Source organism: Ipomoea nil, unplaced genomic scaffold, assembly GCF_001879475.1.
Source record: "Ipomoea nil cultivar Tokyo-kokei standard unplaced genomic scaffold, Asagao_1.1 scaffold1074, whole genome shotgun sequence".
In the NCBI taxonomy this organism is placed as follows: Eukaryota; Viridiplantae; Streptophyta; class Magnoliopsida; order Solanales; family Convolvulaceae; genus Ipomoea; species Ipomoea nil.
The window spans coordinates 1,749,725-1,821,813 of NW_017617502.1; the positions used below are offsets into that span (position 1 = coordinate 1,749,725).

General features: G+C 35.4%; 4 protein-coding genes across 4 annotated transcripts; 3 read left to right on the top strand and 1 right to left on the bottom strand.

Annotated features, from left to right (window-relative positions):
- The first annotated feature begins 14,111 nt into the window (after positions 1 to 14,111).
- Positions 14,112 to 14,744, top strand: LOC109182689 (LOB domain-containing protein 18-like). The gene is made up of 2 exons (XM_019332839.1): positions 14,112 to 14,393; positions 14,475 to 14,744. Exons 1-2 carry the CDS (start codon positions 14,112 to 14,114, stop codon positions 14,736 to 14,738), a joined length of 546 nt encoding a protein of 181 aa, XP_019188384.1. The 3' UTR covers positions 14,739 to 14,744.
- A 4,649-nt stretch (positions 14,745 to 19,393) lies between these two features.
- On the bottom strand, positions 19,394 to 19,989 carry LOC109182616 (LOB domain-containing protein 20-like). The gene is made up of 2 exons (XM_019332765.1): positions 19,701 to 19,989; positions 19,394 to 19,626 (listed from the first exon to the last, which is right to left on the bottom strand). Exons 1-2 carry the CDS (start codon positions 19,987 to 19,989, stop codon positions 19,394 to 19,396), a joined length of 522 nt encoding a protein of 173 aa, XP_019188310.1.
- A 14,743-nt stretch (positions 19,990 to 34,732) lies between these two features.
- LOC109182688 (LOB domain-containing protein 18-like) lies at positions 34,733 to 35,550 on the top strand. The gene is made up of 2 exons (XM_019332838.1): positions 34,733 to 35,091; positions 35,184 to 35,550. The coding sequence occupies exons 1-2, from the start codon at positions 34,810 to 34,812 to the stop codon at positions 35,496 to 35,498; spliced, it is 597 nt and encodes a 198-aa protein (XP_019188383.1). The 5' UTR covers positions 34,733 to 34,809; the 3' UTR covers positions 35,499 to 35,550.
- An 8,984-nt stretch (positions 35,551 to 44,534) lies between these two features.
- LOC109182618 (uncharacterized mitochondrial protein AtMg00810-like) lies at positions 44,535 to 45,677 on the top strand. The gene is made up of 2 exons (XM_019332767.1): positions 44,535 to 44,999; positions 45,132 to 45,677. Exons 1-2 carry the CDS (start codon positions 44,535 to 44,537, stop codon positions 45,675 to 45,677), a joined length of 1,011 nt encoding a protein of 336 aa, XP_019188312.1.
- The last annotated feature ends 26,412 nt before the right edge of the window (positions 45,678 to 72,089 follow it).

Sequence of the window (72,089 nt, forward strand, 5' to 3'; positions counted from 1 at the left end):
CAGGTCAAACCGCTAAGCTAGTCAAATCCACTAAAGTCTAGTCACAACGTCATTTACCAAATAAGGCCTTTATAGTAATCATGTTTGAGCATAGAATTTATGTTGCGGAGTTTCAATATCAAAATTTTTTCCACAAGATAGGAATTCTTTTATCCTTGGGCACTAGAAAAAAGTTGGCTGAAAAGATAGTTGGTTTGTACTCACAATTTTTATGGAACATCTATTAGATCATGGAAGCTTTCTGCCTTCTTGCAAACCTTCATCGGTCCACAATGCAAACAAAGTAATTAACATATGAAACCTAAAGTAATGAACAGACCTGCAAATCTTCCCGTTCATTAACTTGGGAAACAAATTCAACCAACTTATCAAATTAGGCTGAACCCCACAACAAAACTGCACGAAATAATAGCACGAAATAAATTGAAAAAATTAAGAAGTAATAAATATATCAATGATCTCTCAATGTGATTATAGTAGATACTGCAATGTTCTACATATTTAGACTTTGAAAAGAGTCCCTACACACAACTACATAAACATCATTGTTGATTGTTCAATGGCCTAATTGCACTTTGGTGTGCACTTGAGTGGCCTATTTGACCCCTATTCCTTTAGTTTACAATTTACAATTTAAAATTTCTATTATTGGTTATTATTTCTTTTTTTTTTTTCAACGTTTGGAATTTGGAAATTCAAAGATTCAATCCAATGTCTTCAAATTTCTAATATAATATTAATGTTTATTGTCATTGTTTTAGTATTTTAAAAAAATAGAATTACACAATATGGAACAAATTACCGATTTATAGCTAGAATTACATAATTCAAACATGTTATCGTTTTAAATTACTCGAGAACTGCCTGCAAGTGGTTTTTGACTAAATCAGCCTTGTGTCGTATAGAATTGGATGTAATCCATTTTTAAAAGTGGATTGGAAACCATCTAAAAGACATTTGAAATCAAACCAACCCTCCCACGTGTAGGACCAATATCAATTCCTTCATCAAAATGCCTACCTTAACCGCGTCCTCCTCTTTCATCCTCCGAATATTTAAATCTCCCTGCTAAGTCATTGTAATATTAATTTTTTTGTAATTGTTTTAGTATTCAAAAAAATTGAATTACAAACTATGGAACAAAAAGAAAACTAAAAATTTAAAAGGAAAGTTGAAAAAAAATTTCAAATCTGCCCGGAAATTGCCCATAGGTTTTCCGAGAACTGCCCACAAGTCTTTCACTTTTTATTATCTATCTCATATTTATATCTAGTCCCTTTGTAAATATAATTTTTAATCGAGTTGCTATGGCTACTAGCTAGTGTTGGTTCTCCCTGTGGCGCATGCAAATTCCTTCATTGGAGGTGCGTTCCCCATTGGATGTTTGCGCCCTACTTTTGCTCCAATGATGTAGGCATGATCACGATTCAATTACAACCAAACAGTTCGAACTAAACTGTATACCCTTGAAACAAGATAAAAAACAGAACTGTACCCGTCCATTCCGGTTCTGGTTAACCAGTTCGGAGCCAGACAATTCAGGTTCCATAACTGAAAATATTTTTTTTTAAAAAAAATTATGTTTAAAATTATTTAAACAGTTAATGAAATGGTTGTCCATCATGTTCAGCAGACAGCATGAGCTTCTGAGAGCATCCACACTAAGGGGAGAATGTGGGGAGCATGTCAGATTAAATCTCCTTGTTTGAGTTCAAAGCTAATGTAAGAAAGATTTATTTGGGGAAGAATTCCTCTGCTAATTTAAAAATATTGTCAAGAAGACAAAATGGAGAAGAAAAGGTGCTGTGCGCGTATCGCGCACAGCACCTGCCCATACGGGCGCGTGCAATGCACACGCCCAAGGGCACGTCAGGCGCGCGCCTAACACTAATACTTTTATTTATTTTTTTCAAAAATCAATTTTAATTTATTTTTGTTTTCTTTTTCTTTCTCCCCTTTCATCTTCTCTTTCCTAATCACTCTTACATTCTCCCCCATTCTCCCCAACCATTGTGGATGCTCTTACTGCAACCACAAACCCCAAGAATGGTGTCAGTAAAATCTCCAGAACCAAAAATAATGATAAAATAAACCAAACCCCATTGTTGAAACTTGAAACTTTAAAAAAACCCAAAAATTACATAAAAACTGTAGCAATCAGAATATTATGAGAGGAAAGCAGATCAAGGCAAAAAAACACGAACTTGTACTTGTTGGGTATGTTCTTGATCATGACAGTGGTTCTGCTATCTCTACAATCTGATTCCTTAATCTCTTCTTCATGAAACGAGGATCGTTTTTTGTCATTGTTTTAGTATTTTAAAAAATTGATGAATTAAAAAATATGAAACAAAAAGAAAACTGAAAATTAAAAAGGAAAGTTGAAAAAATTTCGAACTGCTCGGAAGTTGCTCGTAAGTTACCCGAGAATTGCCCGCAACTCTTTGGGGACAAAATTAATTTTACAGCTAGTGTGCTATGAAATTATTTTAAAGTTATTATATATACACTTGCCAAATTAATTTAGCTCTTGCTTGGTCTCTTTCACTTTCTATTATCTCTCTCAAATCTATATATAGTCCCTTTGTAAATATAATTTTTAATCGAGTTGCTATGGCTACTGGTGTTGGCTCTCCTTGTGGCGCATGCAAATCCCTTCGTTGGAGGTAAGTTCCCGATTAGATGTTTGCACCCTACTTTTGCCGCCCGACTAGTTTCGCCACCATTCACAAATATTTTGGGGCTAGCTACCGTCTCGAAATTGATGCTGCAGCTTTCGGTCCAATAACGCTTTGCCGCTGTTTTTACCATCACTTGCGACATTCTTAAAAGTTGATTTTTTTTACACAAATTTTAATTAAGATGCCAAGTAGGAGATGAGTGAGGGAAAAAAAAAAACCAGAAAAATGAGTTTTTAGAAAGAAAAAAAAAAAAAAAAAAAAAAAAAAGCTATGGTAATGCGCCTAACAAATGCGTGCAGTTCACGTGCCTGGCTGAGCATTGTTGTTGCGCCTCACGTGATATATTGTGTCCTTTTTTCAATTTTGGTAAGACTCATTTAAGAACCTAAAAATTACTTCCTCTCACCTCTTCTCTCTACTCATTCGCTCTCTTTCAGTTCAGCCAAAATTTTCTAGAAACTCACTATTATAGTTGCTTTCATGAAGCTCTAGCCAGACTGGAAGATCCTTTTTTGGCTGCGTCTCCCATATTGTTGCTCTGCAAAAGCCGGTACTATGGCAACGTTACTATCTATAAATTCAATTACTCCATCGAAATGCCTACCTAAACCCCTCAACCCCCCCCCCCCCCCCTTTCGACATTGCTACCCACAACTACTTCACTCTTCGCGGCTAGTATGCTATGAAATTGTTTTAAAGCTATTATATATACGCCTTCCAAATTCACTTATATCTCACTTTATCTCTTTCACTTTTCACTATCTATCTCGCTCAAATCTTATATATAGTCACTTTAATTTATAACATAATCTGCAATCAAGATTGCAATGGCTAGTGGTGCTGGTTCTCTGTGTGGTGCACGCAAGTTCCTTCGTCGGAGGTGCGTTCGCGACTTTGTGTTTGCACCGTACTTTCACTATTTCAATTATTTAATAATTTATTATTTCATTTATTTCAAAGTTTGGAATTTGAAAATAAAAATATTCAATCCAAAGTCTCAACTTTCTAATATTAATTTCTTTTTCATGGATTTTGTATTAAAAGAATATGGAACAAAAAGAAAATTAAAAATATAAAAAGGAAAGTTGAAAAAATTTCAAATCTGCACGAAAGTTGCTCGAAAATTACTCGATAATTGCCCGCTAGTAATTTGGGACCAAATCAACCCTGTCACTTATAATTGGATGTAATCCATTATTAAAAGTGGATTGAAAACCATCTAAAAGACATTTGAAATCAAACCAACCCTCCCACGTGTAGGACCAATATCAATTCCTTCATCAAAATGCCTACCTTAACCGCGTCCTCCTCTTTCATCCTCCGAATATTTAAATCTCCCTGCTAAGTCATTGTAATATTAATTTTTTTGTAATTGTTTTAGTATTCAAAAAAATTGAATTACAAACTATGGAACAAAAAGAAAACTAAAAATTTAAAAGGAAATTACCCGTAAGTTTCTCGAGAACTGCCCACAAGTCGTTCGACATTTTACTGCTAGTGTGCTATGAAATCATTTTAAAGCTACCATATATACACCTACCAAATTAATTTAACTCTCACATTGTATCTTTCACTTTTTATTATCTATCTCAAATTTATATCTAGTCCCTTTGTAAATATAATTTGTAATCGAGTTGCTATGGCTACTACTGTTGGTTCTCCCTATAGCGCATGCAAATTCCTTTGCTGGAGGTGCGTTCCCGATTGGATGTTTGCGCCCTACTTTTGCTCCGACCATGTAACTAGGCATGACCACAGTTCGATTCGAACCAAACCGTCTACCCTTGAAACAAGATCGAAAACAGAACCATACGGTCAATTCCGGTTCCAGTTAACCAATTCGGAATCAGATGGTTCAGGTTCCATAACCGAAAAATAGTTTAAAAAAAAAATTCAAATTTGCCCGAAAGTTGCCCGTAAGTTACCCGAGAACTGCCCGCAAGTCTTTGGGGACAAAATTAATTTGACAGCTAGTGTGCTATGAAATCATTTAAAGCTACTATATATACACCTACCAAATTAATTTAGCTCTTTCTCTGTCTCTTTCACTTTCTATTATCTCTCTCAAATCTATATATGGTCCCATTTTTAATCGAGTTGCTATTCAACCAGTTTGGTTGAGGCTGTCCCGATAACATCTTTTAACATAAACAGAATAATTTTTTTTTTCTTTTTGGTTTAAGGTTTCAGTAGCTTTCTGCAACATGTCTTAGCACTAATTCCAATTCAAATTATTACAGTATTAAATGTTTAAATTCAAAGAATAAGGTTAATTAGATAATGACAAAATGCTTCTTGTTGATCGAGAACATATTAAATGTTACGTTGTAGTCACGTCGTTGGCCGAGCAAGAAGACTTTCCAGCAATATGTTGGTTTTATTTGGGTAAATGTAAATTTTTATTCCAAAGTAATAAATATTTACAATCTGATTACACTTATCTAAACGGAAACAGTGTTGATCTCAACTACTGTTGATGTTTTGTTGTGTTGTCTCTTGAACGATAGATCGTTAATCATTTTTGAGCAGCATGAGTACCGCAATTGAATGTAATGTATATCCTGTACCCATCAATTCAGGTTTCTATTAGACACAAAATCTGGTTATTTAACAACTCCTAGTTATTCAGTCTAACCAAACTACGTAATAAACCTAGTCAACTTGCACCACTTAATTAAAGCTCTAATATATAGTATAAAATATTTATTATTATGAAAAATCTTAAATTACATTCTATCCATAAGTTCTTGCATGTACCTGTTAGTCACTGTCGGCACTACATCAAAGTTTTCATTCTCAAATATCTTTTGCGAGTCCTTTCGCAAGCCATAACCTTGCAAGATTATTAGCATTGATCTCGTGATCTTGTGGACAAATGATTGTAACTCAATAAGTGTATTTTCAAACATTCTTCATCATCTACAGTACGTAGTTGAGCAAGAAGAACTTAGAGCATTGGTAGTACTCTTCCACTCATCTAGAGTGTTGAGTTTGGAAAAAAAAAAAAAAAAAAAGACATGAGACCACAATTATTGTCAAAGGCAGTCCTTTGCATTTTTCAACTACCAGCCTCTCAATCGTCTCAAATTCAGCACCGCGAGTTTTACATGTTTTTTCATTAAATAGTTTCCAAACTCTTACTTTGTTCTAACAGTCATTGCATTTGATGAGAAAAATTATATTTAGTATAAATATAATTAGCCACCTCCATAAGGCGAGTAGTCAGCAATACGTACCCAACTACCATATCCATCGTAAGAAAGCAAGCAAGTTTTGACAGCATCCCTTGCCCCTCCACTCCATAAGGGTCATCCAGCACAACCTTTTTTCTTTTTGAATCAGCCATATATATATATATATATATATATATATATATATATATATTATATAAATACTTGCTCTTAAGAGTCATTTGAGCAGTGAAAAAAGTGCTAACTTTTTTACCTCTTCTATAAATTAATAATCCCTAGCAAATTGTTTCAACTCCCCATAAGTAATTAAGTATTCTACATGCGTTTAGTTCACCAAAATAGATATTGAGTGCACATATTATATATTGTAAATCTATTCATCTTGCATTTGACTACTAATTTTTCAAACTACCTATTACATTCGGAGAAGCAAATCGATTTTATGAAAACTGTGAGTATCATAGGTTGTCAATTATTACCAAAAATTAACGTGGCATGAAATTAAAAGAAATTATTTTTTGATTGAGAACTTATAAAATAAACGATCATTCGAAATCATTCCTCAATACTATTGAATTAAGTAGCCTTCTTAACTCTTCCTAAAAAATTAAGAGCAATTTTTTATTTTTATACATTTATAATCTAATACATACATACATATATGGTGCGAATGGTGCGCTCAGGTGTGAAAATGCGAATGAATCAGCGCGACACGTGTCCAGATCTAGGTGCACATATAGTTATAAGGAGTTTTTACCCATTTTGGTCCCTTGACTATGGCTCATTCTCAATTTTGCATTCCGACTTTTAATTGCACCCAATGTGGTCCCTCAACTTTTAAAAATTACCCCAATTTGGTCCTCCGTTACCTTTTCCATCAACCAGGCGTTAAGTTTGGGGGTATTTTGGTCATTTCGTTGTGTTTTGTGGTTTTTGTTCTCTCTCTTGGGCTTAGCTTTCTCTACGATCAATTGTTCAAACAGAGAGCCGCGAGACCAGCATCTTGGAGGCCAACCCAGAAAACATCAACCTAGTTTTCGACACAAATTTTTTTGAAAATTGTAATTCCTCTCAGTCGAAAAGGGAAAATAGTGTTGGATAATTGAACACTAGTAAATGTGTTAAATAAAACTGGGATCTAACCGACTAACCCTAATTCCCAGGCATCGCTTTGTAGGTAGTCGCCAAAGAGCTTGAGTTCGATGACGCCTGTGCCATCGTCGAGGAGGAAGCGGTTGACATCATTATTGGAGGGAGACGGTTTTGAGACCAAAACGCCCTGAAGCCAAGAGCGTTGGAAGAGAATGCCACCTAGAGAGAAAGCGGGTTGAGAGTAAGAGGTTACCTCCGTGGCGACGATGGTGAGGTGTGAGCAGAAGAGCCTGTGCGTTGAAATGGGGAAATATGGGATCAAAGCCAACTGTGTTTCGACTGCTATCATTCTGACCAAGCTGGGAATCCGCAGCCTCGGAGTGACCATGCAAAGCCGTGACCGCCGGGAGAACCTCCATTGACGTTCACTGCATCGCAACCTGAGAGTTCGCAATAGGTGGGCGATCAACAAATTGGCGATGCCGATCAACATCCCTAGCATCCCTGACTCCATCGGTGGACTCTGATTTCCCATACAAGGCCGCAACGGAGTGCAACCGTATTCTTCCGGCGATCTCCTCTATCACCTCCCTCTCACTTTTCCCTCGGTTTTCTCTCCCTCTCCCACTAGGCAGCAGGCGACGATGTACAGTAGAATAAAGCAGATCGACGGCAGCAGCAGGTGTGGATGGTTGGCGGTGAGCTCGGCTGGTTCTCATCCGGCAGTAGCAGAACTCCGGCGTGGGCAAGTTCGACGATGCAGAACAGAGCCTCCTGCAGTGGCGGTGGTTGGCGGCGGTCGGAGTTGCGATGGCGTGTAGTAGCATCGCTATTTCTGGGGTTCAAGGGGTGTCGACGGGTGGAGACATCTCTGGCTGCAATGGGGATTGGTAGACGCGGAGAGAACATAAACCACAAAACACAACGAAATGACCAAAATACCCCCAACTTAACGCCTAATTGATGGAAAAGGTAACGGAGGACCAAATTGGGGTAATTTTTAAAAGTCGAGGGACCACATTGGGTGCAATTAAAAGTCTGAATGCAAAATTGAGAATGAGCCATAGTCAAGGGACCAAAATGGGTAAAAACTCTAGTTATAAGTAGGTGCACCTCTAGATGAAAGTAGGTGCACTTGTAGGTGAAAGTAGGTGCACCCGATCAATGAATGTTAACAAAGCAAAATTACATGCACTTGTAGGTGAAAGTAGGCGCCGATCAATGACTGTTAACAAGGCAAAATTACATGCACTTGTAGGTGAAAGTATGTGCACTTGTAAGTAATTTTACCTGCACTTTTTACTTGCGTAGGTGCACCTACTACTTGCAAATATAACACATTTACATGCGCTAATTCATTCTCATTTTCGCACACGGCCGCATTTTCGCACAGGAGTGCGACCCTATATATATATAATTAACAATTTCACAATTTCAAATATTTAATAGTTTATTATTTCTTTTATTTCAACCTTTGGAATTTAAAAATTCTAATATTCAATTCAAGTTGTTCGGCATTTATATATTTAATTAACAATTCACAATTTCAAATATTTAATAGTTTATTTATTTTTTTTTTTTTAACGTTTGGAATTTGAAAATTCTAATATTCAATTCAAGTTGTTCGGCCTTTTACTACTAGTGTGCTATAAAATCATTTTAAAGCTACTATATATACAACTACTAAATTAATTTAGTTTTCGTTCTGTCTCTTTCACTTTTTATTATCTAACTTAGATTTATATCTAGTCCCTTTGTAAATATAATTTCTAACCAAGGTGCTATGGCTATTAGTGTTGGTTCTCCTTGTGGCACATGCAAATTCTTTCACTGGAGGTGCATTCTCGATTGGATGTTTGCGCCTACTTTTGCTCTGACCATGTAAACTTGAAACTTTAAAAAAAAAAAAAAAACACAAAAATTAAATAAAAACTATAGCAATCTGAATATTATGGGAGGAAATTAAAGCAATCAAGACAAAAAAACGCAAACATGTACTTGTTGGGTATGTTCTTGAATCTTGATCATGACAGTGGTTCTGCTATCTCTGTAATTTCATTCCTTAATCTCTTCTTCAAGAAACGTGGATCATTTTTTTGTCATTGTTTTAGTATTTTTAAAAATTGAATTAAAAAATATATATATGGAACAAAAAGAAAACTAAAAATTAAAAAGGAAACTTGAAAAAATTTCGAATTTGCCCGGAAGTTGCTCGTAAGTTACCCGAGAACTGCCCGCAAATCTTTCGGGACAAAATTAATTTTACAGGTAGTGTGCTATGAAATTATTTTAAAGCTACTATATATACACTTACCAAATTAATTTAGCTCTGGCTCGGTCTCTTTCACTTTCTATTATCTCTCTCAAATCTATATATAGTCCCTTTGTAAATATAATTTTTAATCGAGTTGCTATGGCTACTGGTGTGGTTCTCCGTGTGGCACATGCAAATCCCTTCACTGGAGGTACGTTCCCGATTGGATGTTTGCACCCTACTTTTGCGGCCAGACTAGTTTCGCCACCATTCACAAAGTTTTTGGGGCTAACAACGTCTCAAAATTGATGTTGCAGCTTCCGGTCCAATAACGCTTTGCCGCTGTTTTAACTATCACTTGGGACATTCTTAAAAGTTGATTTTTGCACAAATTTTAAGATGCCAAGTAGGAGAGGAGTGAGGGGAAAAAAAATAATAACAAAAAACAAGAAAATGAGTTAAAAAAAAAAAAAAAAAAAAAAAAAAAAAAAAAAAAAAAAGCTATGATAACGCACCTAGCGGACGCGTGCAGTTAAGGTGCGTGGATGGGCATTGTTGTTGCGCCTCACTTGATATATTGTGTCCTCATAAAAACCAAAAATTACTTCTTGCACAAAGCTCTCACCTCTTCTCTCTCCTCATTCTCTCTCTTTTACTTAGCCAAATTTTTATCAAAAATTAAACAAAAATCACTATTATAATTACTTTTATAAAGCTCAAGCCAGACTAGAAGATCCCCTTTTTTAGCTGCGTCTCCCATATTGTGGCTCTGCAAAAGCAGGTACTATGGCACCGTTACTATCTATAACTTCATTATATAATTAATTAATTTCATCATTTGTTTTATCAAAAAAAAAAAAAATTTTCAACATTTGTTCGTTTGAGAAAAATAAAATTTTCCTATAAAATCAAAGACTTGATGAGAATAGAAATTAAACACCTGGATGACTAAAACTGTCCCTAGATTCCAGGGATCTATCAAATCATGAGTTCCCACCTAAACAAGTAAGTTTTTACAAGGAATTTTTTTTACAGGTCTTGAATCTTGCGAGGTGAAGTGATGTTCTAAAAAATTAAAAGCAATTTTTATTATACATTTTTGTTATAAAATTTTTTTTTTTTTTAATTTACAATCCACAATTTGAATTATTTAATACGGTGTATTTTATTATTTCATTTTTTTTCAATCCTTTGGAATTTGACATTCAAATATTCATTCCAAAGTCTGAACATCCTAATATTAACCTTTTTTGTCATTGTTTTAGTATTAAAAAAAAATAGAATTACAGAATATGGAACAAAAATAAAACTGAAAATTAAAAACGAAAGTTAAAAAAATTAATTTTACTCTCGATGACTCCGTCTCTTTTACATTCCATTATATTATCTACCTCAACCCTATATTTAATCCCTTTGTATACATAATTTGTAACCAACATTGCTATGGTGATTGGTGTTGGCTCTCCCTATAGCGCATGCAAATTCCTCCAACAGAGGTGCGTTCCCAACCGCATATTTGCACCCTACTTTTTCTCCAACCAAGACCCGACTAGATTTGCCGCCATTCACAAGGTGTTTGCGGTCATTTGAAATAATAATAGTTTTTGCATTTGAAATAACATAATTGATGAAACTAATTGACTCGGGATAGGTATGCGTGGATCAATATATTCGCATAACAGAAAGGATAAAATAATAACGATAATATAAACGTAATAATATTCCCTTGATAGATGCAGAAATATTATAAAAAATGTTGTGTAATAGTTTAGGACATGATTTGTAACGCGAAGACAATGTAATAATTATACAAGGTAGGGACCCAACAAAACTCCTAACATTCCATTGAGGTATTTCTTCATTACATTGTTTTTTTTTTTGTTTTTTGTTTTTTTTTTCTTTATGTAATTGAACCTGAAAAGTTAGTTGAAGTTGAATCCAAGTCATTCAATTCCAGTGGTGAAAGTAAGGATTAAGACAATGAATAGGGTCTCATTTGCCTCTTTGCAAAGCATGCAGAGCATCATTGCATGATGGCCAAAGAGGTTGAGGTAAATTCTCCATCTACCTTAATTCAAATAGTTCTAATTCAAGTGATGATGAATGCGTTGCTCCTATGTTCCCAAACCGAAACAGCAATGGACTCCAGAAGATCGCACCCCAAACAATCTTGATAACATTGCTAAGGATATAAAGACGTTGGATGACACGTTTCCTAGAGTTCACAAATGCAAAATCGCAAAGGAGATCTGGGAAGTGCTGATGCTCGTAGGTGAGGGTGACAAGCAAGAAAAGGAGAACAATCTCACACTCGCCATGAGAAAGTTCGAGGACTTTAGAATGGGAGCTACCGAGACCGATAGCCGAGATTGAGACTTGGTTCATGAAGCTTTTGAGTGATGTAGCTGATCAAAAAAAGGAGCTGACTCACAAGGAGATCCATATAAAGATTCTCCGAGGTCTTCCCAAGTCGTGGGAAATGAAAGCCATTGTGATGCGAGACCATGGAGACCTTGCGATTCACACTGCGCAAATCTTCAGCGACCTAAAGGCTTACGATTTCGAGTGCGAACCTAGAAGGGAATGTGGCACTGGTTGTTGATCAACAACCATCAACATCATCAAGGTCCAATTCTAACCCTTCTAATTTTTAATAGGATGAGTAGTTTGCAATGTTTGTCCGGAAGAACAATCCTCAAGACTCTACTCCTACACCGAGTTCATCTAACCGAAGGCACACCGAGAGGACAAACACCTCGAGGAGTCGTGAACCCAAGGAGATGCAGATGCTTTGCTATAATTGCCGGAAGCCTGGACACATCAAGGCGGAATGCCCATATCCAGTGTCCACAAGCACTACCACCAAGCAAGAAGCTTGTGTACACAAAGCAACACGAGGAACATTCCTGCAGAACCAAGTGGCCGTAGCGCTAACCAATCGGGCAGTCACTAGAAGAGTTACAGAAGGAAGAAGGCATTGGCCGGCGAAGAAACAGCGAAGAAGGCAGTAGCCGAGCCGTGATTCTCCACCTCAAGCTAAGATAGCGAAAGCTTAGGAGATGAGAAAGGTATCATCTGCCTATACAGTCAAGAAGAATCGGACGAGAACTTATGCTTAATGGCTAAGGATTAGGAGGTAAATTCTCAATCTTCCTCTACCCAATGTGATTATGATTCTAGCTGCAATGACGATCTTATAGATTCAGTTTTTAAACTGATGAAGGATTTCAAAGTTGTAAAGAACACTCATGCGAAAATCTCACGAGCATTGTGCTCATAAATAATGAGATACTAAGCATGATTGGCCAATTCGAGAAGCAAATTCTATTACTTAGGAAGAGAGTAAATCAAGGGAAGTGGGAGAGAAAAATTTGCGTAAGGTCATAGCGACTTTCACTAATTCATATAAGATAATACATCGAATGGTGGTTGAACAAAGACAATAAGGGAATAAATCCGGACTTGGCTATAGTCCCAGCTATCAAACACAAGTTCTTTTGATCAAACCCATAGACCCTTTGACTAGTGGAGGTCTGTTAGAAATAATTATTTCCTAACAATGATTTATATAATAAAGGTTGTAATTCCATAAGGTACTCACGTTGATGATCAGTGATGTGTAAAGGTGGAATTACTGGGTGAAATTCCCTCCCTCTCATTCTGTTAAAATTTAAGTTTATAAGGGTTAAAAGATGTATAATGGATAAGGTTATGGGTTTCACAATCCTAAAGGGATTTCTATTCCTAAAGGAGGTCACATTCCTAAAGGGATTTCTATTCCTAAAGGAAGTTCCCCATTCCTCTTGAAAGAGGGTTTCTCATCACATCTATAAATACCCAGGAAAACTCTAGGGATCTTAACGGTTTCAAATCTCTAAGTTTTCTAGTCTCCGTATCATCAGGAGGTGAATAAGGTATACGGATCAGAGAGGTGAAGCATTATATTCTTGATTCATTCAATTTAGAGATTACATCTTCAATGGAACCAAGTAAGTCCTATCTTTCCTATTTTAATTAAAAGTCCATGATCATGAACATTGTTTAGTTGATTGATTTGATTTACATGCGATCATTGTTAATTGTGCTTCCGCATTTAAGTTATAGCGCATAAAGGTTTTATTTAACAAGGTCTACCCACAACTACTTCACTCTTCGCTTAAGATATGCATTGCTAGTGTGCTATGAAATCATTTTAAAGCTACTATATATACAGTACACCTACCAAATTAATTTAGCTCTCACTTTCCACTATCAATCTCACTCAAATATATATATATAGTCCCTTTCTAAACATAATTTGGTATCAAGATTGCAATAGCTAGTGGTGCCGGTTCTCCGTGTGGCACATGCAAATTCCTTTGCCGGAGGTGCATTTCCGACTCTGTGTTTGCACCTAACTCTCACGATTTCAATTAGTTAATAATTTTCATTTATTTAAACGTTTTGAATTTGAATATGGAACAATAAGAAAATTGAAAATATAAAGGGAAAATTAAAAAATTCCAAATCTGCCCGGAAGTTGCTCGAAAATTGCCCGAGAAATGACCGCGAACTACCCGCTAAGTAGCTTGGTTCTAAAATCCTTTAAAGGAGATTCAAGATCAAACCGACTCTCCCACGTGTAGGACCAATCTCAATTACTTCTTAAAAATGCCTACCTAAACCTCCCCTCCCTCCCCTTCCGACATAGCTACCCACAAATACTTCACTATTCACTGCTAATATCCTATAAAATCATTTTAAAACTACTATATATACACCTACCTCTTTCAAAAAATATATACACCTACCAAATTAATTAACTCTCACTTTATCACTTTCACTTTTCACTATCTACCTCGCTCAAATCTATATATAGCCACTTTCTAAACATAATTTGCAATCATTATTGCAATGGCTAGTGGTGCAAGTTCTCCGTGTGGTGCATGCAAGTTCCTCCGCCGGAGGTGCGTCCCCGAGTGCGTGTTCGCACCATACTTCTGCTCCGACCACGGGCCGGCCATTTTCGCCGCCGTTCACAAGGTTTTCGGGGCAAGCAAGGTCTCAAAGTTGTTGCTACAGCTTCCGGTCCACCAGCGGTCCGACGCCATCTTTTCTATCGCTTACGAAGCTCAAGCAAGAATGGAAGACCCCATCTATGGCTGCGTCTCCTACATCATTGCTCTGCAACAACAGGTACCATAGCGTCGTTGATCAGATAATAAATTCCCACCGAAAGACGAAAGTTTTAACAACGGAATTTTTTTTTTTTTACAGGTCTTGAACCTGCGAGCGGAAGTGATGGAAGCGAGAGCTCTGCATGCGCAGGCACAATACTTGCTAAATTCAATGAACGCCGGAAATCAATGGGCGACTACAACGGTGGGAGGGCCGCCGGAGCCATTTTCGGTAGCTGATCAGAACGTGACAAACCCCCAGTATTCTGTTGATCATTTCAACAATGGAGGGTCGTTTTGGCCACCAGAGATGTATACCGGAGAGGAAGCGGTTCCGTTTCCAGCTGAAGGGAGTAACATGTAGAGAGATTCGCCATCGGACGTGCGTGAACTCCAAGCTATAGCACTGAAAATGACTAAAACCGAGCCTAGGTTCTAAGCCGGCCTGTTCCGACCCTGATGGTTCGAAGATTGTATGTTAATAATCTAGTTATTATTTTCCCTTTTTTTGTACTTAAACTATTACTTAAGCTATGTAATAGTTTAAGTTAAATCTCTTTATTTTAACAATATAATTTAATTTCAACATTGCATTTTTTTTATTTATAATTATATTTTTTTCCTTTCAAGATACACCGAATATTATTTCAAACTAATTAATTGTAATATTAGAAAGCGGTTAACATCAATAACAATTACAATAATTGTGTCATTTCAGACAAATAATAAAACACATAATTGAGGAAAGATTTCAATTTTATGTAATAAAGCATCACTTTCTTTAACTAGGAATTGCCTAAATGAATTAATGGACAAATTTTACAGTTTTTTTTTCACGAAACTCTATGCGAATGAATTTCAGTATTAGGTTTTAGAAAATAAATGAGTAATATATTAAACACAACTAGTTGAAAGAACATACTTAGCTTCAAAATGAATTTTAATTGAAAACTCTTTGTCCACTCTTAGATATAATAAAGTAGAAAACAAAAAAAAAAAAAAAAAAAAATGAAGTTACATAATCAATAACATCTAGTGATCACAATGTACATCAAACTCCAACAAATTTTCTAATCAATTTTCTATAAACAACTAATATTATCAGCTACTCATAATAACTAATGGAATCAACTATTAGCTATCTACTATGCTCATTGCCAAACACACCTAAAAACATGAAAGTTTGACTATCGCTTTTACGATTCCCTAACACCACATCTATACGTTGGTTAAATTACATTAATACACGTTTTAACTATGAACAAATACTTTGAATAACTATGACGTAGATCTGAGTTATCTCATATTCTCGCTATTTGTGGTAGCATTAATTTTATTCGTAACATTTTACGTTACGTTTGACTAATATATAAATATAAATATATATATATATATATATATATATATATATATATATATATTTATTTATTTATTTATATTTATATATTAGTCAAACGTAACGTATATATATTTATTTTATATTTATATATTAGTCAAACGTAACGTAAAACGTTACGAAAAACGTTTTATAAATATATATATATATATATATATATATATATATATATATATATATAACGATTTTCGTAACGTTTTACGTTACGTTTGACTAATATATATATATATATATATATATATATATATATATATATATATATATATATAAAACGACGCATTTATGATATTAATTTACGCAATCTGTTATCAATTCTATTTTAAAGATTTTTATGATTATTAAATGGAATAAATATATGGTTCAGATGATGTCAATGCTATTTATGACCGTGTTTGGGATAGTTAGTTGGATGAAAAGCGTACTGAAAAATAATTAAATAGTTGGCCGATAACTACCCGCTAGTAGCTTGGGACCAAATCGGCCCTGTCACTTATGATATTGCTCGAAAATTGCCCGCGAACTGCCCGCTATGTAGCTTGGTTCTAAAATTGTTTAAAGGAGATTTGGGATCAAACCGACCATCACACGTTTAGGAGTAGGACCAACGGATTTTTTTTTTTCTTTTTACAGCTCTTGAACCTGCGAGCGGAAGTGATGGAAGCGAGTGATCTGCAGGCACAGTACTTGCTGAATTCAATGAACGCCGGTGAGAGGGCCGGCGCCATTTCAGGAAGCTGATCTGAAGGCGACAATATATATCACTCTTTATTGCTAGTGTGCAATGAAATCATTTTAAAACTACTATATATACACCTACCAAATTAATTTAACTCTCACTTCATCTCTTTCACCCGACGGAAGAGCCCGATGACTTAGTCCGGTAGGACTAGGCTCAAGCGGCTAACGTACCCTAAGGGGGCACGAGGTCCGACCTCGCTTACCAACCCCGGCGGAGGTGCCCGGCGGCTTAGTCCATGGGGACTAGGCTCAAACGGTTAACATAAGGCATTGTGCTAAAAAAAATTAATTAATAAGGGAGAGCTGATTGTCCATTCAAAACGCCAAGTCAATACAATGTGCCCACCTCCCAGAGGGGAAACATAAAATGTGCCCACCTCTGGGAGGGGAAGCATGTTTAACGAAGCAAAGACAAAAGGAAGTATCTCCCGGAGGGGAGACATAAAAGGTGCCCACCTCCGGGAGGGAGAACATGTTTAACAAAGCAAAGACAAAAGGAAGTACCTCCCGGAGGGGAGACATAAAATGTGCCCACCGCCGGGAGGGGAAGCATGCTTATCGAATCAAGGTACAAAAGGACACACCTCCCGGAGGGGGGCCATAAGATATGCCCACCTCCCAGAGGGGAGCCATAAGATATGCCCACCTCCCGGGGGGAGACATAAAATATGCCCACCTCCCGGAGGGGAGTCATAAAATGTGCCCACCTCCTGGAGGGGAGACATAAAATGTGCCCACCTCCCGAAGGAGAGACACAAATGTGCCTACCTCCGGGGGGAGAGGCATGTTAGGAAAAGTACAAAGTGGTGGAGCGGAAGATGGAACCCATATGATAAAGAAGGGATGACGCTAATCAAGCCTCTATCAAGTCTAATCCTTGAGGTTGGGGTCGGCCATGTTGGGGTCGGCCACGTTGGGGTCGGCCACGTTGGGGTCGGTCACGTTGGGGTCGGCCACGTTGGGGTCGGTCACGTTGGGGTCGGTCACGTTGGGGTCGGCCACGTTGGGATCGGTCAAGTTGGGGTCGGTCACTTTGGGGTCGACCACGTTGGGGTCGGTCGTGTGAGGCTCGGACACATGGAGTGCGACTCGTGTTTACTCTCCCTCATTAACGAACCTTGGCCCAAGACGCCTCGACACAAGGCACCTCGGCCCAAGAGGGGCTACCTCATGAGCTCACCCGAGAGGAGGACGACTACCTCATGAACTCGCCCAAAAGTGAACTCAGAAATCAAAGTCTCATACACGATGCCAGGGAGCCCAAGACTTGTTAGTGTTCTTGCGGAAGAGAAGAAGTCCCGATTGCGATGGAATCACACCAAAGTCGCCAAAGAGGAATGCGGAAGAGAAGAAGTCTCGCTCATGATGGATATATTACGATTGGAGCAAACCGACTCGGGAAAGCGGAACAAGGAAGTGTGGAATAGACCCAGGGCATAGTGGTGGGACCCCGTGCTCGACCCAAGGTGCCTCGGTCATGGTGAGCTCGGTCACGGGAGGTCGGCTAATTATCAGCTCGGGGCAATCGCGTGGGAGTCGGCTCGCAATGTGTCTACTCTCTATCGTTGTCGACTTATTACAACGAAGAGAGTGGGGGACTCGTGATGGATATATTGGACCCGGAACGAACCGACCCGGAGAGACGGACCCGAGGTGCCTCGGCCCAACACCTTGGGCCGTGGCCGGGTTGGCCCAAAGCAACTCGGCCATGGGCCGAGCCGGTTCATGGAGGACTCGGCTAGCCCGAGCTCAGCACATGCCCGGCTCGGCCATGCCGAGTTGCCCCGCTTTGGACCCGGTCCCGGAGGGGACGCGGTCAAAGCGGGCCGATCTAACCACCCCCGGTTCTAGGGGTGCGGTTGGGGGTTGAGCTGGTATAAAAAGCTCCCTCCTTGTCCTAACAAAGGACCCCTGTTTATTATCTGACACAACACAACATATTCTTGGATTACTATCTTCTAGCATTATTGTCCTAATCAAGTCTTGTAATAGCTTATTAGCGACAATTAATACAATATACGGTCCCTGCGACCCACGATCCCCGCGGCCTTACGATATCTCTGCGTTATATTATTTATTTCATACGTATTCTTATCCGGGTTTAATAATTCGGACTACCCCGGGTGAATTAAATCCATCACCTATTTAAAGTCCCTTTCTAAACATAATTTGCAATCAAGATTGCAATGGCTAGTGGTGTTGTTTCTTCCTATGGTGCACACAAATTCCTCCCCCGAAGGTTCGTTCTCGACTGTGTGTTTAATTTGCACTTTACTTTCCCAATTTCAATTATTTAATAGTTTATTATTTCATTTATTTCTACGTCTAGAATTTGAAAATTAAAATATTCTATCCAATTAAAGTCTCATCTTTCTCATAATAATTTTTTTGATTGTTTTAGTATTAAAAAAGAAAACAAAATGAATTATTATATAATATGGAACAAAAAGAAAATTAAAAATGTAAAAGGAAAATTGAAAAATAATTCTAAATCTACCCGGAAATTGCTCAAAAATTGCCTGCGAATTGCCCACTAAGTAGCTTGGTTTTAATTATAATCAATTATGCACTCTGCCATCAGTTTTATTTTAAAAGTTTTATGATTATTAAATAGAATAAATATACGGTTCAGATGATGTCAACGCTATCTCAGACCGTGTTTAGCATACTTGGATGAAAAGCGAACTAAAAACTAAAGGTGGGAGGGTCGGTTTGATCCCAAATCTCCTTTAAAGGCTTTTTGAACTACTTTTAAAGGGAATTACATCCGATATTATAAGTAACAGGGTTGATTTGGTCCCAAACTACTTGCGGGCAGTTATCAGGCAATTTTCGAGCAACTTTCGGGCAGATTTTGAAATTTTTACAACTTTCCTTTTATATTTTCAATTTTCAGCCGGAAACAAAACCACTTCCTCACCGGTATACATCTCCGGTGGCCAAAACCTTCCATCGTTGAAATGATCAACGGAATAATAGGGGTTTGTCGCGTTTTGATCAGTGGCCGGAAACGGCACTGGCGGCCCTCCCACCATCGGAGTTCCGGCGTTCATTGAATTAGCAAGTACTGCGCATGCAGAGCTCTTGCTTCCATCACTTCCGCTCCCAGGTTCAAGACCTGTAAAAGAAAAAAAAAATCTGTTGTTAAAACTTTCTTCTTCCGGTGGTCATTAATGATCTGATCAACGGTGCCATGGTACCTGTTGTTGCAGAGCAATGATGTGGGAGACGCAGCCATAGATGGGGTCTTCATTCTTGCTTGAGTTTCGTAAGTGATGGAAAAGATGGCGGCGAACCGCTGGTGGACCGGAAGCTGCAGCAACAACTTCGAGACGTTGCTTGTGTCGAAAACCTTGTGAACGGTGGCGAAAATGGTCGAGCCGTGGTCGAAGCAGAAATATGATGCGAACACGCACTCGGGGACACACCTCCAACGGAGGAACTTGCATGCGCCACACGGAGAACTGACACCACTAGCCATTGCAATCTTGGTTGCAAATTATGTTTAGAAAGAGACTATATATAGTTTTTTGAGCTAGGTAGGTAGTGAAAAGTGAAAGAGATAAAAGTGAGAATCAAATTAATTTGGTAGGTGTGTATATAGTAGTTTTAAATTAAAACGATTTCAAAGCGCGCTAGCCGTGAAGAGTGAAGTATTTGTGGGTAGCAATGTCGGAAGAGGGGGGGGGGGGGGGGAGGGGGGGTTTAGGTAGGCATTTCGAAAAAGTAATTGAGATTGGTCCTACACGAGGGAGAATCGGTTTGATCCTTAATCTTCTTTAAAGGATTTTAGAACCAAGCTACTTTGCGTGCAATTTGTGAGCAATTTCAATTCCGGGCAGATTTAGAATTATTTTTCAACTTTCCATTTACATTTTCAATTTTCTTTTTGTTCCATATTATATAATTCTTTTTGTTTTTTGTTTTTAATACGAAAACAATGAAAAAATTTAATATTAGAAAGTTGAGACTTTTAATGGATAGAATATTTTAATTTTCAAAATCTAAACGTAAAAATAAATGAAATAATAAATTATTAAATAATTGAAATCGAAAAAGTAAAGTGCAAATTAAACACACAGATGGGAACAAATTTTCGGCGAAGGAATTTGCATGCACCATATAGGAAGAAACAGCTCCACTAGCCATTGCAATCTTGATTGCAAATTATGTTTAAAAAGGGACTATACATAGATTTGAGCTGAGCTAGATAGATAGTGAAAAGTGAAAAAGATCAAGTGAGAGTTGAATTAATTTGGTAGATGTATATATAGTAGTTTTAAAATGATTTCATAAGCACACTAGCATAAAGAATGAAGTATTTGTGGCGATATTATATATTGTAAATCTATTCATCTTGGCCACTGATTCTTCAAACTTCCCACTACATCGCGGAAACAAATCGATTTACTAAAAAAAAAACTGAGGATTATCGTTAATTAACGTGGCATATAAGTTAAAGAAATTATATTATTTTTTGATTAAAAATTCATACATTAAATAATTGTCATTCGTAATCATTCTTCTGTTCTATTGAAGATCGGTAGCCTTCTTAACTTTTTCTAAAAAAGTAAGAGCAATTTTTAAATACATTTTCAATCCAATATATATATTTTAATTTACAATTTCACAATTTCAATTATTTAATAGTTTATTATTACATTTATTTCAATGTTCAAATATTCAATTCAAAGTCTCAACTTTCGAATATTAATTAATTTTTTTTTTGTCATTGTTTTAGTATTAGTATTAGTATTAAAAAAAAAATGAATTACAAATATGGAACAAAAAGAAAACTGAAAATTAAAAAATAAAGTTAAACAAAATTTTGAATATGCCTAAAAGTTGCCTGGAAGTTACACGAGAACTATCCACAAGTTGTTGGTAGCTCAAGTGGCAAATAAACTTTCTTTGTATAGGAAAATTTTGGGATAACTCAGGTTTGATTCTCACAAGTGATGATTTTCTGTGGGCCAACTTCAACGAACGGGGTTAAGGAATTAGATTGCAGAGATAGCATAACTACTATCATGATAAAAAAACATACCCAACAAGTACAGGTTTGCATTTTCTTGCTTTAATCTGCTTTCCTCCCAGAATATTCTGATTCCCACTTTAATTTGATCATTGCTACAGTTTTAATATTAATGTTTTTTTGTCATTGTTTTAGTATTTAACAAATAGAATTACACAATATGGAACAAAAATAAAACTGAAAACTAAAAAGGAAAGTTAAAAAATTATGAATCTGTCCAAAAGTTGTCCAAAAATTACCTGAGAACTACCCGCAAGTGCTAGCGCTTCAGGACAAAATTGACCCTCTCACGTATAGAATTGGATGTAATCCCTCTTTAAAAGTGGTTTAGAAACCATCTAAAAGACATTTTGGATCAAACAAACCCTTCTACGTATAGGACCAATCTCAATTCCTTCTTCAAAAGGCAGTGTTGCATGCAAAAATTCCGCTTAGACACCGATTAATCGGCTTCTGTGCGCTAGACGTTGGTCGGCAACCTAGCGTACCATAATCGGTGGTCTAGGTCCTAGGTGCCGATTAATAGACCTCCTAGGCACCAACTTGGCCACCTAGTCGGCCGATTAGCTATTGTTTCATTCTTTATTAAATGGATGATGTCACTCAAAACGACAACGTTTTGATCGAAATAACCCTAAATTGTTAAAACTCTAGATTTTTTTTAGGTTAATATTTAATATTTTATTATTAACTATTAAAGTATTAAATAGTTTAGGGAAAAACGTACAAATAGGCTATTGAACTATTTGGGGATAACAATTAAGCCATCGAACTCGAATAAGCTCCAAATTGATCCATGAACTTGGAAAAAAAGTACAATTAGCATTTTTAGCAGGTTACCAACAATTTTGTGCTTATTAGGATGTAATATGTATATTTTAATTTTAATTCTTTTTATTATTATTATCCTACTAAGCATTTGATCCGTATTAAAAAAAAAAAAAAAAAAAAAAAAAAACATTTGACCCTTAACTATAGTTTCTCTTATAAATCTCCCCTCCTCCATGTAGCTACCCACAACTACTTCACTCTTCACTTGAGATCTTCACTGATAGTGTGATATGAGGTCATTTTAAAGCTACTATATATATATATATATATAGGGATGCACTCAGGTACGAATAAGTGTCCAGGAAGGAATATGCGAACGAATCCGCGCGTGACACGTGTCCATAACTAATAGATAAAAAAAATGCGGTGGCATTTTCGTAAATAATTGAACATCGAAGTGCAAGTAAAATCACTTACAAGTGCACCTACTTTCACCTATAAGTGCATGTAATTTTGCCTTGTTAACATTCACTTCCCGCAAACATTCATGCACCTGGGTGCACCTACTTATAACTATAGGTGCAACTATTTATAACTATTAGTGCACCTACTTTCACCTATAAGTGCATGTAATTTTACCTTGTTAACATTCATTGATCTGAGTTCAGCGGGTAGTAATACCCCTGAAAACCACCCGCAAACATTCATGCACCTTGGTGCAACTACTTATAACTATATGTGCAACTACTTAGAACTATGGGTGCAACTACTTATAACTACAGGTGCACTTCGTATTGATGCTCAGTATAAATTTTTACTTACACCTATAATACATTTTACATGCACTTGTAATACATTTTACTTGCACTTCGATGTTCAATTATTTACGAAAATGCTACCGCACTTTTTTTTTTTTTTAAATAAAACCCAGTGTTTCTCATCCATTAGATCTGGACACGTGGACAGACAGAATTCATTCCTATTTCACGCCTGGGCGAAGCATTCGCATGTGAGTGCGATTATATATATATAAATATATATATATATATATATATATATATATATATATATATATATATATATATATATATATATATATATATATATATATATATCTACTATACTAATAAGAGCCCAAGAGAGTTAGGCCTATAATGGGTAGAAAAAATGGCGGTCACAGATTTTAATCAAATGAATGGCTCAGATTCATTAAAAGATTGATAAGATTTAAATTTTACACTAAAATTTCCTAAAATACCCACACACCGTTACTAATTCCGTTAAAATTTTAAGAATTGCCGTTAGTTCACCGTTAACTTACTCATTAATTTTAATAAAAAAAAAGGTCTTAGGTTCAAACCTCATCCCAATCAAAGTTGTCATAATTAGTACTCTATTTTACTCTTATTAAATTATATAAATAATAATTTAGTAGCTACAACAAAAAATTATAGATATGCATTTCTTTAATTTAGAATTATGTGTCCACAATGCCTTTATTCAAAAAAAAAAATTATTCATTATCAATAAATTAAATAAGAGAAATAATTGTATTAGTTATATTGTCTTTATTTTTTTACAATATAAAAATTCTTTATATTCAAATTTATTAATTGATTATATTCGCTATATTGTCCTTACAATGTCTTAATTCAGTAAAAAAAAATTATTCATTATCAATAAATTAATTAAGAGAAATATTTTCATTAGTTATATTGTCTTTATTTTTCTCAAATGTAAAAATTTTTACATTCAAATTCATCAATTGATTATATTCACTACATTGTCTATTATCTTTTTTTGTGCACTATTTTTCTAATTAAATATCAAATTTATAATACAAAATAATGCTATATATTTATTTACCAAGTATTTTATTAATACCATGAAAAAATTAAAAAATATATATAATTAATAAAGCCAACCATATTAACTACTTGAGAGATTTTGTGACAAAGAGAGTATTCAAATCACACAACAAATTGAAGTGAGAACTACCTTGCAATGTCCTTGTTTGACAATCAGCAGTTAGCGGATTTGACCAACGAATTTATTTAATTATTAACATTGGGTAGAAAAAATGACCGCCAAATTATTAAATCAAATGAATGATTCAAATTGTTCAGGTTTTAATTTTTTTAAAAGTTTTTTCTAATTTATCCTTAATTATATGATTATCCATTTAACTTTTTCGTTAAATACCGTTAATTCACCGTTAGTCTAATTCTAATATTAACGTCTAATATAGATTTATAATTACACCATTAATCTAATTCTAATATTAAAGTCTTAATAGAACTTAACCACAAATCCTAATGTCCAAATCTCCTCAAACAATATTAGTATATATTTAATATTTTATGCCCTAATTTTTATTTGTTCTCCCTTATGTCGCGTATTTGGTTTCAATCATACCTATACAATTATTTTATTGACAATTATAATCAATCTTTACTATATTATCTTGCATTTGTAAACTTAGAATTACCTATTTAACTCGCACGGGCTTAGCTCAATGGTTTAGTGGGCAGTATTTGGGAGAAGAGACCAAGGTTTGAACCTCGGCGGCGGCAGTGCGGGAATTATTTCCAAAGTGGGCAGATTCCTTGTTCGCACCGGCATTTGGTCCTGTCTGCTGAACCATTGAGTCACCGTGATTTACAACTTCCCACAATGCTCTGTTGGGTTAGAGTGTGGGGGCCCTTGGGGTTGGGGCCTCAACCTTTGGGAGAAGAATTACCTATTTAAATACGCAAATTCAACCTTCAATTATCTATGCATGAACAATTTCAATATAATCTTGCCTTAATATACTTTAAAGTACTTATTTAAAAAAAAAAACAGTGGACATTATCCCAATCGCGCAATGCGCGTAAAAAACTAGTATATATATATATGTACCAAATTAATTTAGCTCTCAGTCCATCTCTTTCACTTTCAATTATTTATCTCAAACCTATATTTTTTGAAAGCAGGAAGTTCGAATACTATTAATGAATATGCGTAACAATAAAGTCAGGAGGGACATCATCCCACAACATAGTAAAATCCTGGTCAGTGACCTTAGATGCTAAAGTATGAGCAATAATATTTAAACGTCTAGGAATAAAGCATAAATAACATGAAATAAACTGAGCCATAATGGCTTGACACTCACGAACAATAATACCAACATACGATCTAGGGTGTAAATCAACTCTGGAGAGATAAGACTTCAGTACCGAACAATCCGTGGATAGAGTTACCGAAGTAACTTGCCGATCCCTTAGCCAAGATAAAGCCTCTTTACAAGCTAGTGCTTCAGCCGTGATAGCATTCTCACATAATGGCAACCGTCCATTCATAGCCGCTACAAAGCCTCCTTGGTCGTTCAAAAGTACCGCACCAAAAGCCGCAGTCCATGTCGACGAACACCATGCCGCATCTACTTGACACTGCAGGCCAGTGGGCGCCGACTCTTGATGCTGCTGTTGATCTGTTACTGTCGCCCGAGAAGCCCTCCAAGTCGAGAGGGCTGTTTTGGCGCACAACCACAAATGCTTGGGTGTCCTCATATATGTCTCCCATACCGCAGAGTTTCGTGCATTCCATAAGTGGTACAGAACTGCAACAACTTGAATAAGAACATCCGTGGTTAGCACAGTCATCGCATTTTGAAACCATTCAACAAATGATCCACCATGCACAGAAGAAATAATAAGGCAAGATTCATTCCAGACATGGCAAACATATTGACATTCTATCAAACAGTGCATAACATCCTCATTAAAATCAAGACACATGGGACAGGCAAGATTCACATCAACTCTCCTACTAGCAAGGGCTGTTGTGGTTGGCAACACACCACTCAACGTTCTCCATAGGAACGTTTTCCACCCGGGGGGCACATCCAACTTCCATAATGCTGGCCATTTATCAAAAGCCGTATTATTTTGTATCTCCCCCACAATCAAGCGATATGCACTTTTAACAGAATACAATCCATTATGCTCCTTATACCAGTACCAAATATCCTCATAGTCTGGGCAGACTGGCACCCTACGAATACGGTTCACATCCTACGGGTCAAAAATATCATTTAAGATGTCCAGATCCCAAGTACGAGTATTCTGATCCATCAAACCTGTCACTTTTGACTCACAAATATTAGGTGGTAAATTAGTATGAATCTTATAATCCAAATCCAGAAGCCAAGGATCTTTACCAATTATAGTAGTCTCACCATTCCCAATCCTCCTCCACACTAGATCATGTGCAGCCATTATACTCCTCCAACAATAGCTAGGATTATTTCCTATGACAGCACTTTTAAAATCATTTTTAGGGAAATACCTTGCCTTGTATACTTTTGCAACCAATGATTCTGGTTTGGTGAGAAAACGCCAACCTTGCTTACCCAACATTGCAAGATTAAAAGCTTTCAGATCCTTAAAGCTCAGACCCCCAACTGTTTTTGGCTTACTGAGACGATCCCAAGCCATCCAATGTATTCCACCTGCACCACCCTTATTCCAATAATACCTATTCATAGTTCTCTGTATTGCCATGCAAAGGGAATCAGTTAACAAAAAGACACTCATTGAAAAAGTAGGCATAGATTGGGCTACCGTTTTCAATAGGATCTCTTTGCCTGCCTGGGACAGTAATTTCTTATTCCATGAGCCTATCCGTTGTTGGATTTTTTCCTCAATATATGCGAAAACCTGTCTCTTATTCCTTCCAATAAAAGAAGGCAATCCCAAATATCTCCCAAATCCACTGTCTGGGCAACCCCCAAAAACGCACTCACCTCCTCCCTTACTTCCACACCTGTATTTTTGCTGAAACAAACACTGGACTTATGATAATTAATAGACTGACCAGACAGTTTCTCGTAATGCTCCAAACATTGTTTCACTACACTCACTTCCTGCACATTCGCTTTAAAGAATAAGAGGCTATCATCTGCAAAAAACAAATGAGAAATAGGCGGGGCACCACGTGCTACTCTACACCCATGGATAGCTCCCAAAGCCTGTGCCTGCTGCAACATTAAAGACAGTCCCTCTGCACAAATGATAAAAAGATAAGGGGAAAGGGGATCTCCCTGTCTAAGGCCCCTTGTTGGTACCACTACTCCCCCAACTGTACCATTAATAAGAATGTTATATGAAATAGTAGTAACACACATCATAATCAAATTCACCCACTGTTCCGCAAAACCTAGGGCTTTCATCATTTGCCTCAAAAAGACCCATTCCATTTTATCATAAGCTTTCGCCATATCCAACTTTAGGGCTCCCCAACCAACCTTTCCACATTGTTTTCTATTCAGGAAATGTCCAACCTCAGCAGCAATTAAGATATTATCAGTTATCAATCTATCTAGGATGAAGGCACTTTGAGAATCTGAAATAATAGAATCCATAAAAGGCTTCATTCTATTTGCAATCATCTTGGCCATAATTTTGTAAACCACATTACTTAAAGCAATTGGCCTCAGATCCGTTGGATACTCAGGGACCTTCTTTTTCGGGATTAAAACAACATTAGATTCATTTAACCCCTCTGGGAATACACCCGCATTAAGACAGTTAAGCACAAACTCAGTCACTTCAGGCCCCACAACACCCCAAAAGTGCTGATAGAAACCTGGATTCATCCCATCCGGCCCAGGCGCCTTATCCCGGAACATAGCAAACAAAGCCTCTTTCACCTCCTCAGCCACAAAGGGTTTCAACAAAGAATCATTTTGCAACTCAGACACACAGGGAGTATCGTATTAAAGAAATCACTATGGGATGGGGTTTCTGATGATTTAAAAATATCAGTAAAATAATCAATAATAACTGTATTCATTGCACCCTTAGACACCCAACTACCATCTGCCCTTTTCAGTTTAGACAGAGTATTTTTACATTTACGAGAAGAGGCATACCTATGATAGAACTTGGTGTTGGCATCCGCCCCTCGCAGCCAATGCTGTTTTGCCCTCTATCGCCAATATATATCCTCCTGTGCCTCCAATCGAGATAGCTCAGCTTGGATTGTATTATACTCTTCCAAAACCGCGTGACCCCTACTTCCTCTTAATCTCATCAACTTGCCATGTAACAATTTAATCTGTTTACCAAACATATGGAAGCAGTCACCTCCTCAAGCCTGCAAACGATCTTTGCATAGCTGTAGAGTACTCAACAAACCCTCCCCCTGACCATCATACCATGCCTGCTCCACCACCCCACGACAACCAGAATCTAACAACCAAGCCATTTCAAAACGAAATGCACGTCGACCACCCATACCATAGCAAGTTGGATTAGAGATACTTAGAAAAATGGCGGAATGATCAGACTTACGTGTAAGAATATTAACAGTCTTGGCTTCCACTAACAACTCACGCCATTCCATTGTCGCTACCACCCTATCCAGTCTCTCCTCAACCCATTCCTCCGTACCCTCAGCCTTTTCCCAAGTGTACGGATACCCCTCCATAGGCAATTGCAGCAACCCACAAGAATCAAGCGTCTCCCCAAAACCACGCAATAAACTCTCCGGATGTGGCACCCGCCCACGTTTCTCAGACTGGAAAAGTAGATCATTGAAATCACCAATCACAACCCATGGTAGCGAGGATTGTGTTGCTAATCTCTTCAACAAGGCCCACGATTCACGCCTTCTTGATCTTTGGGGGAACCCATAGTAACATGTCATACGCCATGGGGGTCTATCATCTATCGTAACCTCCACATCCACATGGTTCTCGGAATAGCTAATTAACCTAGCAGTGTTATTAGCCCTCCACAACAAAGCCAAACCACCTCGTCTACGATCCGGATTCACATAAATTACACCCTCAAACCCCAACTTAACTCGCAACCTTTCAGCATGATCCCCTTTCACCATCGTCTCAATCAGAAATACAAAATCTGGCTTCTTACTGGACACCATGTCCACCACCTCCCGAACTGTTCGTGGATTGCCCAAGCCACGACAGTTCCAGCATAACGTACTCATAATGATGGGCGGGACTGCACTGCAGCTCCCGCCATGTTCAAGTTTTTTGACACGTCAGCCATGGTAATATCCTCCCCGTTTCCATGCCCTCCCCCCCCATACCCCCCTTCCCTTCTTCTTTTTGAGACAGTCACAACTGCCGAATCAGCCTCCTCGTCTACTGCCGTAACCACCCGATCCCCATCCTCCCTCAACTCACCGCCCCTCCGTTCACCCACATCCCGCACCCCTCCAACCACTCTCGGCTTACTCCCCACCGGAACCAACCAGCTCGCCCCCCATCACAAACCTATATATAATCCCTTGTTATACTTAATTTAATTTGTTACCGACTTTGTTGTGGCTACTGCTGCTGGCTCTCCCATTGGCACATGCAAATTCCTCCGTCGGAGGTACTTTTCCAACAACTTATTTGAACCTTACTTTTGCTCTCCCCCCCCCCCCATCCCGCTAGATTCGCTGCCATTCACAGGCTGTATGGGGTGATTTAAAATAGTTATGTTTTTTTTGTTTTGCATTTGAAATAATTAACATATTATTTCAAACCAATTAATCGTGTGGATTTGGTTCTGATCTCTGTGTGGCGCATGCAAACCGACTCACCCCCCTCCCCCCCTTCTTCCGACATTATTGCTACCCACAAATACTTCACTCTTCATTGGTAGTGTGCTTTGAAATCGTTTTAATTTAAAACTACTATATATACACCTACCAAATTAATTTGACTCTCACTTTTTCTCTATCACTTTTCACTATATATAGTCCCTTTCTAAACATAATTTGCAATCAAGATTACAATAGTTAGTGGTGCCGGTTCTGCGTGTAGCACATGCAAATTCCTTCGCCGGATGTGCATTTCCGACTGTGTGTTTGCACCTTACTTTCACGATTTCAATTATTTAATAGTTTATTATTTCATTTTTATTAACGTTTGGAATTTGAAAATTAAATATTCAATCCAAAAGTCTCAACTTTCTAATATTATTATTTTTCATTGTTTTACTATTAAAAAAAATAGAATTATAGAATATGGAACAAAAAGAAAATTGAAAACATAAAAGGAAAGTTGAAAAAATTTTCAAATCTGCCCGGAAGTTGCTCGAAAATTTCAGAGAACTGCCGACAATTAAGTAGCTTGGGACCAAATCAACCCTATCAATTATAGGATCGGCTGCAATTCCTCTTTAAAAGTGGTTCTAAAATCTTTTAAAGGAGATTCGGGTTCAAAAGGACCCTCCCACGTGTAGGACCAATCTCAATTCCTTCTTCGAAATGCCTACCTAACACCCCTCCCCCCCCCCCCCACCCCTCTTCAGACATTGCTACACACAACTACTTCACTCTTCATTGCTAGTGTGCTATGAAATCATTTTAAATCTATTATGCATACACCTGCCAAATTAATAAAGCTCTCACTTTATCTCTTTCACTTTTCACTATCTCGTTCAAACCTATATCTAGTCACTTTTTAAACATAATTTGCAATCAAGGTTGCAATGCCAAGTGGTGTTGGTTCTCTGTGTGGCGCATGCAAGTTCCTTAGCCGGAGTTGCATTCCCGACTATGTGTTTGCACCTTACTTTCACGATTTCAATTATTTAATAGTTTATTGTTTCATTTATTTCAACGTTTGGAATTTTAAAATTAAAATATTCAATCCAAAGACTCAACTTTCTAACATAAATTTTTTTTCATTGTTTTAGTATTAAAAAAAAAAAACAAAAAGAATTATAGAATAAGGAACAAAAGGAAAATTGAAAATATAAAAGGAAAGTTGAAAAAATTTCCAAATATACCCAGTAGTTGCTCAAAATTTGCCCGAGAACTGCCCACAAGTGGCTTGGAACCATATCAAATAACCTATATCACTTATAGGAACGGATGTAATCCCTCTTCAAAAGTGGTTCTAAAATCCATTAAAGGAGATTCGTGACCAAACCGACCCTTCCACGTGAAGGACCAATATCAATTCCTTCTACAAAATGCCTACCTGAACCTCTCCCCCCCACCCCCCACCCCCTCCTTCTTCCGACATTGCTACCCACAACTACTTCAGTGTTCACTTGTACTGTGCTATGAAATTGTTTTAAAGCTACTATATATACACATACCAAATTAATGTAGCTCTCTTTTCATATCTTTCACTTTTCACTATGTATCTCACTCAAACCTATATATAGTCACTTTCTAAATATAATTTGCAATCAAGATTGCAATGGCTAGTGGTGTCGGTTCTCCGTGTGGCACATGCAAGTTTATACATACCCCGAAGGTGCGTTCTCGACTTTGTGTTGTCACCTTACTTTCACGATTTCAATTATTAAAAGTTTATTATTTCATTAATTTCAACGTTTGGAGTTTGAAAATTAAAATATTCAATCCAAAGGCTCAACTTTCTAATAGAAAATGGAACAAATAGAAAATTGAAAATATAAAATGAAAGTTGAAAAAATTCCAAATATGCTCGGAAGTTTGCTCGAAAATTGCACAAGAACTGCCCACAAGTAGCTTGGGACCAAAACAACCCTATCACTTATAGGATCGGATGTAATCCCCCTTTAAAAGTGGTTCTAAAATCTTTTAAAGGAGATTCGGGGACAAATGGACCCTCCCACGTGTAGGACCAATCTCAATTCCTTCTTCGAAATGCCTACCTAACCCCCCCCCCCCCCCCCCCCCCCCCTTCCGACATTGCAACCCACAACTATTTCACTCTTAACTGCTAGTGTGCTATGAAATCATTTTAAAGTTACTATATACACACCTACCAAATTAATTTAGCTCATACTTTCTCTTTCACTTTTCACTATCTAGCTCGCTCAAACCAATATATATAGTCACGTTCTTGTTAGAAATAGTTATTTTTTAACATTGATTTATATAATAAAGGTTGTAATTCCATAAGGTACTCATCGTGATGATTAGTGATGTGTAAAGGTTGAATTACTGGGTGAAACTCCCTCCCTCTCATTCTATTAAAATTTAAGTTTATAAGGGTTAAAAGATGTATAATGGAAAAGGTTATCGGTTTTCTAAATTGAGGTTTCACATTGCTAAAGGGATTTCTATTCCTAAAAGGAAGTCTCACATTCGTAAAGGGATTTCTATTCCTAAAAGAAAGTTTCACATTCCTCTCGAAAGAGGGTTTCTCATAATTCCTAAACATAATTTGCAATCAAGATTGCAATGGCTAGTGGTGCCGGTTCTCTGTGTGGCGCATGCAAGTTCCTTAGCCGAAGGTGCGCTCCCGACTGTGTGTTTGCACCTTACTTTCATGATTTCAATTACTATTTCATTTATTTCAACGGGGAAAGTTATAATTTACGCCCCTCCATAATATGCCAATTATGAATGTCACCCCTGAATTATTAGTGATGTAAATATTGTCCCTCAATTTTCAAAATGTTACATATATTGCCCCTGAATTTGAAAATAAAAATATTCATTGTTTTAGTACGAAAAAAATAAAAAGAATTATAGAATATATATATGGAACAAAAAGAGAATTGAAAATGTAAAAGGAAAGTTGAAAAAAAATTCTAAATCTGCTCGGAAGTTGCTCAAAAATTGCTCGAGAATTGCCCGCAAACTGCCCACTAAGTAGCTTGGTTCAAAAAATCCTTTAAAGGAGATTCGGGATCAAACCGACTCTCCCACGTGTAGGACCAATCTCAATTGCTCCGAAATGCCTACCTAAACCTCCCATCCCTCCCCCCGACTTAGCTACCCACAAATACTTCACTCTTCACTAATAATGTGTTATAAAATCGTTTTAAAACTACTATATATACACCTACCAAACTAATTTAACTCTCACTTTATCTCTTTCACTTTTCACTATTTACCTAGCTCAAACCTATATATAGTCCCTTTCTAAACATAACTTGCAATCAATATTGCAATGGCTATTGGTGCGGTTCTCCATGTGGGGCATGCAAGTTCCTCCGTCAGAGGTGCGTTCCTGAGTGCATGTTAGCACCACACTTCTGCTCCGACCTCGGCATGGCCATTTTCGCCGCCGTTCACAAGGTTTTTGGGGCAAGCAACGTCTCCAAATTGTTGCTACAACTTCCTGTCCACCAGCGGTTCGCCGCCGTCTTTTCAATCACTTACGAAGCTCAAGCAAGAATGGAAGACTCCATCTATGACTGCGTCTCCTACATCATTGCTTTGCAACAACAGGTAACATGGAGCCCAAATCATGAGTTCCCACGCACCCAAAGAAGATAAAGTTTTAACAACGGATTTTTTTGTTTTTACAGGTCTTGAACCTTCCAGCGGAAGTGATGGAAGCGAGAGCTCTGCAGGCACAATACTTGCTGAATTCAATGAACACTGGAAATCAGAACGCGCCGTTTCCGCCCTCTTATCAGAACTCCCAGCATCATCGGGCAGCATCAATAACGATTCCAGTAATTGTGTCATTTGAAACAAATAATAAAAACACATATAATTTATGAAAGATTTTGATTTTATGTAATTATATAGCACTTTCTTTGAATAGGAATTGTCTAAATGGATTAATGGACAAATGAATTATGCTTTAATTATAAATTCATAACAGAGGCTTGTCTAACATTAATCATTATTTACAAATTTTACAGTTTTTTTTTTTTCACCAAACTTTATATAGTCTTTCTAACCATAATTTACAATCAAGATTGCAATAGCTAGTGGTGCCGGTTCTCCATGTAGCACATGCAAATTCCTTTGCCGGAGGTGCATTTTCGACCGTGTGTTTGCACCTTACTTTCACGATGTCAATTATTTAATAATTTATTATTTAATTTATTTCAACGTTTTGAATTTGAAAATTAAAATATATTCAATCCAAAGTCTCAACTTTCTAATATTAATTTTTATCATTGTTTTAGTATTAAAAAAAAAGAAAAACAACAAAATTTATAGAATATGGAACAAAAAGAAAATTGAAAATATAAAAAGAAAGTTAAAAAATTCCAAATGTGCCCGGAAGTTGCTCGAAAATTGCCCGAGAACTGCCCGCTAAGTAACTTGGTTCTAATTAACCTTAAAAGGTGAAGTAAATATGTCGTAAGGCAAATGGGTTCTAGGAACATATCCCGAGGTCGGTTTTCATTAAATTCCTTGATAACGTGTGCAGAACAAAAGAAAAATGTTCACCACTCTTTAAGGAATCAACAGATGGAAAATCTAACAATTCACCTACTCTCTGGATTACCCACTAGTATTTACCCGCTGGTCCTTAGGCATTTTGAAATTAATTTTCGATCCAATGGAACTATTTTCACACGCCTATAAATACCCTTTTCTTTTTCAAGGACGTCTTGAGCTGCTTCAGGTGCGAAGATCCAGTTCATCCAAGCCAAGCCATCCAGTTGGTGAAGAAGAAGTTTATTTCTTCAACCATTTGTAAACTCTATTCGGAGAACTAGAAAGAAGAGGCCGGAGTAAACTCTATAGGAGTTGAAAAAACTATATATAGTCCCTTTCTAAACATAATTTGCAACCAAGATTGCAATGGCTAGTGTTGCCGGTTCTCCGTGTGGCGCATGCAAGTTCCTCCGCCGAAGGTGCGTCCCCGAGTGCGTGTTCGCACCATACTTCTGCTCCGACCACGGCCCGACCATTTTCGCCGTCGTTCACAAGGTTTTCGGCGCAAGCAACTTCTCGAAGTTGTTGTTGCAGCTTCCGGTCCACCAGCGGTTCGCCGCCGTCTTTTCCATCGCTTACGAAGCTCAAGCAAGAATGGAAGACCCCATCTATGGCTGCGTCTCCTACATCATTGCTCTGCAACAACAGGTACCATGGCGCCGTTGATCAGATCATAAATTCCTACCGAAAGAAGAAAGTTTTAACAACCGATTTTTTATTTTTTTTGATTTTTTTTACAGGTCTTGAACCTGCGAGCGGAAGTGATGGAAGCGAGAGCTCTGCATGCCCAGTACTTGCTGAATTCAATGAACGCCAGAACTCCGATGCTGGGAGGGCCGCCGGCGCCGTTTCCAGCCATTGATCAGAACGCAACAACACCCCAGTATTCCGTTGATCATTTCAATGATGGAGGGTTTTGGCCACCGGAAATGTATACCGGAGAGGAAGCGGTTCCGTTTTCGGCTGAAGGGAGTAGCATGCAGAGAGATTCGCCATGGCACGTGGGTGAACTCCAAGCTTTAGCATTGAAAATGACCAAAACTGAGCCTAGCTAGGTTCTAGGCTGGCCTGTTCCGAACCTGATTGTTTGAGTCTTGTATTTTAATAATTTAGTTTTTATTTTCGGTTTTGTGTACTTAAACTATGTAATAGTTTAAGTTAATCCTCTTTATTTTAACAATCTAATTTAATTTCAACATTGCATCTTTTTTTAATTTAAAATTATATTTTTTTCCATTCGAAATACACGGAATATTATTTCAAGCTAATTAATTGTAATATTAGAAAGCAGTTAATTAACATCAATAACAATTACAATAATTTTGTCATTTCGGTCAAATAATAAAACACATAATTTGTGAAAGATTTCAATTTTATGTAATAAAGCATCACTTTCTTTAACTAGGAATTGCCCAAATGAATTAATGGACAAATTTTACTATTTTTTTTAAGAAACTTTATGCGAATGAATTTCAGTATTAGTTTTTAGAAAATAAATGAGTAATATATTAAACATAACTAGTTCAAAGAATATATTTAGCTACAAAATGAATTTACTTGAAAACTCTTTGTACACTGTTTAATGTGACATTTATCACGTTAGATATAATAAAGTTGAAAAGAAAAAAAAAAAGTTACATAATCAATAACATCTATTGATCGCAGAGTCAAACTCCAACTAATTTGCTAATCAATTTTCTATAAAAACCTAATATTATCAGCTGCTCATAATAACTAATGGAATCAACTATTAGCTATCTACTATGATAATTGCCAAACAGGCCTAAAAACATGAAAGTTTGACTATCGCTTTTACGATTCTCTAGCACCAAAACTTTACGTTGGTTAAATTATTATAATGATACATGTTCTTAACTATGAACAAATACTTTAAATAACTAAGACGTAGATCAGAGTCATCTCAAATTCTCGCTATTTATGGTGGCATTAATTTTATTCCTAACGTACTTAACGTTTTACGTAACGTACTTACGTACGTAACGTTTTTACGTTACGTTTGAATTTTATATATATATATATATATATATATATATATATATATATATATATAATTCAAAAGTAACGTAAAACGTTACATATGTTACGTAATATATATATATATATATATATATATATATATATATATATATATATATATATTACGTAACATATGTAACGTTTTACGTTACTTTTGAATTATATATATATATATATATATATATATATATATATATATATATATATATATATATATATATGCATTTATGATATTAATTTACGCAATCTATTATCAATTCTATTTTAAAGATTTTTATGATTATTAAATGGAATAAATATATGGTTCAGATGATGTCAATGCTATTTCTAGCCGTGTTTGGCATAGTTAGTTGTATGTAAAGCCAACTGAAAACTAAATAAATAGTTGCAAATCAACCATGTCACTTATAATATGAGATGTAATCCCCTTTAAAAGTGGTTCTAAAATACTTTAAAAGGAGATTCAGGATCAAACCGACCCTCCTACATGTACGACCAATCTCAATTACTTCATCGAAATGCTTACCTAAAACCCCCCACGTACCCCCTCCTTTCGACATTGCTACCCGCAACTACTTCACTCTTCACAGCTAGTGTGCTATGAAATTGTTTTAAAGCTACTATATATACACCTACCAAATTAACTTATCTCTCACTTTATCTCTTTCACTTTTCACTATCTATATCGCTCAAACCCTATATATAGTCACTTTCTAAACACAATTTGCAATCAAGATTGCAATGGCTAGTGGTGCTGGTTCTCCGTGTGGTGAACTCCAAGCTTTAGCACTGAGAATGACCAAAACCTAGACTAGGTTCTAGGCCACCCTGTTCCAACCCCGTTGGTTCGAGAAATGTATTTTAATAATCTAGTTTTTATTTTCCTTTTTGCAATTTGCTTCAATTCATATTAAGCTTAAACATATGTAATAGTTTAAGTTGATCCTTTTAATTATAATTAATAATCTTGTTTAATTTCGACTTTTAATTTATAATTATATTTTTTCCATTCGAGATACACGAATGTTTCAAACTAATTGATTGTAATATTGGAAAGAGAATATCGTACGTCATCGGACAACATCAATAACCATTACAATAATTGTGCCATTTCAGACAAATATTACCATTCAATGTGACACTTATCACACGTTAGATATAGTCAATTACACATAGTGATCATAGAGTCAAATTCAACTCTTTTACCAATCAATTTTCAATAAACCGCTAATATTATCAACAACTCATCATATCAACTTTTTGAAAAACAACTATTAGCTATCTACTATCCTAATTTCCAAACACACATAAAAACATGAAAGTTTGACTACCGTACCGCTTTTGCAATCCCCTAGCCCCTCATCCTTACATTGATTACATTATAAGAATACACGTTCTTAACCGTGAACAAATACTTTGAATAACATAACTATGACGTAGATCTAAGTCATCATTGATCTCATATTCTCGCTATTTGTGGCAGAATTAAATTTATTTGTAACGTACATAACGTTTTACGTTACATTTGAAATTCGTATATAGCTAGTGTGCATTTATGATATTCATTTATGCACTCTGCCATCAATTCTATTTTAAAGGTTGGTATGCTTTTTAAAGGTAATAAATACATCACTGCTCGAAATTTTAGAATTTTCGACCAACTGAAAGTGATCTTAAATTAAGTCGAAAGCAAAAATTGGTCGGAAATAGCAATAAAGGTTTTTTCGGATACCAAAAGTGGTCGGAACAAGACTTTCGACTTGATTTAAGATCACTTTCAGGTGGTCGGAAATTCCATAATTTCCAGCAGTGACATGCATGATTAAGGTGATGTCAACGCAATATTTTGTTTGAGAAAATTTAATAAAAAATAAAAATAAATAAAGTATGCATTATATTAAATCGTTTTGATCTTAACGTAAAATGTTACATTTCAAATTTGTATATATTGTGCATTTAATACATTACATTTTAAATTTGTATATATTGTGCATCTCAATTACTTCATCGAAATGCTTACCTAAACCTCCCCCCCCCCCCCCCCCCCCTCCTTCCAACATTGCCTTCACGGCTAGTGTGCTATGAAATTATTTTAAAACTACTATATATACACCTACCAAATTAATAACTTATCTCTCACTTTATCTCTTTCACTTTTCACTATCTATCTCGCTCAAACCCTATATATAGTCACTTTCTAAACATAATTTGCAATCAAGATTGCAATGGCTAGTGGTGCTAGTTCTCCGTGTGGTGCACGCAAGTTCTTTCGCCGAAGGTGCATTCCCGACTGTGTGTTGGCACCTTACTTTCCCAATTTCAATTATTTAATTGTTTATTATTTCAATTGTTTTAACATTTGAAATTTGAAAATTAAAATATTCAATCCAAAGTCCAACTTTCTAATACTAATTTTTTTTTCATTGATTTATTTATTAGAAAAACAAAACAAAATGAATTATAGAAATGGAACAAAAAGAAAATTGAAAATATAGAAGGAAAGTTTTAAAAAATTTCAAATATGCATGGAAGTTGGTCGAATATTGCCCGATAATTGTCCGCTAGTAACTTGGGACCAAATCAACCCAGTCACTTATAATATCGGATGTAATCTGCTTTAAAAGTGGTTCAAAAACCCCTGGACCGGCTCAAAAGGGATAATTTCAACGATGGGGGCTTTTGGTACCGGAAACGTATATCGGAGAGGAAGCAGTCCCATTTCCGGTTGAAGAGAGAGCATGCAGATAGCTTCACCATCGGACGTGGGTGAACTCCAAACTTTAACACTGAGAATGACCAAAACCGGGCCTAGGTTCTAGGCCGGCCGGTTCCAACCCTGATGGTTCGAGGGTTATATTTTAACAATCTAATTTTTTTTTCCGATTTTGCAATTTGCTTCAATTCATATTAAGTTAATCCTTTTAATTTTAATTAATAATCTAGTTTAATTTCAACTTTTAATTTATAATTATATATTTTTTCCATTCGAGATACACCAAATGTTTCAAACTAATTTATGGTAATACTAGTTTTTTTACGGGCATTGCACGATTGGGATAATGCCCAATTTTTTTTTTAAATAAGTACTTTAAAATACATTAAGGCAAGATTATATTGGAATTGTTCATGCATAGATAATTGAATGTTGAATTTGCGTATTTAAATAAGTAATTTTAAGTTTACAAATGCAAGATAATATAGTTAATATTGGTTATAATTGTCAATAAAATAATTGTATGGGTATGGTTGAAACCAAATACGGGACATAAGGGAGAGCAAATAAAAATTAGGGCATAAAAGATTAAATATATACTAATATTGAAGTGCTAACTGCTGATTGCCAAACAAGGACATTGCGAGATAGTTTCCTACTTCAATTTGTTGTGTGGTTTGAATACTCTTTTTATCAATAAATCCCCCAAGTAGTTAATATGATTGGCTTAATTATATTTTTTATTTTTATAACAATTATTATTATTATTATTATTATTATTATTATTATTATTATTATTATTATTATTATTATTATTATTATTATTATTATTATTATTATTATTATTATTATTATTATGAAATATATTTATACCCTTAGATCATTTTACATGTTAATCTAAACAGTTAATTTTTTCAAATATCTTTTTACCAACCGTTAATATAATTCGCTAGTCAAATCCGCTAACACTAACCGCTAACTGCTGATTATCAAACAAGGACATTGCGGGGTAGTTCTCACTTCAATTTGTTGTGTGATTTGAATACTCTCTTTGTCATCAAATCCCTCAAGTAGTTAATATGATTGGCTTTATTAATTATATTTTTTTAATTTTAAATTTTTTTATGGTATTAATAAAATACTTGGTAAATAAATATATAGCATTATTTTGTATTATAACTTTGATATTAAATTAAAAAAATAGTGCACAAAAAAGATAATAGACAATGCAGTGAATATAAGTAATTGATGAATTTGAATATAAAGAATTTTTACATTGGAGAAAAATAAAGACAATATAACTAATGAAATTATTTTTCTTAATTAATTTATTGATAATGAATAATTTGTTTTTAAAAAAGACATTGTACGGATAATGTAGCGAATATAATTAATTGATGAATTTGAATGTAAAGAATTTTTATATTGGTGAAAATTAAGACAATATAACTAATGAAATTATTTCTCTTGTTTAATTTATTGATAATGCATAATTTTTTATTGAATAAAGACATTGTAGACACATAATTCTAAATTAAAGAAATGCATATGTATTATTTTTTGTTGTAGCTACTAAATTATTAATTATATAATTTAATAGGAGTAAAATAGAGTACTAATTATGTCAACTTTAATTTGATTGGGATGGGTTCGAACCTAAGACCTTTCTTATTAAATCAATGAGTAAATTAATGGTGAACTAACGAAAATTAACAGAAAAGATAATATTTAACAAGAAAGTTAAAGGATAATCATATTCATTAAGGATAAATTAGGAAATCTCAAGGAAAAATTAAAATATATTCAATCTGAACCATTCATTTGATTAAAAAAAATTGACTGTTATTTTTCTACCCATTATAGGCCTAACTCTCTTGGATTCTTATTAGTATATATATATATATATATATATATATATATATATATATATATATATATATATATATATATATATATATATATATATATATATATATATATATATATATATATATATATATATATATATATATATATATATATATATATGTATATATATGTATGTATGTATATATATATATATATATATATATATATATATATATATATATATATATATATATATATATATATATATATATATATATATAATTAGGGCTGTCAAAACGGGCCGGCCCGCCCCACCGTGGGTTTTTCTTTTTGCGGATTTTTGCGGGCCGACCCGCGAAGCCCGCGGGCTAGGAGATATACAACCCAAGCCCGCCCCATGCAGGCTTGCGGGCCCCGCGGGTTGGCCCGCGGGCTGGTGTTAAAATTTTAAAAAAAAATAAAAAATGTCTAATAAGCATCTTTTCTTCTCTTCTTCTAGGATTTGTTCTTCTATGACTGAAAGGACAACATATTGAGGCCCCTAATTTAGTCTTCAATCCCAACCTCCTCCCAGATCAACTTGGACACTATTTCATCCTACTGTGGAACATATTCCTGCATGCCAAAATGCATTTCATTAATTATAAATAAACTTTATAAGTTTAAGACAAAATAAAAACAAAAATAAAAGTTGCCTAGTGGATTAGAGATTTTTTTCTTTAGTCTTAAACAATTATATTATATTATATATAGAGAGAGACAGTAAACAGTAGTCAATTAGGATTAGGATTAGAAATTTAGGTTTTACCTCTTTTCTTTAGTCTTAAGCAGTTTCTTTACTGTTATATTATATTTTATAATTTATATATTATATAATATAATATATACATATATTTTTTTTAAAGGGCTTGGCCCGCGGGTAGGCCCGCAACCCGCGCGGGCTATTGCCCTCCGCGGGCTAAGCCCATTAGGCCCGCGTTTTCACGGGCCTATTTTTTGGTGGCCCTAACCCGCCCCACTGTGGGGCGGGTGCGGGCCAGCCCGCAGATTTTGACCCACTTTGACAGCCCTATATATATATATATATATATATATATATATATATATATATATATATATATATATATATATATATATATATATATATAGTAGATTAGAAAGAGAATATCACACGTCATCAGAAAACATCAATAACCATTACAATAATTGTTCCATTTCAGACAAATATGACTCAATATCTATATATATATATATATATATATAGTAGATTAGAAAGAGAATATCACACGTCATCAGAAAACATCAATAATCATTACAATAATTGTTCCATTTCAGACAAATATGACTCTTCAATGTGACATTATCACGTTAAATATAGTTAAGTTGAAAAGAAAAAAAGTTACATAGTCCCTTCACTTAATACTGTTAATTATGACAAGCCTGAATGGATTGTGGACAGTGGTGCCACAAATCATATTGTATGTGACTTGAAGATATTAAACACTCAAGAAAGGGTTCACAATCTGCATGTTAAGTTGCCAAATGGTCAACAAGCTGTCATTACTTTCACTGGTTCAGTGCATCTATCTGATGATTTCATTCTGGAAAATGTATTGTATGTGCCTGGTTTTCAACACAATCTGATCTCAGTAGGAGCTTTTATCAAGAACTCCAATCTTACCATGAAAATGTATTCTAATCAATGCATTATACAGGATGCTGCCCATGGCAAGGTGATTGGAAAGGCTGAGCTGTGCAGTGCACTATACCATTTAACCTTTCCTGTTATATCTGCAGTATGCAATTCAATTTATGTCATTAGAAAATGTATTTTGTGGCACTAGGGCATGCTTCATATTCAAAACTACAACTCTTGAAAGATTTGGAACCCACTATTCAAGTCAATAAAGAATTTATATGTGATTCTTGTCACTTTGCTAAACAAAAAAAGATCTCATTTTCAGTCTAGTTCTTCTATCTCAACTAACTGTTTTGATTTTGTACATATGGATATATGGGGACCCTATAAAACAGCCACCACATGTGGCCATCATTATCTCCTTACTATATTGGATGATCACAATAAGACTGTTTGGGTATATCTGATGAAGACCAAGTGTGAGGTGAGAAGTTTGGTTTCAGGATTTTGCAGCCTTGTTGAGAATCAGTTTGGTACAAGTGTGAAATGCCTAAGGTCAGATAATGGGGCTGAATTGAAGATGACTGATTTTTTCAGACAAAAGGGCATTGTGCATCAAACTTCTTGTGTGCATACACCTCAGCAGAACAATAGAGTTGAGAGAAAACATGGTCACTTACTATCAGTTGCCAGGGCTCTCAAATTTCAAGCCAACCTACCAGAGTGGTTTTAGGGAGAATGTGTTTTGCATGCAGCCTACCTGATTAATAGACTCCCCACTGCTGCTATCAACAACCAGATCCCACAGTACAACCAATTGAAGGTCTTTGGTTGTTTAGCATATGCTACCACAATAGTGCCTAAATCAAAGTTGGATGCCAGGGCCAGAAAGTGTATTTTCCTTGGATATGGGAGCAACACAAAAGGATACAAACTTTATGATCTGCTGTCCAGAGAGCTCTTCATGTCTAGAGATGTAGTTCTTTATGAACAAGTTTTCCCCTTTCAGCAAGGCAACAGTCAAGAAAAAGGACCTCCTCAGATCATACTACCCACAATGAGTAGCATTCCCAATGAGGACTCTGAAAGGATCTCATATCAAATACCAGTCAATAGCAGCAATGAACAGACTCAGAATCAGTATCTGCATGAAGTTCTTGAGTCAACTGATGAAGTAAGTCCTCAAAATCAAACCAGTAGTCAGAATGATCAGGCTGGCTCTAATTCCTTAATGAGAGCCAAAGGCAGTCACCTGATGTATCACAGTGTACTGAAAATTATCAACAACAGGCTACTAGAAAGTCCACAAGATAGAGAAACACTCCCACTTACCTGCAAAATTATGTCTGCCAAAATTTAGCTGTGAAAACCTGACCTCATCCCTTGAGTAAGGTTTTGGATTACAGCAGGTTAGCAACAAACTTTCAATCGTTTGTCATGAATATAACATGCCATTCAGAACCCAAATCCTATCAAGAAGCCGTCTAACATGATTGTTGGAGGAAAGCTATAGAGGAGGAAATCAAAGCCCTAGAAAAGGAATGCCACTTGGCAACTGGTAGATCTCCCCCCCCCCCCCCCCCCCCCCACCCCTTTCAAAAAGTCCATTGGGTGTAAATGGGCATACAAAACCAAGCACAAATCTGATGGCACCATTGAAGGATATAAGCAAGGCTGGTGGCAAAGGGTTACAACTAAACTTTGGGCATTGATTACTTGGACACTTTCAGTACAATGGCCAAAATGACCGCCATTAGAACACTCTTAGCAGTGGCAGCAGCAAAGGGTTGGCATCTACACCAAATGGATGTCAACAATGCATTCCTCCATGGAGAATTATAAGAGGAGGTATATATGCAACTGCCCCCTAGTGTCCCAAGACAGAGAGTTGGTCAAGTCTGCAAGCTAAATAAGTCACTCTATGGTCTGAAGCAAGCTAGCAGGCAGTGGAACACTAAGCTAAGCATTGCTCTACAAAGTATGGGGTTTAAACAATCTATACCTGACAATTCTATGTTCACTAAAGGTGAGGGACATTCTTTTATGGCCTTGCTAGTCTATGTAGATGATATAGTTGTTGCCAGTGCAGATATAAAAGCCATACAGGAAATCAAAGGACAACTCAATGCCAAGTTTCAAATAAAGGATCTAGGATCCTTGAAATATTTTTTAGGTCTAGAGGTTGCTAGACAGGGTAAAGGAATTAATAATGTATGCCAAAGAAAGTACACCCTTGAATTACTAAATGATACAGGATTTACAGATTGCAAGCCAATACATAGCCCCACAGTACCATCACATAACTCAGTAAGCATATTGGTGAGCCTCTTGAAGACAACACACAGTACAGGAAGATAGTTGGGAAACTCCTATACCTAACTATCACCAGACCGGATATTAGTTTTGCAACTCTCTCAGTTCCTTGATTGCCCCACTCATTCACACCTACAGGCTGCTCATAGGGTGCTCAGGTACATCAAGGCTGCCCCTGCTCAAGGGATGTTCTTCCCCTCTAGTTCTGACTTAAAGCTGAAGGCCTTTTCTAATTCAGATTGGGGGGCTTGTGTTGATACTAGAAGATTTTTAACTGGTTTCTGCATCTTCTTGGGGAATGCTTTGGTGTCATGGAAGTCCAAGAAACAAGTAACTGTGTCCAAGTCCTCATCAGAAGCTGAATATAGGGCATTGGCAGCTACAACTTGTGAAGTCCAAGGGATATCTTACCTTCTGAATGAACTGGAAATTAATCACAGTGGTCCTGCAGCTGTTTATTGTGACGGTAAATCCGCCATTGCCATTGCAAAGAACCCAGTTTTTCATGAGCACACCAAACACATCGAACTAGATTGTCATCTAGTTAGAGAGACACTTAGTAAAGGAGTAATCAAGTTGTTCCATGTCGGATCTAAAAGTCAGTTGGCAGATACCTTCACCAAGACACATTGTCCCAGTTCATTCCACAAGTATATTTCCAAGCTTGGCTTGTTCAATATGTAAACTCCAGCTTGCGGGGGCTATCAGGAGACTAACTCAGCTGACTTGGCATTATGTTTGTTAGTCCAGTCAGCATAACAGTTTGCATAGCTGTCACCCTTTTGTTAGTTAAGCTTGTGTTAGCTAAGTAATTAGCTTGTTGTATATAAACCTTTCTCCTTCCTTCAATGAAACTGTTAGATGTTTTTCTTGTTCAGTTTCAATCTGTTTTCTTCTCTCGATTGAGTTCCGCAACACATATTCTATAATTGTTTTTTTTTTTCAATACTTAAACAATGAAAAAAAATTATATTAGAAAGTCAAGATATTGAATTGAATATATTTTAATTAATATTCAAATACCAAACGTTGAAATAAACAAAATAATATACTATTAAATAATTGAAATCATGAAAGTAAGGTGCAAACACAAATTGAGAAACGCACCACCAATGAAGAAATTTGGATGCGCCACACGGAGATCCAGCACCACTAGCCATGGCAATCATCATTAATAACAAAATATATATATATATATATATATATATATATATATATATATATATATAATTCAAACGTAACGTAAAACGTTACGTACGTTACGAAAAAAATTAATGCCGCCACAAATAGCGAGAATATGAGATGATTAGAGGACGGTTATCGTGCAATATTCGAGCAACTTTCGAGCATATTTTAAATTTTTTTCAACTTTCCTTTTATATTTTCAATTTTCTTTTTATTCCATTTCTGCAATTCTTTTTGTTTTTTTTAATACTAAAACGATGAAAAATTAATATTATAAAGTTGAGACTTTGGATTGAATATTTTTATTTTCAAATTCCAAACGTTGAAATAAAGGAAATAATAAAGAATTAAATACTTTAAATCGAGAAACTAAGGTTAAAACACACAATCAGGAACACACCACCGGCAAAGGAACTTGCATGCCCCACACGGAGAACCAGCACCATTAGCAATGGCAATCTTGATTGATAACAGATTGCGTAACTTAATATCATAAATGCATAAATTTAAACATAACGTAAAACGTTACTTACATTACGAATACAATTAGTGCTGTCACAACTAGCGAGAATATGAGATGATTAGCGCACAGTTATCGTGCAATTTTTGAGCAACTTCCGAGCATAATTTGAATTTTTTTCAACTTAACTTTTATATTTTCAATTTTCTTTTTGTTCCATTTTCTATAATTGTTTTTTTTTTAATACTAAAACAATGAAAAAAAATTATATTAGAAAGTTGACACTTTGAATTGAATATTTTTAATTAATTTTCAAATACATTGAAATAAACGAAATAATAAACTATTAAATAATTGAAATCATGAAAATAAGGTGCGAACACAAAATGGGAAATGCACCACCAATGAAGGAACTTGGATGCGCCACACGAAGAACCAGCAGCATTGTCCATGGCAATCATCATTGATATATATATATATATATATATATATATATATATATATATATATATATATATTAAATTCAAACGTAACGTAAAACATTAGCAATAAAATTAATGCTACTACAAATAGCGAGAATATGAGATGATTAGCGCATGATTATCGTGCAATTTTCGAAAACTTCCGAGCATATTTTAAATTTTTTTCAACTTTCCTTTTATATTTTCAATTTTCTTTTTGTTACATATTCTATAATTGTTTGTGTTTTTTTTTTAATACTAAAACAATTAAAAAAAAATTTATCTTAGAAAGTTGAGACTTTGAATTGAATATATTTTAATTAATTTTCAAATTCCAAACGCTGAAATAAATGAAATAATAAACTATTAAATAATTGAAATAATGAAAGTAAGGTGCAAATACAATCTAGGGAACGCACCACCAATGAAGAAGGAACTCGTATACGCCACACGGAGAACTAGCACCACTAGCCATGGCAATCTTAATTGATAACAAATTGCGTAAATTAATATCATAAATGCACAATATATATATATATATATATATATATATATATATATATATATATATATATATATATATATATATATATATATATATATATATATATATATATATAATTCAAACGTAACGTAAAACGTTACGTACGTTACGAATAAAATTAATGCTGCCACAAATAGCGAGAATATGAGACGATTGGTGGACGGTTATCGTGCAATATTCGAACAACTTCTGAGCATATTTTTAAATTTTTTCTACTTTAATTTTATATTTTCAATTTTATTTTGTTCCATTTCTACAGTTCTTTTTGTTTTTTTTTTTTTTAATACTAAAACAATGAAAAAAATTAATATTAGAAAGTTGGGACTTTGGATTGAATATTTTTATTTTCAAATTCCAAACTTTGAAATAAAGGAAATAATAAACTGTTAAATAATTGAAATCGGGAAAGTAAGGTGCAATCACATAGTCAGGAACGCACCACCGGCGAAGGAACTTACATGCGCCACACGGAGAACCAGCACCACTAGCCATGGCAATCTTGATTGATAACAGATTGCGTAACTTAATATCATAAATGAATAAATTCAAGCGTAACGTAAAACGTTACTTACGTTACGAATACAATTAGTGCTGCCACAAATAGCGAGAATATGAGATGATTAGCGCACGGTTATCGTGCAATTTTCGAGCAACTTCCGAGCATAATTTGAAATTTTTTTCAACTTTACTTTTATATTTTCAATTTTCTTTTTGTTCCATTTTCTATAATTGTTTTTTTTTAATACTAAAACAATGAAAAAAAAATTATATTAGAAAGTTGAGACTTTGAATTGAATATTTTTAATTAATTTTCAAATACCTTGAAATAAACGAAATAATAAACTATTAAATAATTGAAATCATGAAAGTAAGGTGCGAACACAAAATGTGGAACGCACCACCAATCAAGGAACTTGGATGGGCCACACGGAGAACCATCAGCATTGGCCATGGCAATCATCATTATATTGATATATATATATATATATATATATATATATATATATATATATATATATATATATAATTCATACGTAACGTATTGCGTTACGTACGTTACGATTAAAATTAATGCTGCCACAAATAGCGAGAATATGAGATGATTAGAGGACGGTTATCGTGCAATATTCGAGCAACTTCCGAGCATATTTTTAATTTTTTTTTAACTTTCCTTTTATATTTTCAATTTACTTTTTGTTCCATTTCTGCACTTCTTTTTTTTTTTTTAATACTAAAACGATGAAAAAATTAATATTAGAAAGTTGAGACTTTGGATTGAATATTTTTATTTTCAAATTCCAAATGTTGAAATAAAGGAAATAATAAAGTGTTAAATAATTGAAATCGGGAAAGTAAGGTGCAAACACACGGTCAGGAACGCACCACCGGCGAAGGAACTTGCATGCATCACTCGAAGAACCAGCACAACTAGCCATGGCAATCTTGAATGATAACAGATTGCATAAATTAATATTATAAATGCCTTATATATATATATATATATATATATATATATATATATATATATATATATATATATATATATATATATATATATATATATATATTAAATTCAAACGTAACGTAAAACGTTTCGAATAAAATTAATGTTGCCACAAATAGCGAGAGTATGAGATGATTAGCGCACGGTTATCGTGCAATTTTCAACAACTTCCGAGCATATTTTGACTTTTTTTCCACATTCCTTTTATATTTTCAATTTTCTCTTTGTTCCATATTCTATAACTGTTTTTGTTTTTTTTAATACTAAAACAATGAAAAAAAATATTAGAAAGTTGAGACTTTGAATTGAATATATTTTAATTAATATTCAAATACCAAACGTTGAAATAAACAAAATAATAAACTATTAAATAATTGAAATCATGAAAGTAAGGTGCAAACACAAATTGGGGAACGCACCACCAATGAAGGAACTTGGATGCCCCACACGGAGAACCAGCACCACTAGCCATGACAATCATTATTGATAACTATATATATATATATATATATATATATATATATATATATATATATATATATATATATATATAAACATTACGAATAAAATTAATGTTGCCACAAATAGCGAGAATATGAGATGATTAGCGGACGGTTATCGTGCAATATTGGAGCAACTTCGGAGCATATTTTTAATTTTTTTTAACTTTCCTTTTATATTTTCAATTTTCTTTTTGTTCCATTTCTGCAATTCTTTTTGTTTTTTTTTAATACTAAAACAATGAAAAAATTAATATTGAAAGTTGAGACTTTGGACTGAATATTTTTATTTTCAAATTTCAAACGTTGAAATAAAGGAAATAATAAAAAATTAAATAATTTAAATCGGGAAACTAAGGTGCAAACACACTGTCAGGAACGCACCACCACTGGCGAAGGAACTTGCATGCCCCACAAGGAGAACTAGCACCATTAGTCATGGCAATCTTGATTGATAACAGATTGCGTAACTTAATATCATAAATGCATAAATTCAAACGTAACGTAAAACGTTACTTACGTTACGAATACAATTAGTGCTGCCACAAATAGCGAGAATATGAGATGATTAGCACACGGTTATCGTGCAATTTTTGAGCAACTTCCAAGCATAATTTGAATTTTTTTCATCTTTCCTATTATATTTGCAATTTTCTTTTTGTTACATATTCTATAATTGTTTTTGTTTTTTTTTTAATACTAAAACAATTAAAAAAAATTTATATCAGAAAGTTGAGACTTTGAATTCAATATATTTTAATTAATTTTCAAATTCCAAACGTTGAAATAAACGAAATAATAAACTATTAAATAATTGAAATAATGAAAGTAAGGTGCAAACACAAACTAGGGAACGCACCACCAATGAAGAAGGAATTTGGATACGCCACACGGAGAACCAGCACCACTAGTCATGGCAATCTTAATTGATAACAGATTGAGTAAATTAATATCATAAATGTACAAAATATATATGTATAATTCAAACGTAACGTAAAACGTTATGAATAAAATAAATGCTGTCACAAATAGCGAGAATATGAGAGGATTAGTGGACGATTATCGTGCAATATTCGAGAAACTTCGGAGCATATTTTGAATTTTTTTCTACTTTAATTTTATACTTTCAATTTAATTTTGTTCCATTTCTACAATTCTTTTTGTTTTTTTTTTAAATACTAAAACAATGAAAAAAATTAATATTAGAAAGTTGAGACTATGGATTGAGTATTTTTATTTTCAAATTCCAAACTTTGAAATAATGAAAATAATAAACTGTTAAATAATTGAAATCGGGAAAGTTTTGTGCAATCACATAGTCAGGAATGCACCACTGGCAAAGGAACTTACATGCGCCACACGGAGAACCAGCACCACTAGCCATGGCAATCTTGATTGATAACAGATTGCATAACCTAATATCATAAATGCATAAATTCAAACGTAACGTAAAACGTTACTTACGTTACGAATACAATTAGTGCTGCCACAAATAGCGAGAATATGAAATGATTAGCGCACGGTTATTGTTCAATTTTCGAGCAACATCCGAGCATATTTTGAATTTTTTTTAACTTTTCTTTTATATTTTATATTTTCTTTTTCTTCCATATTCTATAATTATTTTTTTTAATACTAAAACAGTGAAAAAAATTATATTAGAAAGTTGAGACTTTGAATTGAATATATTTTAATTAATTTTCAAATTACAAAGGTTGAAATAAGCGAAATAATAAACTATTAAATAATTGAAATCTTGAAAAGTAAGGTGCAAACACAAAATGGGGAACGCACCACCAATGGAGGAACTTGGATGCGGCACACGGAGAAACAGCACCACTAGCCATGACAATCTTGATTGATAACAGATTGCGTAAATTAATATCATAAATGCATTTTATATATATATATATATATATATATATATATATATATATATATATATATATATATATATATATATATTTTAAACGTAACGTAAAACGTTACTTACGTTACGAATAAAATTAATGCTTCCTCAAATAGCGAGAATATGAGATTATTAGCGGACGATTATCGTGCAATATTCGAGCAACTTCCGAGCATATTTTTAATTTTTTTCAACTTTTGTTTTATATTTTCAATTTTCTTTTTGTTCCATTTCTGCAATTCTTTTTGTTTTTTTTTTTTTTAATACTAAAACAATGAAAAAATTAATATTAGAAAGTTGAGACTTTGGATTGAATATTTTAATTTTCAAATTCGAAACGTTGAAATAATGGAAATAATAAACTATTAGATAATTGAAATCGGGAAAATAAGGTGCAAACACACCGTCAAGAACGCGCCACACAGAGAACCAACGCCACTAGCCATTGCAATCTTGATTGATAATAGATTGCATAAATTAATATCATAAATGCATTATATATATATATATATATATATATATATATATATATATATATATATGTGTGTGTGTGTGTGTGTGTGTGTGTGTAATTAACGTAAAACATTATATGTATGTATGTGTGTGTATATATATATATATATATATATATATATATATATATATATATATATATATATATATATATATATATAAAAGAACAATCATATAGGAACTCATCTTTAGGTAGGAACCTAGGAACCAATCTAAACCCTTTATTTTTAATAATCTAAGGTGTATGTTTAATTGTTTTTGAGGTTGGGTTTTTCGCTGCATTAATTCTTTCGCTGAGCAAATGTTAATAACTGTTTGGGCGTATAGGGGTAGTTCGGTCAGTGCAAGTACACGTGCGTGGGGAGGTGAGATTATATCGCTCAATTGTCGCTATCTTGGTTGTGCTGGAGTAGTGTACCGTAGGTCTCAGTGTTTAGCAGTCGAATGAGTTGTTATTGAAGATTGACTTCCTTGCAGAGATGGCCGGCACCGATGCTCGGAACCCTAAGCGCCCACGGCCTGCGACATCGTCGGCCGCTGCTCTAGGTCGGTTTTCTGCTTTTCGTTTTTTTTTTTTAAAGAAAATTCGGATTCTTATGCGTTGTGTTTTTTTTTCCTTTATATATGTTTAGTTTTTTTTTTTTTTTTTTTTGATTTTGTTGTATTTGGTTTGCTGTGTGTTTCTTGTGAGTTGGATTTTGGGAGTGGGGTACGGTGTTGGTGGCGGTGTTGCCGGTGACTATGGTGGATGTGGCTTGCTGCAGTGTTGTTTGTTGTTTTTTTTTTTTTTTTTGGGGGGGGGGGGGGGGGGGGAGGGGGGGAGTGTGAGTTTTGGTTGGAGGTGTTACCAGGTATTTTGGGGGGTTTTTGGTGAGGGGGTTGTCGGCCTATATGCTGGGGTTGTAATCAGCTGTTAGGGGAGGGGGGCAGTGCCAGTGGCTGTGGCATGGTGCAGTGTTGATTTTGGAAGGGGGGCTGGGGTTTGGTTGGGGGTGTTGCCGAGTATTTAGGTGGTTTTGGGTGAGGGGGCTGCCGGCGTATGGCCGGGTTGGGGGAGGGGGGCGGGGTCGCGGTTGCTATGCTGTTTTTTTTTTTTTTTTTTTTTTTTTATGCTATGGTTGTATGTGTGCTTTTTACTCTCTGGGTTGCTGTGTAGTGGTATTTGGTTTGAAGCAAAACTAAGAAATGATTTTTATTAGATATCATTTCATTACACAAATTCAAGATCAAAAAATAATAATTTCCAGCGCACTTTTGGACTCTAAAACAAGCTGATAACTCATTATAAGAGCAATCTGCAGATACGGGTGGGACATTAAAATGGTAATGGATTTTGGCAGTGTGCACTTCTGTTCTTACACATGTGCCCTTATAATTGTATAATAATGCAAAGAGTCATTACTGTAGGGGTGATGTCTTTGCTTGTGTATGGAGTTGGGCAATTAGCAGCCAGATCCGCAAAACTGAGCGATACATCCAACAAAGAGAGCAGCACATCTATACCAATATAATAATGCTTACTTAATATCTTAATGCATAACAATGGCAAGGAAAAACTAAGGAGGGAGAGGGGGATATTATGTCTAAAAAGACATTTTTCCATATAGTTACCTCAGAGAAACTTGAAGCAGTTTGAACTACTCGAGCTACCAGTTCTTTCTGGCAGTTTTTATACTCCTCAAATATATTTTGGAATTGGTCCCCGAGTTTCTTGAGTTTTGTATTGGTAAATTCCACTCCATCTTTTCTAGTTTCAAGAATAATAAATTGGGTGTTCAGTTTCTTCCTAACTTTAGGCTCTTCCTTCTTGGTAATTCTGAAGACATGCCCAAACTGTAGTCCTTCATCTGCATTGGTGGTTGTATGGGTGAGATATTAGAATTGTAATGGGTTTTGGTAGTGTGCACTTATGTTCTTACGCATGTGCCCTTATGGTGTGCTGGTGGGTGGCTGGTGTTGTTGTGTGCAGCTATGTGCTTACGTGGGTGCATTTCAGTGTTTGATATGTTGTCATTTGTTTTTTCCAGCTGAGGTTGTGGCACGCGCGGCTACTTCCAGTATGTACGCTTATGCGTTTATTCACCTTGTTTTGTTGTTCAGCCTCCGTCCGACGCGCCAATCCATCCCATTGCAGTCACGCCAAATCCGATTAGGGAGGGAGCTGCTTTGCCAAGCGACCTTCTTGGGGCAATCGATGGATGTGTGGGATTGTGGTCTGCGCAAGGGTGATAGTAGGAGCCTTGATTTATTTATGGCAAGTTATATGTGTCAAATTTGGTCGGCTGAGTTGAACATACACCATTCAAAAAACATTCGAAGTGTAGTGAAATACCATGATGCAAGGGGTCAAGCATAGATACGAGTACTCGTGTGTAACTAGATCATTAGCCATTAAACTCTGTTTCTTTGGTTCTAGATTAATGGTATTTAGCTTATGGTATTAAGGAGCTTATTTTTGGATTCATTGGCCACATTTTGTGTTAATAAAAGGGTGTTACATTTCACAGTGTATGCTGGTTCAGATGTTATAGATTTAAACAGGTGCACACCCCCACGCGGGTACATGCTCGAGCACTGCCCAGCGCGGGGCACACTGAAATACTGACATGTGCACACCGTTCATTAGCCATTAAACTTTGTCTCTTTGGTTCTAGATTGGTATTTAGCTTATGGTATTAAGGAGCTTATTTTTTGATTCGTTGGCCACATTTTGTGTTAATAAAAGGATGTTACATTTCACAGTGTATGCTGGTTCAGATGTTATAGATTTAAACAGGTGCACACCCCCCACGCGAGTACGTGCTCGATTGTGCACACCCCGTAGGAGAAATCGTCTCCCACCATATAACTACCAACCGTTGGTATCTAGGTCTGTCACACTCTGTGCATTACAGGTGCACACTGCAAAGTACAATATATTCTTTTCAAAAGCTACTTTAGAAATACTTTTGGTCTAACGGAATCAATCCAACACGTATATGACTACCTTTAAAAAATTTGGTACTCAAGTATTTGTACACAAATAGACTACTAAATAATGAGCCGAAAAATGTAGGGTCGGGGCCACGGGAGTAGTGTGGCACACTCTGTTTTCTACAGGTGCACCCTGCATTGGTAGGGACATTCATTGCAGCGCACACAGGTCTATTTGTGCACATCAGGGTCACAGTGGGTGCCATCATGTACTAAATGGCCAGTGTCATCCGGTTTAGCACACTCTTTTCATTTTAGGTGCACACTGCACAGTACAATCTCAATTTTATAAAAGCAACTTTAGAAACAGTTTTGTTTTAACGAATTTATGTTATCACGTATATGATTGTGTATAAACAATTTGGTAGACAATTATTCGAACACAAATAGGCTAATAAAGCGTGAGAAAAAAAAGGTGTGCAGAGACAACGGGAGAGGTGTGGCACACTTTGTTTTCTACAGGTGCACCTTGCATCATTAGGGGCATTTAATGCAGCGCACACAGGTCTGTTTGTGCAGCTCAGGGTCGCAGTGGGTGCCATCATGTCCTGAATGGCCTGTATTCATCCAGTTTGGCACACTCTTTTCATTTTAGGTGCACACTGCACAGTACAATCTCTTTTTAACAAAAGCAACTTCAGAAACAATTTTGTTTTAATTAATTTATGGTGTCACGTATATGACTGTGTATAAACAATTTGGTAGACAATTATTTGAACACAAATAGACTAGTAAAGAGTAAGTCAAAAATTGTAGTGCAGAGACAACGAGAGAGGCGTGGCACACTCTGGGTGCTATGGTTGCACCATGCATTGTTAAGGGCATTCATCGTAGAGCACACAAATCTGTTTGTGCACATCAGGGTTGCAGTGGGTGTCATCATGTCCTAAATAGTCTGTATTCATCTAGTTTGGCACTCTTTTCATTTCAGGTGTACACTGCACAGTACAATCTCTTTTTTTTTTTTTTTTAAATTTATGAAAGCAACGTTAGAAACGGTTTTGTTTTAACGAATTTATGCTATCATGTATATGATTGTGTATAAACAATTTGGTAGACAATTATTCGAACACAAATAGACTAATAAAGAGCAGGATAAAAAATATAGTGTCGAGACAACGGGTAGAGGTGTGGCACACTCTGTTTTCTATAAGTGCACCACCTATCCCACAAAAGGCTTTTTGGCTTCTTCGCACTCTGGAGTCCAATACTTCGTTGATCGGGGTGAGATATTCATTAAACACCTGGGTGATCCCCCCCCCCCCCCCCCCCCCCCGTTAAGCCGGCTTCATCTGTTGAGGAGTGCAAAATTTTTAGTTCAATATGCAGTAAACTTGTGTGGCACAAAGATTATTACTAACATGCACGCCCACTGGGTTTCAACGCTAAGATTGGCACATTAATCGCACCAAAGGTGCACATTCACCCATCCTGCCTGCATAGATTATTGTTCCGCCCTTTTGAGTAGATACGTGCACTTTCGTTGTGTTGGCTGTGCACATAAGGGTACACATAGGTTTGTATGTGCACTGCCCCTTAAATGTGGGTGCACACGACCCTACATGCCCAGGTCCGTGTGTGCCAATGAGTGTCTTAGGGGGTGCCATTTAGTAGGCCGACCCCAGATGTGGAAGACAAGAACATAACAGTTTAAGCTTGCGGTTCTTGACAGTGCTATGGGATTTAATGTGACAAAGAGGGCATGCTTACACACTCCACTACCAGACCCTATATATCAATTTCAATAACACACACATCCATGGTTTCGTATTCAGAGTTAGAACTTACTGACACGATCTTCTGTTGCCATCATTATGACCGGCGAAGATTACTTGATCCACGACTTTGGCTGCTTGGGGATGCACACATCCAGCGTGATTTCACAGGCGATGGTCGGAGAAGGATTCTGTAGTGGTGCTGTCCTTCGTGCAATTGGAAAAAGAATAGAGTCCTGATTCATCTACTTCTCCTATATTATAGGAATAATTTCAAATGCAATATTAATTATTAATTCTTGGATTATGGAAAATACCATAGTATCCCTTGTAATTACGTTTATTAATTGTTATCATATTATTGATTAATTAATATAAACCATTGATTAGATAGGATTCAAAGGCTTAGATTAGTTCCTAGGTTCCTATCTAAGGATGAGTTCCTACTTGAATCCTACCCTATATATATATATATATATATATATATATATATATATATATATATATATATATATATATATATATATATATATAAACTAAAAAAGATGAAATGTTTAAATTAAACTAGATTGTTAGATTAAGAGGATTAACTTAAACTATAATACAACACCTCGAACAATCATGGTCGGAACAGGCCGGCCTAGAACCTAGGCTCGGTTTTGGTCATTTTCAGTGCAAAAGCCCGGAGTTCACCCACGTCCGATGGTGAAGCTCTCTGCATGCTACTCCCTTCAGCTCGAATCCTAACCGCTTCCTCTCAGGTATACATTTCCGGTGGCCAAAACCCTCCATCGTTTAAATGATCAACGGAATACTGGGGTCTACCGCGTCCTGCTCAATGGCCGGAAACGGCGCCAGCGGCCCTCCCACCATCGGAGTTTCGGCGTTCATTGAATTCAGCAAGTACTGCACATGCAGCGCTCTCGCTTCCATCACTTCCGCTCGTAGGTTCAAGACCTGTAAAAGAATTAAAAAAAAAAAAAAAATCCGTTGTTAAAACTTTCTTTTTTGGGTGGGACTCGTGAATTGACCAACGGGGCCAAGGTACCTGTTGTTGCAGAGCAATGATGTAGGAGATGCAGCCATAGATGGGGTCTTCCATTCTTGCTTGAGCTTCGTAAGCATGGAAAAGACGGCGGCGAACCGCTAGTGGACCGGAAGCTGCAGCAACAACTTTGAGACGTTGCTTGCGCCGAAAACCTTGTGAACGGCGGCGAAAATGGTCGGGCCGTGGTTAGAGCAGTAGTATGGTGCGAACACACACTCGGGGACGCACCTCCGACGGAGGAACTTGCATGCGCCACATGGAGAACTAGCACCACTAGCCATTGCAATCTTGGTTGCAAATTATGTTTAGAAAGGGGCTATATATAGTTTTTTGAGCTAGGTAGATAGTGAAAAGTGAAAGAGATAAAGTGAGAGTCAAATTAATTTGGTATGTGTATATATAGTAGTTTTAAATTAAAACGATTTCAAAGCACACTAGCAGTGAAGAGTGAAGTATTTGTGGGTAGCAATGTCGGAAGAGGGGGTGGGTGGATGGGTTTTGGTAGGCATTTCGAACAAGTAATTGAGATTGGTCCTACACATGGGATAATCAGATTGATCCCGAATCTTCTTTAAAGGATTTTAGAACCAAACTACTTAGCGGGCAGTTTGCGGGCAATTTTTGAGCAATTTCCGGGCAGATTTAAAATTTTTTTTCAACTTTCCTTTTACATTTTCAATTTTCTTTTTGTTCCATATTCTATAATTCTTTTTGTTTTTTAATACTAAAACAATGATAATATTATCAAAAAAAAAAAAAAAAAAAAAAAAAACTACCGCGGTAGTTTTAGTACTAAAAAAACAAAAATAATTATAGAATATGGAACAAAAAGAGAGTTGAAAATGTAAAAGGAAAGCTGAAAACAAATTCTAAATCTGCTCGGAAGTTGCTCAAAAATTGCTCCAGAATTGCTCACGAACTGCCCGCTAAGTACCTTGGTTCAAAAAATACTTTATAGGAGATTCGGGATCAAAATGACTCTCTCACGTGTAGGACCAATCTCAATTACTCCAAAATGCCTACCTAAACCTCTCATCCCTCCCCCCCCCCCCCGCCCCCCCCCCCCCCCCCTCCCCCAGACATAGCTACCCACAAATACTTCACTCTTCACTGCTAATGTGTTATAAAATCGTTTTAAAACTACTATATATACACCTACCAAATTAATTTAACTCTCACTTTATCTCTTTCACTTTTCACTATCCACCTACCTCAAAAAACTATATATAGTCCCTTTCTAAACATAATTTGCAATCAATATTGCAATGGCTAGTGGTGCCGGTTCTCCGTGTGGTGCATGCAAGTTCCTCCTTCGGAGGTGTGTTCCCGAGTGCGTGTTCGCACCATACTTCTACTCCGACCATGGCCCGACCATTTTCGCCGTCGTTCACAAGGTTTTTGGGACAAGCAATGTCTCCAAATTGTTGCTACAGCTCAAGCAAGAATGCAAGACCCCATCTATGGCTGCATCTCCTACATCATTGCTCTCTAACAACAGGTACCATGGCGTCGTTGATCAAATCATGAGTTCCCACCCAAAGAAAAAAGTTTTAACAACTGATTTTTTTTTTACAGCTCTTGAACCTGCGAGCGGAAGTGTGCTATGAAATTGTTTTAAAGCTACTATATATACACCTACCAAATTAATTTATCTCTCACTTTATCTCTTTCACTTTTCACTATCTATATCGCTCAAACCCTATATATAGTCCCTTTCTAAACACAATTTGCAATCAAGATTGCAATGGCTAGTGGTGCTGGTTCTCCGTGTGGTGCACACTAGTTCTTTTGCCGAAGGTGTGTTCCCTACTGTGTGTTTACACCTTACTTTCTCAATTTCAATTATTTAATTGTTTATTTGTTTATTATTTCATTTATTTCAACGTTTAGAATTTGAAAATTAAAATATTCAATCCAAAGTCTCAACTTTCTAATATTAATTTTTTTTCATTGATTTAGTATTAAAAAAAAAACAAAATGAATTATAGAATATGGAACAAAAAGAAAACTGAAAATATAAAAGGAATGTTGAAAAAAATTTCAAATCTGCACGGAAGTTGCTCGAATATTGCCCGCTAGTAACTTGGGACCAAATCAACCTTGTAACTTATAATATCGGATGTAATCTCCTTTAAAAGTGGTTCAAAAACTCATGCACCTACTCAAAATTGATCATTTCAATGACGGAGGGTTTTGGTCACTGGAGACGTATACCGGAGAGGAAGCAGTCACATTTCCGGCTGAAGAGAGTAGCATGAAGAGAGCTTCACCATCGGACGTGGGTGAACTCCACCTTTAGCACTGAGACTGACCAAAATCGAGCCTAGGTTCTAGGTCGGCCTGTTCCAACCCTGATGGTTCGAGAGTTGTATTTTAACAATCTAGTTTTTATTTTCCATTTTTCTAATTTTGCTTAAATTAATATTAAGCTTAAACATATGTAATAGTTTAAGTTAATTCTTTTAATTTTAATTTATAATATATCTAGTTTAATTTCAACTTTTAATTTGTAATTATATTTTTTTCCATTCGAGATACACGAAATGTTTCAAACTAATTGATTGTAATATTAGAAATAGAATATCATACGTTCTCGGACAACATCAATAACCATTACAATAATTGTGCCATTTCAGACAACTTCAATGTGACATTTATCACATTACATATTGAAATTTGCAAACACGCAGCACTGACGTTGTAACACAAACGATTTGTAACGCAGTTCGGGCAAACAACACTAATCTGCGAGGCACTTCTCAATTTGAGAACTTGCCTAAATCCACTAAAAGTTCAATATTTAAAGTACACTGTTTGGAACCAGAGATTACACAATAGAATGATCTTTCCTACCAAACTATTGAAACCTAAACACATGTACTACTTTCTAGGGGAATTTAGTATCCTATTCTCAAAGACTCTCGTACCTCACAAGATTAATGTTGAATGCTTGAAATCTACAATAAAGGACAACCCCTATTTATAATAGCTACTCCTAACAGATTCGTGAATAACAAACTATCCTTAATCAAAATAGAACTAGAAAATGTTCAACAACAAATCCCCTTAGAACTAGTATTCTTCAATAACTATTCCTCTTAGGACTGGTATTCCTTTATAGAACTGGAATTCTTTTTGCACATAACTTTGACAAAATACTTTGAGTCAACATTCTGCCCCTTTGTCAAATTTTTGGCAAAAACCTTGGTCTCTGTCTTTCTCCCCCTTAGTTGATGCCACAGTGGTGTTTGATTGATGATAGATTAATGACAGGTTAGATCACCATCCCATGTGTAGCTTTTATCAGATGATCTTTTCCCCACCATAACACATTCATGTTTTTGGTTGTAGACTTTACAATTCTCTTTGGAAAATTCTACTTTGAGTTCATCATCACACAGTTGACTTATACTGATAAGGTTTGCTTTGAGTCCTTGTACCAAAAAGACTCTTGGTAATCTGGCAATCCATGGACATTCAAGGTACCACTTGCGATAATCTGTCCTTTTCCTCCATCTCCAAAAGTGACATGCCCTTCATTTTTGTACTGGATATTCTCAAGATAATGTGGATTTCCTGTCATATGTCTTGAACATCCGCTGTCAAAATACCAAACACTTTGTTCTTGGCTTGTTTCTGAGGTATACGCAACAGCTTGTGTTTATTCCTTTCTTACCCATACTTTCTTGCTGTTATTTTTGCTTTGTATTGCCCAATCTCTGTTGTTTTGTCTGTAATAGAGATCATTTTGTCTTTTGAAGCAGTACGCCTTTATGTGTCCCAATCTGTGGCAGTAATAGCATCTCATTCTCCTTCGGTGTTGAAAGTGATGTTGTGACACCTCAGGATTTTCAGAAGAGTGGCTTTCACTGGACGCTGGATTTGGAGATCTAGGTCTTCCATCTAGTGCCTTAATTTCTTGTAACAGTTTGGCCTCTCTGTTTTTAGATTCAAATAATTCATTTTGAGTTTCTTTGAGGCGTTTTTCTTCTCTCTCTTTTTCACCTTATAGAAACTGATTTTCTTGCATAAGCTCTAGATTCACTTTGATGATTTGTTCCCATTTAGCATGCATTTGGGTATATGACTCTAGCAGTTCTTGCATATCATTTTCGTTTCCGTTGTCATTCTCATGATTTGCGGTGAATGCTACGAAATTAGTGTTGGTGTCTTCTTCACTATCTGAGTCATCGCTTAGTGTTGTCACATATGTTTTGTTCTTCCTTTTAAAGTATGTTGGACATTCTGACTAGATGTGTCCAAACCCTTTGCACTCGTAGCACTGAATTCCTTCAGGTTTTGGACTTTCCCTTCCTTTTGAAATAGATTGATTTTGTCTAGTTGGGAAGTTCCCTTGATTGATTGAAGCACTTTTGCTTCTAAATTTGTTGAATTTTTTGAGAACTCTGTTGAAATTCTTTGTTAGGAGAGAAATTGATTATTCCATGGTCTCAATTTATGGACTCTCTTTCTGCTTTGATTTGAGCGCAATTCCTTTGTCATTATTTTTCCCATTTTGCAGTATCTCAAGCTCATATGTTTGAAGATTTCCCATTAGATCACTGAGTTTGTAGGTGTTTAGATCTTTGTTTTCTTGGATGGCGGTAACCTTTATCATAAATCTCTCAGGTAGGGAACGTAGGACCTTTTCGACGAGCCTAGGTTCAGGAATAGGTTCGCCTAGGTTAAACGCATCTCCAGCAATCCCTAAAACTCTTGCACTAAACTGTGAGATATCCTCATCTTCTTCCATTTTTAAATTCTCAAACTGTGTTTGTATCATTTGCAGCTTGGATTGCTTAACAGAAGTATTTCCTTCATGATGATCACATAGTATATCCCATGCAATTTTAGCTATGCCAGTGGTAGCGATTAGTTTGAAAGTATCTTCACTTACCGCTCCATAGATGCCATTCATTGCTTTTGAATTGTAATTATATTCCCTTCGCTCTTCTTCATTCCATTCTGTTTTAGGTTTTTGATTACCTTTATCATCAACTGGATTCTTCCATTCTTTCTCAACGGTTTCCCAAACTCCTTCTCCTTGTGCCAAAATATAGATTTTCATTCTAGCTTTCCAGTAGGAGAAATTTGTACCAAAGAGAGCAGGGGGTCTGGTGATTGACAATCCTTCTCTGGGAAACTCCATTAGGATCCTGCTAATAACTTAAGCAGTTTGGCTCTGATACCAATTGAAATTTGTAGAGCACAGCACACACTGATGTTGAAACGCAAACGATTTGTAACGCTGTTCGGGCAAACAACCCTAATCTGCGAGGCACTTCTCAATTTGAGAACATGCCTAAATCCACTAAAAGTTCAATATTTAAAGTACATTGTTTGGAACCAGAGATTACACAATAGAATGATCTTTCCTACCAAACTATTGAAACCTAAACACATGTACTACTATCCTATTCTCAACGACTCTCGTACCTCACAAGATTAATGTTGAATGCTTGAAATCTAAAATAAAGGACAACCCCTATTTATAGTAGCTACTCTTAACAGATTCGTGAATAACAAACTATCCTTAATCAAAATAGAACTAGAAAATCTTCAACAACAAATCCCCTTAGAACTTGTATTCTTCAATAACTATTCCTCTTAGGACTGGTATTCCTTTATAGAACTGAAATTCTATTTGCACATAACTTTGACAAAATACTTTGAGTCAACACATATATATAGTAAAGTTAAAAAGAAAAAAAGTTACATAGTCAATTATATATAGTGATTGTAGATCTAAGTCATCATCTCATATTCTCGCTATTTGTGGAAGCATTAAATTTATTTGTAACGTACATAACGTTTTACCTTACATTTGAAATTTGTATATAGCTAGTGTGCATTTATGATATTCATTTATGCACTCTGTCATTGATTTTATTTTAAACGTTGGTATGCTTTTTAAATGGAATAAATACACGGTTAAGGTGATAACAACGCTATATTTCTTTGAGAATATTTAATAAAAATAAAAATTGTATGCATTATATTAAATTATAACGTAAAACGTTATATTTCAAATTTGTATATCTTGTGCATTAATGATATTCGTAACGTAAAACGTTACATTTCAACGATGGAGCGTTTTGACCACCGGAGATGTATATCGGAGAGGACGCGGTTCCGTTTCTTGCTGAAGGGAGTAGCATGCAGAGAGATTCGCCATCGGACGTGGGTGAACTTCAAGCTTTAGCATTGAAAACGACCAAAACCGAGCCTAAGTTCTAGGACGACATGTTCAAACCCTATGGTTCGAGGGTTGTATTTTAATAATCTAGTTTTTATTTTCCCTTTTTTGTACTTAAACTATTACTTAAGCTACGTAATAGTTTAAGTTAATCCTATTAATGTTTAACAATCTAATTTAATTTCAACATTGCTTTTTTTTTTTAAATTTATAATTATATTTTTTTCCATTCCAAATACACAAAATATTATTTCAAACTTTTTAATTGTAATATTAGAAAGCGGTTAACACTTAACATCAATAACCATTACAATAATTGTGTCTTTTCAGACAAATAATAAAACACATAATTTATGAAAGATTTCAATTTTATGTAATAAAGCATCACTTTCTTTAACTAGCTAGGAATGGCCTAAATAAATTAATGGACAAATTTTACAATTGAAAAAAATTTCAAATATGCGTGGTCGTTGCTCGAATATTGCACGATAATTGCCCACTAGTAACTTGGGACCGAATCAACCTTGTCACTTATAATATCGGATGTAATCTCCTTTAAAAGTGGTTCTAAAACCATTGCACCTTCTCGAAATTTATCATTTCAACGATGGAGGTTTTGGTCACCCAAAACGTATACCGGAGAGGAAGCATTCCCATTTCCGGCTGAAGAGAGTAGCATGAAGAGAGCTTCACCATCGGACGTGGGTGAACTTCAACCTTTAGCACTAAGACTGGCCAAAATCGAGCCTAGGTTCTAGGCCGCCATGTTCCTACCCTGATGGTTCGAGAGTTGTATTTTAACAATCAAGTTTTTATTTTCCATTTTTGCAAAATTAAATTTATTTGTAACGTACGTAACGTTTTACGTTACATTTGAGATTTGTATATAGCTAGTGTGCATTTATGATATTCATTTATGCATTCTGCCATCGGTTCTATTTTAAAGGTTGGTATGCTTTTTAAATGGAATAAATATATGGTTAACGTGATGTGAACGCTATATTTCTTTGAGAAAATTTAATAAAAATAAAAATTGTATGCATTATATTAAATTGTTCTAATCGTAACGTAAAAAGTTACATTTCAAATTTGTATATATTGTGCATTTATGATATTCGTAACGTAAAATGTTACATTTCAACGATGGAGGGTTTTGGCCACCGGAGATGTATACCGGAGAGGAAGCGGTTCCGTTTCCGGCTTAAAGGTGTAGTGCAGAGAGATTCGCCATCGGACGTGGGTGAACTCCAAGCTTTTGCACTGAAAATTACCAAAACTGAGCCTAGGTTATAGGCCTGCCCGTTCTGAATTATTATTTCAAACTAATAAATTGTAATATTAGAAAGTGGGTAACACTTAACATCAATAACGATTACAATAATTGTGTCGTTTCAGACAAATAATAAAACACATAATTTATGAAAGATTTCAATTTTATGTAATAAAGCATCACTTTCTTTAGCTAGCTAGAAATTGCCTAAATGAATTAATGGACAAATTTTACAAATTGAAAAAAAAAATCAAAAATGCACGGAAGTTGCTCGAATATTGCTCGATAATTGCCCCCTAGTAACTTGTGACCAAATCAACCTTGTCACTTATAATATCGGATGTAATCTCCTTTAAAAGTGGTTCTAAAATCACTGCACCTGCTCAAAACTTATCATTTCAACGATGGAGGGTTTTGGTCACCGGAGACGTATACCAGAGAGGAAGCATTCCCATATCCGGCTGAAGAGAGTAGCATGAAGAGAGCTTCACCATCGGACGTGGGTGAACTCCAACCTTTTAGCACTAAGACTGACCAAAATCGAGCCTAGGTTCTAGGCCTCCATGTTCCTACCGTTATTGTTCGAGAGTTGTATTTTAACAATCCAGTTTTTATTTTCAATTTTGCAACATTAAATTTATTTGTAAAGTACGTAACGTTTTACGTTACATTTGAAATTTGTATATAGCTAGTGTGCATTTATGATATTCATTTACGCATTCTGCCATAGATTCTATTATAACGGTTGGTTTCCTTTTTAAATGGAATAAATACATGGTTAAGTTGATGTCAACGCTATATTTCTTTGCGAAAATTTATTAAAAATAAAAATTGTATGCATTATATTAAATTGTTTTAATTGTAACGTAAAAAGTTACATTTCAAATTTGTATATATTGTGCATTTGTGATATTCGTAACGTAAAATGTTACATTTCAATGATGGAAGGTTTTGGCCACCGGAGATATATACCGGAGTGGAAGCGGTTCCGTTTCCGGCTGAAGGGAGTAGCATGCAAAGAGATTCGCCATCGGACGTGGGTGAACTCCAAGCTTTAGCATTGAAAATGACCAAAATCGAGCCTAGGTTCTAGGACGGCCTGTTCCAACCCTGATGGTTCGAGGGTTGTATTTTAATAATCTAGTTTTTATTTTTGCTTTTTTGTACTTAAACTATTACTTAAGCTACGTAATAGTTTAAGTTAATCCCCTTAATTTTAACAATCTAATTTTATTTCAACATTGCATCTTTTTTTTTAAATTTATAACTACATTTTTTTCCATTCCAAATACACAAAATATTATTTCAAACTTATTAATTGTAATATTAAACTGCGGTTAACACTTAACATCAATAACGATTACAATAATTGTGTCATTTCAGACAAATAATAAAACACATAATTTATGAAAGATTTCAATTTTATGTAATAAAGCATCACATTCTTTAACTAGCTAGGAATTGCCTAAATGATTAATGGACAAATTTTACAATTGTAAAAAATTTCAAATATGCACGAAAGTTGCTCGAATATTGCTCGATAATTGCCTGCTAGTAACTTGGGACCAAATCAACCTTGTCACTTATAATATCGGATGTAATCTCCTTTAAAAATGGTTCTAAAACCAATGCACCTGCTCGAAATTGATCATTTCAACAATGGAGGGTTTTGGTCACCGGAGACGTATACCAGAGAGGAAGCATTCCCATTTCCGGCTGAAGAGTGTAGCATGAAGAGAGCTTCACCACCGGACGTGGGTGAACTCCAAGCTTTAGCACTAAGACTGATAAAAATCGAGCCTAGGTTCTAGGCCGCCTTGATCCTACCCTAATTGTTCAAGAGTTGTATTTTAACAATCTATAGTTTTTATTTTCCATTTTTGCAGCATTAAATTTATTTGTAACGTACGTAACGTTTTACGTTACATTTGAAATTTGTATTTAGCTAGTGTGCATTTATGATATTCATTTATGCAGTCTGCCATCGATTCTATTTTAAAGGTTGGTATGCTTTTTAAATGGAATAAATACATGGTTAAGTTTATGTCAATGCTATATTTCTTTGAGAAAATTTATTAAAAATAAAAAATTTTATGTATTATATTAAATTGTTTTAATCGTAACGTAAAAAGTTACATTTCAAGTTTGTATATATTGTGCATTATGATATTCGTAACTTAGACGTTACATTTCAACGATGGAGGGTTTTGGCCACCGGAGATGTATACCGGAGTGGAAGCGGATCCATTTTTGACTGAAGGGAGTAGCATGCAGAGAGATTCGCCATCGGACGTGGGTGAACTCCAAGCTTTTGCACTGAAAATGACCAAAATCGAGCCTAGCTTCTAAGCCGGCTTGTTTGGACCCTGATGGTTCGATGGTTGTATTTCTATAATCTAGTTTTTATTTTTCCTTTTTTGTACTTAAACTATTACTTAACCTAGGTAATAGTTTAAGTTAATCATCGTAATTTTATCAATCTAATTTAATTTCAACATTGCATCCATTTTTTTTTAATTTATAATCAATGTTGCAAAATATGTTAGGCGCCCCCTAGGCGTCGATTTTTTATTTTTTATTTTATTGTTTATTTTATTTTTTATTTTTAAAAAAATAATTAAAAATTGTAAAATTCACTAATGAAACATAAGCTTCCTCTAGTTTTTTCATACAAATTATTTACGTAAGTGGTTGTAAAATCGTTCAAAATATTGTTGAAACTATCTAAATACATAAAAAATTAAATGTTCTTTTAGTCTAGTTTTTATAAATCATTTAATTAATGTAGTATACAAGTTTATAATATACTTTATTGTATTCGAATTAATTTAGAAAAATCGATCTAACTAAAAGAAATTAAAATTTAAAAGTATTTATGAATATATTGTTATTCACCAAGACTATGTGGTCTAATGGTACCCGGGTTGGACTTCCATCTGGAAGGTTGAGAAAGTATTTGAACAGATACTACAATGTAATAAAGCCAGTAGCATTCAAAAAATGAATATATTGTTATTCAAATTATTTTAACTAATTGATTATGTTTCATATTTTCTCATAAATATATTGTAATTTATAATGTATTTTGTATTTTAACCTTATTATGGTTGTTTGATATTTTGTCATTGACATTTCTAACGTCATTTAATATTCGCCCCCACTCATATGATTTTCTGGATCCGCCACCAGTTGCATGCATTGATGGTCCAGACCATTACAACTCCAAACTTTATATTATGTGTCTGCAGTGAATGCATTATATGCATGTAATTAATAAATTGTGTTTATAAGTAAATTGAAAGTACATAATATGTCAATTACAAACACATAATACGTTAACTAGATAATATGAATATGTAGTTAACATATTATGTGTATGTAGTAATGATATGATGTGTCTTCAATTTATTTTCAAACACATAATCAGTTAACTAAATGCACATAATATGTTAAATGTAGACACATAATTTTTGGACTGAGGTCTATAGTGTATGATGGACCCTGGTCCATGGTATAACAAGTGGCGCCTAGGGATGGCAATTTCAATCCACCCCGTGGATATTTGCCCTACGTGGATCGAGTTTTTTTGGGTGATAGTGGGTGGTGGGTCGGGTTGGATCTTGAAAAAGTAAACCCCCGATGGATCGGGTTAGATTTGAGTTTTATGTACAAAACCCGCCTAGAACCCCTCCTGACCCACCATGTAGTTATTTATAAGAATTTATATAACTTTATGTAAATTTTCATTATTTTTATATTTAAACTACTAAGTTTATTTTTTAAAATTAACAATTTAGTTATTATATTTAAATATTTTTATTATTTTATATTTTAGTATAACTAATAAATTTTATTATTTTATTATTTCATTATGTGTAAGTAATTTAAATATTATTATTTAAATAATAATAATAATAAGATTATAAGTGGTGGATACCTGTAGTGGGCACCCGCACTCGATGGGGTGGGGGTGGGTTTTGAAAAAGTCCACTCAATGCGGGTTGGAGGAGGGGGTAGGTGGAGAAAATATAAGGTGGGTCGGGTGATGGATGTAGCCCTCCCCGACTCATTGTCATCGCTAAGTGGCGGTGGACATGACCTTGCTCGAGTTTAAGGGAAAGTTATATTGTGAATTGTGAATAATTAAATGTTCATTTTTAATACACTAAAGGTACATTATTTGTGTTCTGAAGGTTCATTATTTGGTAGTATACCAAATAATGAACATTCAATACTCAAATGATGTACTTTGATCAATAAATAAATCTTTAATGTATTAAAATTGTATATTAAAATTATATTGTAATTTATGTTAGTGATCCATGGTATAATGCTTGGCGTTTAAGTTATCCCATTTTCATCCTATCAATTTTCTCCTTTTATCTTATTGTATTATCAAAATTTTCCGAGGGTTTATGTTAGAAGTGGATAGAAATTAAAATACTAAAATAGAATATGGTTGGCATGTTGTAAATTAAAACTTTGATATCATTTCAAGTCAAGTCAAGCTCTCAATAAGAACCCATAAATTCAAAATAAATGCCCCGGTTTCTGTTGATGACCACAAGACTGGCGATGGGGTCCATGACCAATTGACCATCACTCTCCGATCCGCCGGCAGCTGCCGCGACCCCATCGCCGCCCTGCACAGAAGGGGCGGCCGAAGCTGCAGTAATACGTTCAACTCAGCACGATATGTATGTAATTTTTGTAAGTATTTTCCCTAAATACAATATATTATAATATATTGTATTATTGGGTGGCTGTGGTGCAAGTAGGAGATTGAGCAACTCAGGATATTCAGTTAAGCTTTAACTGAATATCTGCCTATGTTAATGGCATGTAGGCTTCTAAGCAAAATAGTCCTCCCACAGCTCCCGAGTTAGTGCCAAATATATATTTTGAAAAATATATTTGTTCTTTTGTTTCCTGGAAAACAATTTTAGGAAATTCAATGTTTGTCTAGCATATGACAGTGTATGTTTTTTGGGCTGTTGAAACAAAAGAAAAATTATTAATTTTGGCATTCAGAATAATTTTTTTTTTTCTTCTTGGCCTGGATATCGAAAATTTTTTTCTTTGGAAACTAACCATTGCGAATCGCTCTTATTCCGTTTTTGGTCTCTGTTTCCCACAATTACGGCCCCAAATGATCGGCGGTGTTTCGGATTTTCCGGCGATCTCCATTGACGGCGTAGCATGAAGCAGCGCCATAGGGTGCTGTTGGTGGGAGACCGATCATCAATCATCCAGAATGGTTGGCGGCGACAGTTTTGTGAAAAGAGGGAGGCATTGGTTGCCATGGAGAACATTGGCAGCGGCTACGCAGCATACGTGGACGGCGGCGGAGGATGGTGTTCTGTGCTGCAGGCTGTCGCCGGTTGTCTTCCTCCTCCCCGTAAGGCCGTCGGCGTGGCATGGGTTTTGGCATCGCAAGAGATGGAGGCGTCGGCGAACCACGGCATCGGCGGACCGGCGTTGCATTGAGGAGAGCCGGCAGAGGCGAGTTGGACTCTCCGGCGACGTCACTGCCTCTCCCCTGCTTCAGGCGATGCTGGCTGCAGTCTGCCGCTGCCTCATCTGCGCGCTGCTATTAAGGTCGGCGACGGGTGTTGGGCGATGAGATGGGACGCCGAAAGTTCAGCAATTGTCGCGGCTTCTTCCCTGGTTTCCCGGCAGTTCTTTGGAAGCAGATGGAACTGGTACGCTACTTTTAAAAGTGCAGCAATTATCTTTTATTTGCCATATATTCTTTTTGCCTTATATTTAATATTTATATATATATTAGTTTTGGTAAATGGTGATTATTTGGTTCATTATTGCCATATTTATATTACCTTAATTAATACTATATATTATTTATTATTTGTGACAAATGGCAAATTAGTTAGTAATTGCTTAATTTTGAAATAATAATGGCCTTTAGTTATTCTTTAATTTTGGCATTAAAATTTTCAAATTTTTGTTCAGATTAATTGTGACATTATTTGTGATTGAATTATTGCCGCTATTAGTTCAATTACCGTAATTTATGTCACAATTTAATTATTATTCAATTTTGAGCAAATATTAAGTATTAAATTTGCTACTTGAATTTTAATTTAATATTGATGTGCATATTAAAATTGCTCGAATTATTGTAATTTATTTAGTATTTATGAGTTAATAATATATTAATTTGCAAAATCCAAACATGCTTTGTATATTTTAAATTATTTTATTATAATTGTACATTTAGAAAAACATTTATTAAAGTTGGATATAGCATATTATTAACTCATAGATTTTATATTAAATATCATTCAATTTTGGATCCTTAGGCTAATTTTGGACATTATAGCCTATTAAGGCGGTTTGTTTGGTTTTTTCATTTAATTTTGAGCATATTTTAGTCCTAATTTTCACTTAGGACTTTAAAACCTATTTTGAACAAGCTATTTAGGACCTATCTTGGTCAGTATGGATCCTACTATTATTTGATTGATATTTTAATAATAATAATTGTAGCACATTCTTTTTTATTTTGATTATAACATGTTTATTAAGCTTCAATTATTACTAACTACCGTATTTTGTTAACGGTATTTATCGTTGGTGATAATATAATGTTTGGATCTATTTCCATATTAGAGCATTTATCATTCATGTTATAATTAACTTGGGACAAAGGTTTATGGGACTGACTTAAGCAATTTTGTGCTATAATTATTATCATTGTCTGATTTTGAGTTCATTAAGTATCTAAGGATTACAATTACCATTTGAAGTCATTAAGACTTATAATTATTGTTTTGGCCATTAAGAATTATAACTATTAT

What these genes read in the sequence shown, in the direction of transcription:
- LOC109182689 (XM_019332839.1), top strand. Translation starts at nt 14,112, where the DNA reads ATGGCTAGTGGTGCAAGTTCTCCGTGTGGTGCATGCAAGTTCCTCCGC. An exon ending in TCATTGCTCTGCAACAACAG is followed by an intron (nt 14,394 to 14,474) that starts GTACCATAGCGT and finishes TTTTTTTTACAG; the next exon opens with GTCTTGAACCTGCGAGCGGA.
- LOC109182616 (XM_019332765.1), bottom strand. Translation starts at nt 19,989, where the DNA reads ATGGCTAGTGGTGTCAGTTCTCCGTGTGGCGCATGCAAGTTCCTCCGT. An exon ending in CTGCAACAACAGGTACCATG is followed by an intron (nt 19,627 to 19,700) that starts GCACCGTTGATC and finishes TTTCTTTTACAG; the next exon opens with GTCTTGAACCTGGGAGCGGA.
- LOC109182688 (XM_019332838.1), top strand. Translation starts at nt 34,810, where the DNA reads ATGGCTAGTGTTGCCGGTTCTCCGTGTGGCGCATGCAAGTTCCTCCGC. An exon ending in TCATTGCTCTGCAACAACAG is followed by an intron (nt 35,092 to 35,183) that starts GTACCATGGCGC and finishes TTTTTTTTACAG; the next exon opens with GTCTTGAACCTGCGAGCGGA.
- LOC109182618 (XM_019332767.1), top strand. Translation starts at nt 44,535, where the DNA reads ATGCAACTGCCCCCTAGTGTCCCAAGACAGAGAGTTGGTCAAGTCTGC. An exon ending in ATAACTCAGTAAGCATATTG is followed by an intron (nt 45,000 to 45,131) that starts GTGAGCCTCTTG and finishes TCACACCTACAG; the next exon opens with GCTGCTCATAGGGTGCTCAG.